This window comes from Patiria miniata, unplaced genomic scaffold, assembly GCF_015706575.1.
Source record: "Patiria miniata isolate m_02_andy unplaced genomic scaffold, ASM1570657v1 HiC_scaffold_12, whole genome shotgun sequence".
In the NCBI taxonomy this organism is placed as follows: Eukaryota; Metazoa; Echinodermata; class Asteroidea; order Valvatida; family Asterinidae; genus Patiria; species Patiria miniata.
Window position 1 is genome coordinate 1,045,663 of NW_024037050.1, and position 65,621 is coordinate 1,111,283.

The 65,621-nt window shown below is 40.9% G+C and overlaps 3 protein-coding genes across 5 annotated transcripts; 2 read left to right on the forward strand and 1 right to left on the reverse strand.

Moving 5' to 3' along the window:
* The first annotated feature begins 1,621 nt into the window (after window positions 1-1,621).
* LOC119744608 (metallophosphoesterase 1-like) lies at window positions 1,622-16,718 on the forward strand. 2 transcript variants are annotated; one of them, XM_038220651.1, is made up of 10 exons: window positions 1,629-1,700; window positions 5,284-5,366; window positions 5,746-5,997; window positions 6,765-6,873; window positions 7,405-7,508; window positions 10,428-10,508; window positions 11,221-11,425; window positions 12,759-12,881; window positions 14,153-14,293; window positions 15,675-16,718. In XM_038220651.1, the coding sequence occupies exons 3-10, from the start codon at window positions 5,756-5,758 to the stop codon at window positions 15,831-15,833; spliced, it is 1,164 nt and encodes a 387-aa protein (XP_038076579.1). In that variant the 5' UTR covers window positions 1,629-1,700; window positions 5,284-5,366; window positions 5,746-5,755; the 3' UTR covers window positions 15,834-16,718. The 2 variants fall into 2 exon arrangements, with proteins under 2 accessions (XP_038076572.1, XP_038076579.1); XM_038220644.1 differs by lacking the exon at window positions 5,284-5,366 and having other exon boundaries at window positions 1,622-1,700.
* Window positions 16,719-20,942: 4,224 nt separating this feature from the next.
* LOC119744624 (cytochrome b5-like) lies at window positions 20,943-28,521 on the reverse strand. Of its 2 annotated transcripts, none has more exons than XM_038220671.1 (5): window positions 27,984-28,521; window positions 23,363-23,855; window positions 22,821-22,857; window positions 22,268-22,359; window positions 20,943-21,272 (listed from the first exon to the last, which is right to left on the reverse strand). In XM_038220671.1, exons 2-5 carry the CDS (start codon window positions 23,573-23,575, stop codon window positions 21,255-21,257), a joined length of 360 nt encoding a protein of 119 aa, XP_038076599.1. In that variant the 5' UTR covers window positions 23,576-23,855; window positions 27,984-28,521; the 3' UTR covers window positions 20,943-21,254. The 2 variants fall into 2 exon arrangements, with proteins under 2 accessions (XP_038076599.1, XP_038076591.1); XM_038220663.1 differs by lacking the exon at window positions 27,984-28,521 and adding an exon at window positions 27,072-27,234 and having other exon boundaries at window positions 20,944-21,272.
* A 4,278-nt stretch (window positions 28,522-32,799) lies between these two features.
* On the forward strand, window positions 32,800-35,805 carry LOC119744635. The gene has a single exon (XM_038220684.1). The coding sequence runs from the start codon at window positions 33,047-33,049 to the stop codon at window positions 35,174-35,176; it is 2,130 nt and encodes a 709-aa protein (XP_038076612.1). The 5' UTR covers window positions 32,800-33,046; the 3' UTR covers window positions 35,177-35,805.
* Window positions 35,806-65,621: the final 29,816 nt, after the last annotated feature.

Below are 65,621 nucleotides of genomic sequence, written 5' to 3' on the forward strand. Positions count from 1 at the left end.
GGGGGGGGGGGGGGATCCCCTAAGATCTTGGCCATCGAGTGATGAAAAATTATGAAACTCGGTGCATGCATAGAACAACTCAAATTACATACCCAAGAAATTTCATGACTACAGGTCAAAGGGTTTTGGAATTATGGCTAATTAATTATTCATATGCACGAATGGTAATTCTGCTTTGTGTACACTACATATAGTTTCCACGGCGTGTAGCGTAGCGCCGAATTTTTTAAATGTTTTTATTATCAAAAGATGCGCAAGGCCCGAGGCTAAAAAGTCAGAACAGCTTGGACTATCGCGTAGAAAGTTGAGGGGGGTTGCCCCCCCCCCCCCCCCGGCCCCTTTACGGTTAAGTGGTGATATTATTAAAAACAAATAAAATGCAGGAACATCAAAATGATCCAGTTTTGCTTTCCTTTTAAAGATGTTGAACCATGGACATTGTTCCAAATTGTTTTGAATAATAATTTGTTTTGAATAATAATAAAAATAAAAGTTTTTTGGTAAATTTTTGGGAACTACAAACATTATGTGTGAAGTATTTGACACAGTGGTGAGAAATATAGTTGCAAGCATCTGGTGATCTGTTGTATATAATTCTAAGCGCAATTACACTTTTTTTAAACCTTTGCAGGGATTATAAGGATGTGTTTTCTAGGGTGTTGGTTGGTCGATATTTGAGGGGGGGGGAGAGTAGGTTTATGGGTTTGTTGGATGGGCCAGTGTCTGTCATTTAAATCTTATGTGAATATTGTATGCAAAGCAATGCACAGATGTTGATGGTCGTTAAAGTTTGTTAATAATTAAGTTGTAAAGAATAGTTTTTGTCAGGACAGAATTCCATACTGGGCCACCACCCATATTCCTTAATATGACCTGAAAAATACCCAAAGTTGTAAATCTGATGAAGAAACACTATTTAAGGAGTACACAAATTCTTTTATAATACTTCCAACTTTTTCGGTCATGGCCCATAGACTTCGTGCAGTAGGTCTGAGTGGTGGCCCAGTATGGAATTCTTTCCGTTTTGGAAAACTGAACTGAAAGGAATCCTCAATAGACCGGAGTTTTCACTGAATAAAGTTTGTCATTGACCACCAAATGGTTTGAAGCTTGTTTTCCTACTGTCTTTGTGGAGAATACAAGTTAGTTGTGAATGGGAGTGTGCATGCATGCTCGCGTCTCACATTTCCACTTTTGATGGCAAATACTACAAACTTTTGTTGACTGGCGTGAGAGCAAAATGTGTCTCGGTTTTATAAGATGTTAGAATCAAAAAGAGAGGTTCCCCCACCCCCGCTTTTTAAAGTGGAGGATATTATTGTTTGTTCCCCCCCCCCCCCCCCACTCTTTCCGTCCCCGAATAAAAGTTGCAGCCTACGTTTGATTCTATACTCAGAATAGCCAATTCAATGACTCCAAACTCAAAAATTATGTTTAAATGATGATCTTTTCCTCAAAAAATTGATTTAAGTGGTCGAAATTGCCTTCGGTTGCGCCATAGAGCGTCTAGACGCCAACTTTTTCTGGGCCCTAGGGAAATCCCCAGGCCAGTCGAGTAGGCCGGTCTAATAATTGTTGTGCCGTTAGAGGGCGCACTATCGATCACCAGCTAGCTATTTAATATTTTTGGTCCGGCGCGCCAGCTAGCGTACGACATGTGCGACGAGTGTGGGACTTCTGCTCGATCGGAAATATCTCAAGTAAGTTACTAATATAAAACTAATATTTACAGATTCTTCGTGGCCTGTATTCTGTTGACAAAACTTATCTGAAATTATGGTAATCCTTACCTTCAGGACCCCGTTCCTATATCATGTATTATTAGCTTAAGTAACTCCAGCTGACATGTTCGCTCATATTCATTCAGTAGTCCGAGTAACTTCCTACTTATATAGCCCCTATTTACTGGACTGCCTCCGTAAACATAGGCGCCTAGGCCACACATCCACATGTACAAAAACGTGTCGCACTTTTGATTTTCACATTTAGGCTTAGTTTGTAGGATTTTTTTTGCTTTAGAAGCATACTCACCCTCTTTATAGGCTAATCAGAAAGTGCTGCCCTTTTCAGATGTCTAATTTTTGTGAAATTTCATGTTGAAATTTTGATATGCAAACGTGTAAAAATGAATCTGGAAATTTCACGAAAAATATACATGTGGATGTGTGGCCTATGTTTACGGAGGCAGTCCAGTAAATAGGCCACATTTATGGGGCTACTTCCTACTAACCTGCTAACTGGGTCACTAGAACTCCTTTTTTTGACATTTGGGATGTTGGTGTGTCGTACTAGTACGACAGACCATGGAGGAATGGACAGACCAACATCCCAAATGTCAAAAAAAGAGTTCTAGCGACCCAGTTAGTGGGACTAACTTGGACCCAACTTATCGCCTTTTTAACAGTCATGACAGTCGGACATGGTCTGGCGATATCGCCAGACCATGTCCGACTGTTAAAAAGGCGATAAGTTGGGTCCAAGTTACTCGGACTATTCATTCATACGCTACATGTGAATGAATATGAGCATGTCAGTTGGAGTTACTCAAGCTAATCATGTAATGATTTATATAAGGTTAAAAGACTCACCAAAACAGCTGGGGGGGGGGGGGAGGGGAGATTGTGTGTTGCTGAACTATAAAATGGATTTGTTTGTGGTGTCCCGAGTGAATTGAGTTGTAAAACAAACTTGTATTTGAAAGGTGTGCCAAAGAGCAAATTGTATAGAATGAAAGCTGGTTGCGAAGGCTTTGCATCCAGCATTGTAAGCAATTAATACGATTACATAGTGACACTACAAACAGAGCAAGAATCGGAAGGTATCGACCAATGGAAGCTGAGGGAAAGGGTGATATTTATTCATTATCTGTAATAACTTGTGAAGGAGGCGATAGTACAAATTTCGACTGCACACCATAATTATTTGGATAAAAACTTAAATACTTCTAGAATAAGTAGAAGGCTTGAAAAGATTGAAAAATATTGCAAAAACCAGTGTTACACTTACAGCTTTGAAAAATGGACGCACCAAAGACTATTTTTCCAAATTCAAAGACAAATACTGAACATACCAAAATGATTTTTAGCGCATGCTTGCATCATTATGGGAAACAAGCCCCAACAGTTGCATTTTAGAAATCGGCCTTTGCAACCACGTGGCTGCTAGTACCATTGATAATTTTTTTATATACATTGTATGAACTAGCTTAAAGAGGTTGTGGAATGCTTGAAGACATTTCCGTCATTTTTTGGGTATATGTAGCCTAAGGTGTGATGAAATAAAAACGACTATTGTTTCTGTCATGAAATGAGTACAAAGGTTACTTTTGAGAGCTATTTTTCAGGTCCTGTTTCGACCCGAACGTGCAATTTGTGTAAAAGTCGTCGTTGCGGGCAGCAAACAAAACACACTTAATCGTAACGTGATAAACAGGACTCGTTTATGCTACCCTGCATCGGGAGTCCTGTTTATTACGTCACGATTTACTGTGTTTTGTTTGCTGCCCGCAACGACGACTTTTACACAAATTGCACGTTCGGGTCGAAACAGGCATGACTGGACTTGAAAAACAGCTCTCAAAAGTACCTTTTGTACTCATTTTATGACAGAAACAATAGTCGTTTTTATTTCATCACACCTTAGGCTACATATACCCGAAAAATGACGGAAATGTCTTCGAGCATTCCACAACCTCTTTAAATTTCCAGTTTTCTAGGCTCATGGGAAATGGGGTGTCAAAAAATACGGTACTAGTTGGAGTTACCTCAGCCCTATATTTTATCATTCAGCCCTATCCGGTTGGTTAGTGTGACGTCATCTCAATTCACCCATATGTACTTCACACGGTGTAGCATAGCACAAATGGAACCGGAAGTTAACGCACCTCGAGCGTTTGTCCAATGGGCGCGAGTAATCAGTGGTGCGCACGTGTATGACATTTTTACTAACAAACTGGATATGTTATCAACCAATGATAAAATATAGGGCTGAGGTAACTCCAGCTACAAAAATACTACTTTTCTTGAAAATGACAGCACACTACATGTAGGTGCCATTATGGTTTATAAGACTGTCATTACTTTATTATAATACTTTGGTACTTTTTTTTTTCTTTTTTTTTTGATGTTTGCAAATGTTGTTTATTCCTTTAAGGAAATAGTGAGTGATGTTGTGGGAGTAAGTGGTGGTGAAAAAGAAAAGATGGATGAGATTGTTACTGCTGTGAAAAATACAATGAGTGATACATGTAGGCATGCAGTTGAGAAGAAGTTCAATGAGATGTTAAAGGAGTATCCGCTCCGTTCACAAGTACCCCCTCACCGGCAAAGAAAGTAAAGTTGGGGGTGACCGACCAACGCCATCTTGCCTGACTGGAATTTTGGCGCAACGCGCGGCCGTACCACTGCGTGTACATAGTAAAAATCCCCTGGTGTACGTGCGTCACACACAAGGAACGGTGCGCGTCAACCAGCTAACTGTTCTGCCCATGGGACGTGGTTGCTAGGTAAAATGGCGCCCTCTTTCAATGGCGCACGGATCCCATAGGAGAGATGTGTTGCCAATAGTAAAGGATGAATGGAATGACATGAGTGTTGAACAGAGAACGAGTATAGAACGAATGAAAATGGGTGTGTTTTTTTTAGAATGCACTCCATCGTGGGATTAGCGGAGCAGGGGAGTACTTGTCTGAAAGTGTTGGAAAAGAATGTATTGGGATGTATTGGGTGACAAGAAAGTAGGGAGTATGAATGTACCAGGATGCAGTGGAACAGAGGGGTGGTGAGAACGGTTTGTAAGAGCGTGCAGCCGAGAGCATGTGAGGAGTCTGGAATGCCGGTGTATTTCAATGTGTTCCTGAAAAGGGAATGTGGCATGAAGGAAGTACCCCTTGTACCATTTCGGGGAAATCGCTTTAATTTTTTGTTCCATAAGGCCAAGTAAAAAAAAAAAAAGTTTAGCGTCCTGCTTTTTGGAAAAAAAAGGAGGCGGCCCTTTATTTTTATTTTTTTTCTTCCAAAATGGCTGCTCAACCGGGCTATTTTTCAAGATGGCCTCCAGCTTTTTTTTTGGAAATGGCCGCCACTTGGACTCAGGAATGACATACACGCACCAGCTTTATATGGGATAGATGCAACAGGCAAAGAGGACAGAAGGATGTCACTGTTTAAAATTTATCATTTTTTCGTGTTAAAAAAAAAGGAATAAAAAGGAGGCGGCCTCCAAAAAGGAAGCGGGTGGGGACGCTAAACGTGTTCTTTTTTTTAATTTGGCCTAATAATGCAGGGGTGTACTTCCTTCATCCTCATCTGTTGGAGTGTACAAAGGATGAGAACCAACTTAGGAGTGCAGTGTATGAAGATTTGAAGGTGAAAGAGTATAAGACTGGATTAAGAGCATTGGGAGTGATTGACAAAATTGTGACTGGGCCGCTGTGGAATGTTCAGTATGCCGTGCCGGTTAAAGACCTTACAAAATTTGGAGATTAGTTCACAGTCAAATATCCACTGCCTATCAGAAAATGGCTGCAGAATTTTTCTAAAGATCATGGGTCATGCCCTTAGCAAATATCAAGTGAAAAAGAAGTCTTGATTTGAGAGTATTGTAGATACCTTTATGGGAGTAGAGAGGGTCGTAAATTTTTAGAATAAAACTTCTACATTTGATTTTGATATGGTTTTGTTGTAGGCTATAACAGATCACACCAATGGCCAACAATCCTAACTTGACTTCTTTTGCCCCCAACAGTTTTCTCTTCATGATCCTCCTCTGGCGTCATCTTCTCCGCCTCATCCTCGCCGCATTCTCCCTCCTCATCTTCTGCGAGTTCCTGATCTACTACTTCATCGCCCTCCCGTGCTCATGGCCACAGCTGCCCCGAGGTGACTGGGGTAGGGATGCCCCAGGGGGTGGGGAATCGGCTCCCCTGCGTGCCATGTTCCTGTCCGACACCCACCTACTTGGGAACAGACTTGGTCACTGGTTTGACAAGCTACGCAGGTATGCTGGTCATTCTTGTATAGCTTTTTCCCTCGACAATTTAATTACACTTTAGGCATGTTTATCCCTTAATATGTACCAGTTTGACGCAACTCTTTCCCCACCGATTTCCCTATTGGTGAGCCATGAAATGCCTCTAATATGCCAAGTGGGTGTGGTGGTGAAGCCACCTCCCCACAGAAATGGGTGAGGCAAAAAAGCTACCTCCCCCACAAAGCTGGCGAGGATGCAAAGCCGCCTTGATTGATATCAAATCAAGTCCAATTAAACATACCTTACACATTAGCCTTGGCAGTTAATGAATGACGGGCAGCGCCTTTCTTTTTTTCCGTAAAGGTAGAGTCTTTGACAAAATGGTCGCTTTATTCGGCATTACTACAGAACACAGCAGAAAGCCCAAAATAGATGAAGTCAATAGTTTGACACAGATCAGTCAAACTAAACCTAACTTTAACATTTTTGTTTCTGCAATCAATGATTGACGGAGACCAGCGTGGCCACTCCTTGGAATTGTCCCAAGATCTTGGGAGTTAAGTCGTTTTGCTGAGCCTTGGGACTTTTTGCGTATTGAGAACACACGAAAGTATGGATTACGCAATGTGCAAAATGTTAATTGAAACACTTTGTGAGCCCCATTCATATTTTTGATACATGATGCTGATAGCTTTGAAAATCTTGGGAATTTTTCTGCCGTCATCTTGGGATTTTCAAATTTGATGAGTGGTCACGCTGATAGAGAGTGCCCTTTCATACTCTTTTGACTGTAGGGAATGGCAGATGCAGAGAGCGTTTCAGACAGCGATGACCTTAGCCAATCCGGATGTGGTCTTTATTCTTGGCGATCTGACTGACGAAGGAAAATGGGCCAGTGATCAGGTGAAAAAAAAATAATATCACAAATTTCGTATTTGGCTCCTCTTTTTTCATACTGCAAAAAAAGAAACAAAAGTTTGTTCGCGGTTACCTCGCCCAACATGGAGTATCGTACAGAACTTAAATTGAATGATAAATAATGGGGGGGGAAAATAATGGTACTGCCCCACCCTAAATTTGGTGGACATCCATTTCATCCTTTTCTGAAACTTACAGCAAAAGCAAATGTTGTATATTCCCTTTAACCCTAACAGAACTCAACCCATCAAACCTCAACGGCATGTTTTGTTGGAATCTGTCAGGATGGGTACAGTACCCCGAAACTGATAATTGTTTACATTGGGTTTGCACACCTCCAGAATCAAAGTCAGAAATTTGTGTGTGCAGTTTCCCATATGGTGTTGGAATTAGCCAGGATGGGTATGGTTCCTAGTAAATCATGCTAGGGAGTTACGGTTAAAGGAGGTGCAAAAACTGTTTGAGCTGAACATGCTTAAGAAAGTTTTAGTCTGATTTTTGTTTCCCACCCGACAGGAATTTGGCGAGACAGTGGAACGCTTCAATAACATGTTCAAAGTGGGCGAAAATATTGAGTTCCATGTTGTCGTCGGCAATCACGACATTGGATTCCATGAGTCGTAAGTTGTAAATATTTTTTTGCAGAGATGCCACTTTTCCGGTTTTAACCGGAATTCCGGTTTTTAAAAAAATCTCACAAAATTCTGGTTTTTCCGGCCGTCAAAATAAACCGGAAAAAAAGAGAAGAAAAACTGTGGAAATGCGTTGAGTTTTACCTCGTACATTTAGGCGCATGCATGGCACAGCGTTGTTCGTTGAAGTAGTCTTAAAAACAGTCTTTGTTGTTCCGAGCCTGCATGCAATACAGGGGGTCAACGTACTTGCACGCCGTATACAACGGCGCCTCGCGTGTGCTTCACTGCGTGCGGGCATGTTGTGTGCTAAGCACACGTAGCATTCAGCCTGGAAATCAAGTCTGTCATTTCAGTTATCTGTGGTTTCCGATGGCAGTGATATACGTTATGTGAATACAAAAAACACCGGGCACCAACCATGTTTTCGTCAAGCGCATCGCGTAGTGCTAAGGTCATGTACATCGACAGCAGTGCAGTGTTCTGGAATCGTGCACGTTTCGTGTTGAATATTACATTGGAAATTCGGGTAGGCAGAATAAATATTAGGAATATGGAAAAAGTCAAAGTGGTAAGATAAAGATGACAATGGGGACTTTGTGTCGGACTCGGAATGGCTTTTTCTCACACAAAAAAGTTCCTTTTTTTTTTTTTCAAGCAGCCGTTCTGTTTTTTTCAAGCAGACCCAGTTCCAGTTTTTTCAAGCAGACCCTGCGGCATCTCTGCTCTTGAGTGATTTTTAAAGTGTTGATATTAACTGTTCGATATGGGCAATATAACATGCAAAAAATGTTTGGGTTGCCTATCTGTTGCCTGTTGGCATGACGTCACAGGTGACAGGGGGTACAAGTTAAATTCGACCTGAATGCGATAAGAATCATATGGGCAATTCCATGGTAACTCAGGTTACATTGGGAGGGGGTCTGCTGTCAACTGTGTGCTGTTATTTTATAAGTCCAAGCATTTAGGGTGGATTCTTCTCACAGGAGATCCCTCACAGATATCTGATTAATGATTCAGACCATTTATACAAAACTGCCAAAAAAGGCAAAAAAAAACTACTTCTGCTTCCGGTTACCCGACCGACCCTATTTTTAGGCCGCGACCCTAAAAATATTATCAGCAAGTCACACACAAAAAAAAAAAATTAATATAAAATATATTTTAAAAAAATCCTGTTGTCTTTTCTGTCTTCACAAAACACCTCTCAAAAACCCTTTTGCGTCAAAAATGCTTGTATTTAGTTGTTTTCCTACGTACATTCGCTATTTTTAAAAAAAGAAACCTTTGTTTTTACAAGTTCGCTTCGCGATTACTACTAAACTGGTTCGTAATTTGATGTCGCGGTGACGAAAAATGTGGGTAATACTAGCTCAGTGCAGCAATGAGTGGTTCCCGCGGCGCCGCGCAACGACCAATGTAGAAGGCATGATAAAAATGCGGTAACCAGTCTGTGCATGCCTCTAGTACAGTATGCATGCATGGCATGGCAGGCCACGTACATGGTGCACTGCAGCTGGTCGGATTCAACATGGTAAAAATGCCAAGAAGACACCGATGGAGAAAGAACATTTTTGCAAATTAAATCACAGAACTTGATCTCTCTTGTCTGTGTATGTATTTTCCGTGTTCATGAATTCATTTCGAGGTCATACTACTCGTATTTGGAGTGATACGATGCAACTTATTTCCTCCTACCGTATAACAAGGTTTTGTGCCCGCCATACACAGTGCATTATGCTCGCTATATACTGCGCAATCACGGACAGTAGGCCAGTTTCGCGTCTTGACTAGCGTTGTGCATATGGTGCTCATGACCTGAAATTTCCATTATTTTTAAGAATTTTTGAACGTAAATATATATTTTAAATAATAACGGTTAGTTTTAATCACTTTTTGTGGCCATTTTTTGTATAGTTTTCGTAGTGCAATGGAAATAGTTCAAGCTGAAACTTCGCATATATAATTGTGTAACCAAGCAGACGAGAGAAGGTGGTAAAAAAAAATTCAAGGGCAGTTGGAAACTTAATTTCAGGTCGCTCACAAGATGGTTTATTCAATTGGGAACTTAACAAAAATGATTTCATGCGGGTGTCTTATTTACAATTGAAAAATGTGAGGATAATGTACAAAATTAGTCTGGGTAAAACAAGGAAATTTACTAGGGGAATAGCAACAAGGCTACCAGATGATGAGGGAGTCTGTACAGATAAGAAAACATTGAAATCTCTTAGTTTGAGTGTGAAAGCTAGCCAGCACTATGTACAATATAACAATTACAAAATGTAATCAAAGCGGTCATGTGGATTAATTTGTAAAATTGCATTATTTCAATTTGACAAGAGTACATGTTCATGCAAGGCATTTGAAATATTCAAATTAGCACAGCAACAATATTATGTCCAAACAAAATGGATTTCTGTACCAATCAACAGGGAACTAAGCACAGGTATTTCACTTGTTGGCCTTAAAAATGCCAACAACAATTCCTATTCCCAAATAAGGAGAGCTCCTGGGTGGGTGGTAGGCATTTAAACATTTCTAAGAGGACTTTACAATTTACTTTAAACCATTTAAACTTGTGTAAGTAAACAAATGAATTCGCAGCTTGCATTCGGTTAGTTACAATTGAATACCCCATTCAATCAGCACAAAAAAAATTGGCCCCCGAAAAAAAGTTCTGACCTATTTGTTCCGAACCCTATTTGTGAAAGGCATGTAATCGGAAGCAGAAGCATTTTTTTTTTTTGCCTAGTCTGTAATCTCCTTGACCATTACTGGATGATAGATGTAAAAGATTTGAAAAAAATATATTTTCAGGTTTATTCACTGAATTCTAAAATCTCTGTCACGGACATTACATAATGCTGGAATTGTTCACGTCTGTTTTTTTTAATATTATGTCAGGGTCACCAAGATCAAGTTGGAACGCTTTCAGGAGATGTTCGACATTCCTCCGGTCAAAATCCTGACAATTAAAGACAACGTGTAAGTACAAGGCGCTGTGCATAATGCCTTCCTCATTTGTAAGCATCCAAACACAATTGGTTAAGGGAACAAATATGTGCCGGCCAATCACATGTTTATTGTTTATTCGGTCAAAACAAATCAATACTTTTAACAAATTTACACCGATTTTGTGTAACAATTTTACATCAGTTTTGTGAAACACCCATCTTGCAATATCTATGTTAGGCGAAGTAAAAAAACAAAAACATGTTTCTCGTCCCCGCCCACTTCCTTTTCTGAGGCCGCCTGGATGTTTTTATTATTTTTTATTTTTGAAAAATGCATTAAAAAACACCGAAAAAGTCCACAAATTCATCGGAAAATAAATTGTAGACCAATACAAGTCTAAATGACACTGTAAATATGTTCAGTTCTCTTGTCCAACTTATCTTTCATTTTAAAAGTGTCTTTGAACAGTGGAAACGCCAACATTTGCTGGAAATTTTTAAATGGCGGCCATCTTGAAACAAATTAAAAATAAAAAATAAAAAGCCCCGCTTCCTCCTTTTTTTCGAAAACCCGGACGAGAAACATGTTGTTTTTTTTATTCGGCCTTATGTACCTCACACGCGTGGAACTAAGAATTTCCTTGTATGGAAATTGGCAGACATGTGTGTTCCTGCTGGCCTGAGCCATGTCAGCTGGGACATGGCCTTCTCTTGGTTTGAATTTGGGCTTTTTTTATTCACAGCTTTGTTCTAGTCAACAGCATGGCCATGCACGGCGATGGCTGCTTCATGTGCAGCCCAGCCATGGACAAACTGCGCTGGGCGTCCGAGAGACTCAACTGCACACGGTACGGATCGCCGTCCGGCAGAGCAAACGAGAAGGAAACAGTGAAGGCAAGATGCCAGAAATATAAGACGTTGCCAAACGTTAGACCGATTCTACTTCAGGTAAGCGGATACTACAATCCCGGCCAAAATGGTTGGGACACTTCCTGAGCCTGCCACGGTCACCCACTCCCCGCTCCCCCCGTCAATGTTGTTCTCTCCAGCTGATGGAGCACACACCGCCCAATGAGAGACAACGGGGACCGGGGGGTTGGAGGCCCAGCGAGATTTGGCCAGGATTGTAGCTTGTGAAGCCCTGTGGTGCGGAGTTTGACGTGGATGGTCACGTGGTTCGTTGATGACGGTGCATGGGTTTGAACCCTGACAGAAAACATGAGCTTCTGTTCTGGGGCAAGACCATTTACTACAATTGCCAGTGTGGTAGTCAAGTCCTTTTTTTCCAAGTAGCGAGTACTGCCGAATACTTAGGTTACTGAGTACGAGTACGAGCACATGTACTTCCGAGTACAATAAAGGTCTCCGAGTATGAGTACTTTTACTTCCGAGTATGATTATGAGTACTTGTATTCCGCGTACTTGTACTCCGAGTACCTGTATTCAGAGTACGAGTACTTCTATATCCAAGTACGACCATATGAAAATGGTTCATTTTATGTAATGGGCCTATGCCCAGTGAGACCGATATATAAACCCACTCATGGCTAGCTGTTAAATGTGTTTGTCCGGAAGTGCACAGAGGAAAATCAGGAAACTTTGATTTCTCTCCAAGCCAATCAACCATTTTCAACTGAAAATATTGATAAATAAGGCCGTGGTAAGTCAAGCTATACCATTTTTTTCCAAGTACTGTTATCGAGAACGAGTACTTTGATGATTGAGTACAATTTCGACCTGTCGAGACCAGTACTTTGCTGCCTGATTACCAGTACCGTCATTTCGAGTATGGGTACAAGTACTTTAACAAAGGTACTCGAGTAATACTCAAGTTTGAAAACCGAGTACGAGTACTACAACACCGACAATTGCCCCTCTCCACCAAGGAGTAAATGGGTCAGGGTAGAAACCAGAAGAAAAGGTTTTGCTCAAAACTCAAAAAGACTCGCTCCCAGTCCCTCCACTATAGTTTGTGTATTTATTGATGTATCCATTCATTTCCAGTATGCCAAGGGCTTGTTGAATAGGTCATTCAAAGCCATCGTATCTCATTATCCCTTCATTATTGACCCTTTCCATTTAACAATAGGATAAAGAAAATAAACATAAAAACACATTTAAAAAAAAAAAAATCCTTTTCACTTCAGAAAAACAAACGAATGTGGAATTACTGCAAATATTATGATGAATTTTCAACAGGAGTTACAAAAACTATACACAGTGTCTTCTGTTTTCTTGTATACAAAGTTAATACTTGCATGATTTGTTTTTTCTACTACAGCATTTCCCCTTGTACAGGCCTGACGAGACACCATGCACAGGCCCTGATGCTCCAACACTCAACCAACAAAGGAAGAAAAATACAGAAAGATTTGATGTTATATCCAAAAAGGCTTCACAGCAAGTGAGTGCTACTTAGACAATTGCAATAGATTACCAGTCATTGCGTTCATTAAACCTAACCCTGTAGGCCCTTTTGGCTAGGAACCATCCTTAGTCCTGCAAAATCCTCCAATTGCTATCATGTAAAAATTGGATTCAGCCTCAATCCTCCAAAATCCTCTGTTGTTTCTTTAATTTGTTCAGTGGAGGAGTGACCATTGCCTAAATAGCCTTTAAAATCCTCCGACAATCACTGTAATGTGTTGAGGCAGTGCCGATGACATTCAGGAGCAGTGCGGATGATATCTAGCATAATGCAGGGCTCAATTCTGTATGATTGAATGCTGGGTACAGCCTACGAACAATTGCACCCTCCAAAATCAACCAACACTTATTTGCCATTCAGCCTCAATCCTCCAAATTCTTTCAAAACCGCCTGGAGGAGTAAGGAGGGTCAGGATTAACTCGTATTCAGCCCAATTGACCCTTGCCCTGCCAGATGTAACACGGTGCATTGTGTGTTAAAGTCTGTGGGACCTCGCTGCATTGAGCCATCAACACCTGTGCATAAACGGCCATTTTGGGAAAAATGAGAGCCAGTCCCATTGAACAATGCCACAGTTGATCTTGCTGCAGTTGGTGACCACGGACTCTGAGGCAGTTTGGGCCTGGAGACTTTTGACCGGATGGATCTTGCTACACCTTGCAGGCCTGTCATTTTGAAAAGTGTTGCATGTTGCTGCGTTTTGCAGAGTTTCTAGCCAAGATGCCCCAGGGGCTTAGGATTAAGCATTGAAAGCAGAACCCAGAACATCTGTATAAAGTTATCCCCACTAACTTCGTATGGGCTCCCTTCTGAATGTGCACAAACTAATGGCATCTTCGCGTGAGCATCTAGGCCCAATTTCATAGCGCTGCTTAACAGCCGACTTTGTGCTTACCGAGCCTCCATCTATTTCATAGGGACTGTTTAGCAGTAAGCGCAGCAAAAGCACGCTTAACCCAGAAGAAAACGTTGCTTAAATCAGTGACGTTACAATAGAAATGCCCACGCGCACGCAACCGTTAGCATGAAATAGTGCTTAAGCAGCAGCATGATTTTCTGCTATAGTAAGCACAACTTTTCTGCTTACTGTTAAGCAGTGCTATGAAATTGGGCCCAGGTGCTGTCAGCAATGCGTTTGAATGTCCCTTCCAGTGGTCTTCCCCAACTCTCCCTTTCTAACCGTTGAGGGGGTACTTGTCCATACTGACAAGACCCTATCATTCATATATATTGCGTTTTTACTCCAGCTGCTATCGTGGATCCAGCCGCGTATGATTCTGAGCGGCCACGCCCATCACGGCTGCTACGTGGTGCACCCGGGCGGAGTCCCCGAACTCTCCGTCCCTTCGTTCAGTTGGCGCAATCGCAACAACCCAAGCCTGATCCTGGTAGGTCTCCTAAACTTGACCGTTAAAAAGATCAGTTGCAAACTAGAGTGTAAAATTATAAATTTTCTAAATTGAATGATTGATTTTACAGTGTTAGAAAGTGGGTTTTTTTTTATCCTTTCAAGGAGACATAGTGAAAAAAACTTTCCACATTATAGGGGCTCCCAAAACAGTTTTCGCAGAGCTTGGAATCAAACCAATTTTGGAAAATCACATAGAAACCATTGTGCCAGGTATTAATTAATGGGGCAGTTACTTTGCACTGCAAATGCCCAGTTATGTAACCAGTTGGCATCTGAGGATGTGATAACACACACTGGCTGTTTTTATACACAGGCACAGCTGACGGGTAATAAGTACATCAAGATTGCCTCGACTCGCCGACTCGTCTAAACACGCTAATCCCTCATGCCTTTTGTACACACACACAAAGTCTGTGGAGGCGGACCATGTGTTGATCTTGAATTGGCCGTCGTGCACGGCCTATTAAACAATTTACGCTCCATTGCACACCTCAGAAACATATGGGGTTTCAGCAAGAATTATCGTACAAATACTGTTCAAATTACTCTTGGGAATCAGTATTTGTGGCATTTGGCTATATCAGAAGTTGGCTGGCAAATTTTGCCTTTCTCAAAAATTGAAATTTTCAGCAAAAATAATCCTGGCGCAAAGTGGTTAAAGATATAGTCCATCATTTGTAATTTGTGCATTTTGTTCGTTTAAAGCAACAAAAGTGTTCGAAATCTAATTAAGGATACTGAACAACTAACCTGATGAAGTTTCAGCTCAGCTTCAGCTGTATATTCAGAGAAAAACAGCATTCTAGGATCTCAATTTCAAATCAAAAGTTGCTGAATCATGTTTTGAATTGGGACTGAATTCAGCGTCCGAGACACGTTCTCACTGAGCCGATTGCAGCTATACGCTATGTCGCACACTGATCTGACGAATTATAGCAACTGCACGCCCGTGTGCGTCGTGCCAATGCCGAATAACAAAACGAACTACTAATTTAAATTTTCCTACGGTGCGTCTTTAAGACGCACCGTTGGAAAGGCCTTCTTTCGTTGATTACTTCAAAATGACAGCTTGCCAGAAACAATTATTTCACAGGGAGTTTAGTTCCCTTACTATCTTTCAACCAAGTATGTTTTTCAACAATAATTACGCCAGTTACTTTTCGGATGGCTGCAAATGATGGACTATAGCTTTAAGTACCAGTACCATCTAATCTAAGTAAGCATTTTGATAATAATTCGGTAGGTCTCGTTGTGGGATAAATGCAAATGATCCAATGTGCCTTTAAATGGAATTTACGAGGAGTCGGACAAACAAACAGCAATATCATGCATTTTTTTGTTCTTTCATTTCTGGACAGGCCACCATTTCAAAGGAGCACTTTGAGTACAGCAAGTGCTTCATACCACAGGAGACATCCGTCATCACCATCTACGTGTTCTTCATCAGTCTCATCGTGGTCTGGTTTGTCTTGTCCATTGTGCGGAACTGGGGCCGGAATTTCAAGAAGTATCGGTAGGAGCAGGGAATTGTGGGATATGTAAGGATGTATGGGTCCGATCGCATGACATCAACGAACCACGTGACCATCCGGTCTCCCTCGATCTGCCACCATTGCAGTAGGCAAGTGTTTGTGTTTGATAAACAACCACGTGCGTTGTAAACTAGACAGCAGGGCTTATTTTCACGTAAAATAACCACAAATTCTTTATCAAATGGCACAGTGGTCAATACCTGTGCCTTGGATGGACCCAGTACTGGATGTTGGCTCCGCGTTTTTCTCTGTTTTTGCCATCTATCACAGCTTTGAAGGCTTGCCTACTACCTACTGGGTGTGTTTGAGAGAGCCCCACTACAAGGCTGAAAACCACTTAAAGTAAAGGGCTACAAAAACGAGAAACAAGGGTCGGGAGCAAGGGTCCCTGGACTCTGTACCCCAAAAGCAGAGCGGTGCGGTAGGGGGCTGTGCCAAACATGACCTAATCTGAAGGCGTCCACAATGGACTCCCGACAGTTTCAATGATGAAACGCGTGGTCAAGGACAGGGTGATCAGCACACATGTAGTGATTACATCTCTGCTTCCCCAACAGAGTTATTTTGGATTATCTAGATAGAAAATAACATTTACACTTTCTGCGTGCCTTTAAAGCACGTTTCAAGATACTTGTTACAAGATGCTGAACTATGTACATGTCTCGTTCTTCACTTTCACGTTGTAAAATCATCAAGACATTTTGCATTTCGGAGGGTTTTTTTTAAGCAAAGACCAGGACAAAGAAACTGTTTTTAAGAGTTATAGTAGGCTATGTTTTTGAGCAAATAAGGGCCCAGTAACGATGCAATTTTCTGGAAACAACCACCAGAGATACTTCAAATAAAGCAGTTTCGTACTTTTAGTAAAATTTTTAAAAAAATGTAAATGTGAAATGTTTGACTTGTAGCAAAATGTGAACTTATGTCAGTAACCTTATAAATACGCATCCATTAGGGGGAGTGTGGCCTGGTGGTTAGGGTTCGTGACTCATGATCAGAGGGTCAGGGGTTTGAATCCAGCTGCTGGCCGTAGGTTGTATCCTTGGGTAATCATCGTCACCCCCACTTGCCTCTCTCCACCCAGAAGTATAAATGGGTACCGGCATTAGCTGGGGAGTAACTTGCGATGGACTGGCATCCCATCCAGGGAGGAATAGACATTATTCTCAGTTGTTTCGTGCCGCTGAAATGGGAGATAAGCGCCAGCCTTATGAGCCATATTGGTTTGTGACAGACTTCGCTTTGCTTATACCCCAATGGCATCGCTACAGCACCGTAATTTTTTTCAAGAGTGAGAGTTATTATGACAGTACTTGACAGTACTTTCAACTCGACGTTGTGAATGATTTTTTCGTAGGTAACATTTAAAGATACTGCAAAATAATCATGAAGTAGATTTGTGATAAAAGGAGGCTTTCTATAGTTAAGCCGTGTCCGAATTACTTGGCTACGCCTTCAAATTACACACGTGTCTATGGTAGCGGCTGCAGCAACTTCCCATAGCCCTGTGTATAATTTTAAGCCGTAGCCATGTAATTGGAACACGACCTTCGTTAAGATGTAAATACATGTACACTATAAATCTGATGCAAATAACCCTTTTTTACTTAAAAAAAACTAAGCAATAAAGACATCAGGCCAGACAAATTCACACAAAAATGTGTTATTCTTTCTAATGTTTACTATATTTGATTTGCAATACACAAGAAATTGTTAGACGAGATGCATCCTGCAAACCTTATCCTTGAAAAACTTAGAGTAGGCTGGTCCCTTATCCCTATACTATCGATTCTGATGGGGAGGCAGGGACCCGCCTACCCTGCAAGAACTGAAATATTGTCAGACCGCAAGCACAAGTAATTTGTCAGGTAATTATTCCTTAAATCAGCGTGGATGGGTTGTTTTTGGTCAATGCCTCATTCAATAGTGAATAAATTGTGTATTGCTGGAAAATAGCTTTTAAAAAGGGAATCAATATCTGGCCATTTGAGAGAGGTGTGTCATTTCACAAAATGACACTGTTCAAGATTTTGCTCTGAAATGACTCAAAATTAATCGAGGATGGAAGTTCGTTTCCTGTCCCATTATTATATCAATTAAATAAAAGATACCTTTTTGGGACTTTGATCACAAGAACTCATATCAGGAGCTTGCGACACCATCACGGTGTCTTTGTCAACTGGTGTTGTTAAGGCCATCACGTGACCTGTCACGTGACCAAGCTTGGTCGCGCGACAGGAGGTGGTCGTATACGACGTGGGCCAGCTCGTACCCTCCATCTCTGTTCATATGGGGGTGGTGTCTGCGGATTATTCCAATATTTTACTGATATTGCAATAACTCAAAATTGACTTCTTGTCCAAAAGTGCCTGATTTTGACGTACGTCACATTTGTATTTAAATTCTACTTTTTTAACAAATTTTCCAGTATCATCTTGTGGTAAATGCATTTGGGCACAAAATGCGTTCTTGATGTGAAATCCTTTTAAATAAATGCAGATAGTTCGACCGTACACAACACTCCTGCGAGTCAGATGCAACTCTGATGTGCACTCTATGTTAAACAAAACCAATCACTCACTCTGCGTGTTACGAAGAAAAGGAAACTTTATATTATTTGCACTTCAAACATTTTGCACATTGTTATCACAAAGAATCTCTACCCTGCAATGAATATAATGCATACATAAATAATAATTATGGAAAATGGTAACTTGGGGCGACATTCCACAGAGTTGTGCATAAATTTGTCCAACTTAAATGACCCCTTAACCTATTTTCCCGACCCATCCTGGGTCACTTTTGGGTCTGGTTTGCACAACACTTGTACTCGTACTCATGGAAATGCACGCATACATGCACTCATGGAAAAATCTGCCTCACTCTCGTTGCAAAGTACTTGAACTGATACACAAGCTCATACTCATGGGAATGTACCCGACTTCACCACTGCTAATGTCAAACAATGAATATCTATAAACTTATACAATTCTCAAAGTAACCCACACAAGATTTAGTAACAGGCTGTTTCTGTTGCATGTCGACAATTTAAACAGAGAACAAACAAAAAAACGGAGGTGATTTATATTGTTGGATTCAGTGGAATAGAATCTGTATCCCACCCAGCTGTTGGGGGGGGGGGGGATCGAACCAAATTTCATTTTTCAATTTTTATTGAAATCTGCAAAGTTGACATTCAGCAAATTCACGTCTAGAATGTCAAAGTATGTTGTATTTTTTTTGACATTTTATAATTTGACATTTTATAATTTGACATTTTATAATTCAAATATGTTTCTAAATGAGCCCTTTCCATTAACATATGCTCGATGCAAAAAGTTGATATTTTTATGTCGCCCTGTATTAAAAAAAAACATGACATTTCTAGAGAACAGTACTTCCAAATGTTATCAAATTGTTAATAAAACGTGCAAACAAACAAACCCAAACTCTTCAGTGCAAAAATGATGACAGTGATATCAGATCTGAAAATATACACAAGGGGGCAGCTCTACCAAATTTAAGAAAATGTTTACTGAACGCAAAGCTTATAAACAAGTTTGAGAAAACCAACATTCTTCCCAATTTTTTTTTATACTTTCTTTGATGTTTGCTTTTTCAAGGGCCCGTCTTTCTGACATTTGTTTTCATCTAAAAGGCTGACAACTGTCACTGAACTTGCAGATCTATATAAACATTTTTAAAATCTGTTAACATGTACACATAAATAACCTTTACAATTTCCATTACATTTTGTACCAATACTTATTTCAAGTAAATTATTTACCGTGAGGTTTAATCCGGTTTCAGAACCCTTTAAAGAATACTAGTTGAAAAAATACAAAAATACACACTTCTGTTCACCGATATTTACAAAGCTGAAAACTTACACACCAAAAATATACACTTAGGTGTGAATTGTGCAAGATGCTTTTTAAAAAGTGTTTTAAAAATATTAACACAGATGATATCCCAAAGAGAACAGGAAACTACCATTTATGTGTGGCCTACATGTCTCATAATTGCAGCCTCAAGCTAATTGTTTTTGTAATGGTGATGCTTTAAATTTTCTAACAAAATAATTTGAATGCAGTTTCAACAAATCCATCAATTAAATGTAAACTCTTCGCATTAGGCAGCAATTTTTGAGGTATTCAAAGATGATTTCCAGTGCTGTTTTTGAGTTACACATCAAGAAATGATTTGTTTTGTCATTTGCTATTTTCCCAGCAATATAAAAGTTGTTCACTTTGGAATGAGACATGAAATGAAAAAAATCCACCGACGTTTAGTTGTTGAATTTTGTCTTCACAAAATTTGAATTATTGGCTGCCAGACAATAGGTCTCTCTCAAAGACGGCCATCTCTGCAGGAGAACTGCAACTGCGTATTTTACGCAATCAAGCACGCATTGCACAGTGTTGAAAATAATCAAAACACGCGCTAGTTGCTCGAAATAAGTTTGAAATACGACGCAACTGTGCAAGCAATCTATATTGTATTCCAAAACTTATCCTGGTATAGTTTACCATGAATTCTATGTAAAAACATTCGGTTCACTTCAATTTCATTTGTTTTTTACACAATGCCCTTTTAACAGTACAGAAAAAATTGTTAAGTTACTCTTTGAATAAGGGAATAAATATATGCTCCGGAGGTTTTTATCACTCTGTTTAAGACCACTTAGAGTCTGGGTGCTGATAATTACCCTCGCCAGTTGCTAAGTGGTCTTAAACAGAGTGATAAATACCGACGGAGCATATATTTATTCCCATTCATAAATACCTTTTCGGTAAAAAAAACATCATATAATTCGTTCAAAACATCCCGATTTTGTTGAAACATACCTCTTGCAAAATAATAGAGTGTTCAGCTGGCGAGTAAGATGTAAACAACCCTTTTATGGAGATTGACGCGCGCGTATCATGTTCTGCGCGATGTCGCGCAGAACGCACCTGGCGCGTTGGGTTTTGAATTTAGAACTATAAAATTCTGACTCCCTGGTAGTGTTGCGCATGCCTACGTGAGGATTGTGAACGTTCAACCAATGAAACGATAAGAGGCACTGGATTTTTAGGAGTCCACATTTTATGTGACACTGGAAAAGTGTTTAAGACCAGCTAGCCATGTCTTTATCATCCGTGACGGGCTCTCGACCAATAGGAATGCGTAAACTGTCTTAGGTATTTATGAATGCTAGGGAATAACCAGCGACCAAATTTAAACAATATCAACTTTACAAAATACATTATTTGTCAAAAGCTATTACCCTGATACAAAAATGCTAGTAATTATAACTTTACTGAGGTTATTGAATCCTTGGTGTCTTTTCATGATTGCACACGTGAATAATTCCTGCCTGTCAGTCTAAGACATCCCTGAATAGAGGGCGCTTTGGCAACCCCTTCAATAGATTCGCTCACTCTGCAAGAAATCAACATAAATACAAAGAACACGTATTGATGTAAAGTTTGAAGCCACATTGCATCATCTTTAAATACATTCACCCTTTACTCACTGTAGTGCCCAAAACCAACCAAGCACTCTGGTGAACTTGATCACTGTATTTCGAAAACCGAATATTTCTTCTTCAGGGTGAAGCGAAAAAATCGGAGCCCAAACCCCCAAAAATATATATTTCATATTTAAAAAAAATTGTAGCACCAACAATTGTAATGACTGGAAAGCCGTTTTCTACTTCTAAATGAAAAAAATTACTGGAATTGCTCAATACGTTCAAAGAATATCACCATTTAAACGCAATGACCCTGAAATCTGTTTCGTCCAAAAAAAGCAATTTATTGTGTGTTCTGACTTTTTGGAACAACAAAGAAAATGACACAGAATACTTGTTTCAACAACTGTCAACAACTGTAGTACACAATATCTTTATTAACAACCCTGGTTAGGCAAACAAGATGCTTTATAAAATAAACAATACAGTATGATTTATAAAATCAACTTTTTTAAAGCAGACGGACCTTCAAAAGGACTTGATTCAATATCATTAACTTTTAAACTGGGGTTTTATCGCTGGTGTTGTTTGAAGACAATTGTGACGACGATTCTTAAAATCGCATTTTTGGATGAAAGAGGTTTTAGGGTCATTGCGTTTACATTGTGTAAATGGTGATATACTTTGAATGGATCGAGCAATTGCAGTATTTTTTTCATCTAAAAGTATGAAATTGGCTTTCCAGTCATTATTAATGTTGATGCTACATATTTTTTTTAAATATGAAATATATTTGTGGGGGTTTGGGTTCCGCTTTTTTTTTACTCGCCCTGTAGTCTAAGTTAGAATAATCAAATACGAAATTATTTGCAAATGCAAAGCTCTACTTAGTAAATATAACTGCACAATATGTACATTTATGTAGGAAGTAAAGGAAGAAATAAAAAACAAAACTAAAACATACCGAGACGAGCTGGCCAATGCAGTATTTCTCCAGCAACTTGTGGGCTTCTTCGGAGTGACCTTTCCCTTGGAACGCCCGGGTGGAGTCATGTCCTGTTTCATTACAAAAATAATTTGTTTTTGTAATTACTTGTTTAATGCTGTACACGTCAATGGTTCCCCCTGATTTTGTACACACTGTGTTTTGAACTTGAACTTGGCAGCTGTACATGGCCTGTCGTCGTAGCAAAAATTGCTCTGTGGCTGTGCCTCGGAATATTGGAAAGTATGAAGTTACGGTGGAGTCAGTATGTGTGTTTGGCCTAGTTGTACAATTTGGCCGATACATCTTGCCCTTTTCAAAACTGGTGTTTTCGGCCAAATGCACTCCCGCCAGGAAGTACTTGTGTTATGGTAGTTAGCAAACTACTGGACAAGCCATCATTTGACCTCGGGATAATAGGTAGGAGAATGCAACAACAACTAATGATAATTATTGATAACAACAGAAATAATCTGGGGAAACAAATCAATATTAAACTTTAAAAAAACGTTATAAACAAAATACAACTCACCTGCATGCTCCAATAATATCTCGGATCCACCAGGGTGCTGTAAGAAAACAAAAGGCATTGTTTGAACAAAATCTGAATTCGAACATTACAATTACATTATGTTCTATCGCCACAGTTTTAATGATTTTGGCAAATGTTCCCTTTCAATTCATGTGCAAACAGACTGATCCATTGGGGGTCTCGCGACTCCATTGCTAATGCACATTATAAAACACTTTGCCTGCCTGGGAAACACTTTCTCAAACCACCTTCAATGATCGTTTCTTCTGAATGACACCATAATCAAGCGGAATCATTTCACAGGGTATTTGGTACCATTCCCAACTTCACTTTTAGCAAGGATTTCCCGTTGAATCGGTAGATACGTTTCCGGGAAATTGCAGATATTCCTATGTGCCTTTAACAGAGGATAACATCTTGCTTGGCTGAAAATTGTGAATATAGTCAATCGGAATTACTTGCAATGTCCATTAGGACTTAAAACAAAACTGTTCACCCCCACTAACCCTAAGCCCCTCCCCGATCTCCCTTTTTTTTAATACCTGATGCAAGAACTCGGTGACATCATAGACGAGGTCGAAGAGAACAACCCAACAGGACTTGGCTTCCCAATGGTCCCCCACCTCATCCAGTGTGTACTGGGGTAAGGCTTTCTCACTGGTCCCCTGCGCAATCCGAACAGCCTCCGTCGTGCGGGGGGAACCGACTGTCCTGGTACCCTCATCACTCCAAGACTGGTGCGTTTGTCTGTCCATTTTTATTTATTTTTTCTGATTTTCGATAGCCAAAATGATTTCTGGCACTGGTTTTATTAAAGTCTTCTGCATGGACTGTTACAGGCAAACTAAGCCCGCCGATTTCTTTTTTCCAGGTTTCTGTCGGAGACAGCTTTCCAAGCATTACTGGCCTGTGACAAGCTTGCAGTTGGTTCTGGTACTCAGGCTGCGACAACAGTTCACCTGTTGCTCTCTATTAATAGGAATGACATCGCTCTGTCTCTTCGTGCATGTCACACTGAATGCTTCGCTTCAATGCCTGTGAGAGGGGGAAAAAGGGTAAAATTTGAAAGGCAAGTTTTATGATCATGGATTAACCACTGAATAAACAGTACAAACAGAATATATTTTGCATGAAGTGAATATAAAACATATGAACTAAGGGGGGGGGGGGGTTTGCGCTGACCGTATGCATTGCAAATAATATTGAATCCCAAACTGAGTGTGTTGTATTGTTACTTTCAGGCTTCAGCTGTACGACTGTTGCTCGGAGCTACAACAAAAGTTTTGACAAATTATTAATTATAATTATTTCCAATGCACCAGATCAACCCCAAAAAGGGAAAATAAAGTAAGTGCTATATTCCCTGAAATACACTCTAATATGAAGCATGGAATTTGTATTTGGCAATTTGCCAATACCATCACATATTATTTCCTTACGTCCAATTACTTGACGATGAACAACAACAAAAAACTTTGAAATTTATATCAATTGTTATTTCTGAAAACAAACCTTTAAACAACCCAATGCGTCCTGTTTGTTTTGCAAACAAGTCCCAACCACTGCGTGTTCTGTTATTGTATCAACAATTACGTATTAGTTACAGATGACTTCACGCAGAAATTAAGCACAAATCACCGCACTGATTTTATTTCTAACTGAATTTAATTACCTTTTTAATTAAATGAAGTAACAATAATAAAATGAATGGCCTAAGAGTATAGAGAATCTGCTGTTTCCTGCCTGCATTTATATTTTTAAGGCAAGTTTCCTTTTTTTTAGGGGGGTTGCGTGGTCTACACTGATACTGATTTTTGTATTGTGCACAGGAAGTACACCTGTGTCTACGATTCATTCAACATATTTTATTTATATCCTGTTGTTTATTTTTCCAAGCCACAAAAGTTTTGTTCTTTTTCAAACACAATCTTGGGATGCTTGACTGTTTGTGAGATAGTCAGCAATGCTGAGATAGTCAGCAAAATATTACAGTACAACTGCAGGATAGCCCGTCACTCGATCTATCCATTTCGTAGCTGGCTACCTGGACACGGTTGATTGCCCTCATTAACCTTCTCGAGACTCAGTGGTCAGTGTTACCCGTATGTACATGAGTCACGCTCCACTGCATTCCCACTTGGGATCCCCATAGCTGGCAACAGGGTACATGTAGTAAGTTTGGACTTACAACGTCCCCTACAAAGTTCAAGCACCCCCCCCCAGTTGCCCCCCCCCCCCCCCCCCCCCCCGAAAAGTTGGCATCCAGAGAAAAGCACAGCCGTATGAGTTAGGCCTACCATAATTAGCTGGAACTTCCAGTGGAAGAACATAATGTCCCATTTTCCGCGATTTGGTACATATTTTCCACCTAAAAACCTTTCTCTTCGCAAGTGGCTGTTAATTTTAGGCAGTGGATATTTTGCCGGAGACGGCAAACCTTCAGTAAACGTTAGTTTGCCGGATATGCACTGAACATGCGCAGTTACTGTTTTTTTGTACTTAAACATTTTCCGGTGACAAATTTTAGTCTGGCTCCATGCCAATATTATCGTTGTATTTTTGTATTAACAAGATGGGAATCAGACCATTTTATAATTTCAGACTTTATTTCCCTTTAAAAAAAAATCCTCCAGAGCCACAAATCTGAAAAAGAAAAAGTAATACTCTGCAATAAAATGTTTGAGACATATTAAAATAATAAAAGAATAATATTCTTATTTATTTGGGGATTGGAAAAAAAAACCTTAAAATTGTGGCGGGGGTCAGGATTCGAACTCGGGACATCCCACTCACTAGAGCTATTGCTTAACCACTGCACCGACTGTGCTACACAACTTTGGTGGGAATTTAATACATGTTATAATTCAGCCCTATCTTAAAGAGTACAGCGCCTTCTGTTGATATGGATTGCCGCCGGCAAACCTTTAGTAAACGTTAGTTTGCCGGCGTTACCTCCGGCAAAATATACACTACCTTAATTTTATGCACTTTTATGGTTAAACTTGGCCTTTATTTACGGAGGTAGTTCAGTATGTTGGCAACATTTATGGGGCTATCAACAGTCGAGTTGTCTGACGGAAAGATTCCCATATCTGGCCATCACTAATTTGGGAAAAATGTTGCGACCTGACGCCACTTCAGCAGTTCAAGTCGAGAAAAGTATTTCCTAACAAAATTGGAAATGTTTCTCAGTCCCAGATTCATCATCATTTTTGCAATGACTGACCTTCATTGAGATGATATATGAAGAAAAAAGTGGCGTCGGGTTGCAATATTTTTTCCACTTCTAATTTTTCCCTTCAGTGACCTAAGGCCATCAGAAAGTTTATAGGCCCTAGGTAGTCCGAGTAACTTGGACCCAACTTATCGCCTTTTTTAACATTTGGACATGGTCTGGCGATAGTAAGCCAGACCATGTCCAAATGTTAAAAAAGGCGATAAGTTGGGTCCAAGTTACTCGGACTAGGCCCTAGGCCCTAATTCATATGTCCTAAAAAGTCAAATTTAGCAGGGAAAATATTGAAGTATAATTTACTGAGAAAACACTTAAAAATTTTCAGACCAGTCTCATAGGGTTTGTGCACAGGGTGAAAAGTGATGGCCAGATGTGGGAATCTTTCCTCGTGATTCACTGTGCACTGTGAAAGATAGCCCCATAAATGTGGCCTATTTACTGGACTGCCTCCGTAAACATAGGCCACACATCCACATGTACAAAAACGTGTCGACTTTGCCAAATTTTGATTTTCACAATTAGGCTTACTTTGTAGGTTTTTTTTTGCTTTAGAAGCATTCTCACCCTCTATATGAGCTAATCAGAAAGTGCTGCCTTTTTCAGATGTCTAATTTTTGTGAAATTTCATGTTGAAATTTTGATACGCAAACCTGTGCAAATGTATCTGGAAATTTCACGAAAAATGAACATCTGAAAAAGGCAGCACTTTCTGATTAGCCTATATAGTGGGTGAGAATGCTTCTAAAGCAAAATAAACCTACAAAGTAAGCCTAAATGTTAAAATCGAAATTTGGCAAAGTCGACACGTTTTTGTACATGTGGATGTGTGGCCTATGTTTACGGAGGCAGTCCAGTAAATAGGCCACATTTATGGGGCTATGTGAAAGAAAGCCGGCTAAAAAGTATTTCACTTAATAAACTTAAAACTAAAGTCTTTTATGCATGCACAAAACGATTCCAAAACTATAAACCTATCTATAGCCAATTTGACTAACAAATCTTTCCAAGTGTCAAACCTTGTGTTTGTCTTCACAAATCGTCCAGTTATAAGTGATCTTATGGAATAAAATACCGCGAATGACGTTTACTTCTCTACGTTGGCGCCGGTTGGTTTTGTTGTTCACCCCCGTACCGGCAGGTGATCGGCGCGCCGGCGCGGCACATTCCGGTGACAGTCTGATCCAAAGAATGGGTGCGTCCACTGCTGCAGACGTCAGGGGGTAAGATTTGAGTTGATAGTATGTCAATAGAGGTCGCCCTTCACAATAACAGTCGCACGTGCACATGGCAGTTTTTGCGCTTGCAAGTAGAAACAATTGAATGAGGCTAGCTATAGAAGCGTCCGAATGCTCCAGTTGGTGATTTGAATTCCGCATTCCTGATTCTAGGTCGGACAAGTCGGAGACGTGGTTTTTTTGTAAAGTTAAATCCCCGGGGTGCGAATCCCTTATGTACTTCTGTTAAAAACATGGTGAGTTCTCGTACTGACCAGTGACCACGTCTTCACAAACTGGAAGTGACACGGCCTTGTTTCTCCATCCATGGTTTAATCAGCCAGCTCAGGGCCTCCGTGGCTGAAAGAAATTACATGTACTTCACCTGGCCTGAATTGTGCACATATACAGTCCTATAAAATTGGTGGACGGAGTATAACATGATATTTTGATGCAGCTGTTGCTGCCAGGCTGTATCCACTACAAATCATAGCACAAGAGCAACAGTATTTTAACTCCCCCCCCCCCCCCCCCCCCGGCCCGCGAGGCTGCATGACATGCACACTATGGATTGGAATAGACGCTTCCCGGCCGGGTAGCACACTGACGTCGGTCGGCAATCGGTCGACCAAATCGTCGGCGTCGGTCACAGTACGTCTTGGAACGGTCGTACTGACTTTTAGCTGCCGACCTGTGGCCGGACCTTATACTTACGGACGGCTAGCATATTGCTTCTTCAGCCTGGCCTACGTCCTGCTTGCAGTGTTCGACGAGGTGATTTAAAACCGACACGTCCAACCAAGTGCGTTCGGATTTATCCCTGCGACCAACGTCGGATTTGAGCTTTTCCCGACATATATAATAGAGTGAACGGTAAGCTATATGTCCGAGTGGCCGTTATCAGCCCAACCAACTACACTCGGTTTTCGACTTCGCGAAAGGATCCGAAGCCAACACGTCCACTCAGGTATAGGCCTACGTCAGCGCAAGCCACGAATGCCTGCAAAATCACCCGGAGTCACCATCGACGAGGTGAAGTAAGGTCTCCGCAAACTATAAAGAACGGCCGAGCTTCTAGGATCTGTTGCATTACCGCCGAGTTTCCGAAACAATTTGGTGATGCCATGCTATAGAATGACTGAGAATTATCATCAACTCACAATGGGTCTCAGATGTACTCCCTTCAGGACACCCGGATTCAAACTACATCCTAATTTCTGTGAAAATGTATCAGTATTGAGGGGGCTGTCCTGTCCCCAGCCATCAGCTACAGCGGGATCCATGCCAATCAAAATTAATTAACCACACATAACAGTCATTCCGCATCCTCCTTAACGAGAAGGCCCGCAAACTGATTTCGTAAACGGGGAGATCTTGCCAGATTGCCCGCGTCGACCTCAAAGCTGTCCTTGACTCGGTTGACCGCTCTAGCTTATGGCTAGACCTACAGAGAACCGGCCTTCTCGATCCGGAAATGTCAACCTCTTTGCTGCCATATGACACCCCGAGAGATGTTGCATCCGAGTCATCGCCAGAGACAACGACTGGTTACTGTCCGGAGTTCGCCGCCAAGGTTTTGTTGCAGCGCTGTCTGACCTCTTCAATGTCACCATCGATGATTGTGGTATCTGTCGTTGCCTCGCGTATCCCTGGCGTGATCCTGAATGCCTATACAGCCTCACCGTAGACCTCCACATCCACAAGGGCGGATCCAGGGGGGGCCAAAGGGGGCCATGGCCCCCCCCAAAACGAAACCATTTTTTTTTTTTTTTAATGTGACATCGCAATAAAGGCAGGCAATGAGTACACCACCATCTTTTCCTCAAAAAAATTGGTTAAAGTGGTCAGAAATTGCCTCAGATCGCACCACAGAGCATCTAGAATCCAAAAAATTGTCGGGGCCCTAGCGGGCCCCGAACCCCACGCCGTAATTTTTTAGACCCACTTTTTGGGGGGACCAAAATTTTTTTTGGCCCCCCCAAAAATTGTGTTCTGGATCCGCCCTTGCACATCCACCGTCACCGCCCCCTCCATCTTCTCCGAAGAGTTCTCCAAACTCGGCCTAAAGGTCAGCTGGCCAAAGACCAAACCGTCTCGTGTACATGAATGCCCGTGCAATATGACTTTAACATTACTTAACATTATTGAATAATATTATTTGTTGTGCATGCAGGGCCCCACTCGGAAACCAGTTTTTAGCTGTTTGGGCATACCCTGGGAAAAGAAATGGAATAAATAAATAAATACATAAATATACAAACTTGCATTTTACAATGTAATATACGCAATAATCTGCGCCCCGAATTAATGACCCAAGCATAACTTATTATTAAGTTTCAGTTACAGCAGTTGTGATACTGCCGCTACCGTGTATTATTTTGCCGGCAAAATGAAACAGAAAAATTTCACAATCATACTTTTAACGATAAAGTGTTCAACCGTGGGTTTTGTTTTGAGGCATGTGCAGTAAATTAATCCTATCAGATGAGCTTCAAAGCACATAAGTTGCGCAATTGAGACAGAAAAACCAAACATTTCACCAGAATTCGGAGGCCATCATTTGGAATGCTCCAGAGACGACAATTCGTGGCATTGCCGCGTTTTCTTCTGTAATTATTTCCCTAGTGTCCCCCCCCCCCCAATGTTACGATGAGTAACGTTCAAGAAAATTTCAGACAATTTCCTACTTAGACAGACCCAGTCTCCAGCAATTATACCGCTCAAGTTGGAATGGTCCAAGTTCGTTCGACAATAAGATCGATTGCATCCAGCAGCTGTTTTTTTTTGGAGGTGGTTTTGTTAGCAATTAATGCACAAGAGCGCTATACTCAAACAGGAACCGGTTGAAAAAAAAAGGCACTGCAAACGATCTATAGAGTCTGAAAGTACGCCATTTTGAGCTTCCGGACCCCTCCGCGACCCTGTGTGTGCATTTTACGTAGGGTTTCCATTTCTCTTACTATAATCGTTGACAATGATTTCAAACCGTAATATCACCCCAAGAAACGTTCATGTTGGAATGTTTATCTTGGCATTCGACAAGGCAAAAATGATGAGAAGTCAGTTGAAGACAGCGGCGTAGCCGTGGGTTCTCATCGGGGGGGGGGGGGGGGGGGCTTGAGGTTTACAATGGAGGGGCGCCCAAAAATGTCATCTGTGCTGAAAGGTAGACAGTTTTCTTTCACCAGACGCCCGACCTCCGTAAAATCAAATAGTAACACGGGGGGGGGGGGGGGGGGGGGGGCTGGGTACTCTTTTCCCATAGGGGCGCTGTTCAAAACCTACATCATGGTTAATGTTAGACAATAACTACCGCTATTCGCTTTCCATCGACGTTAAAATAAACAGCCTCTCGCGAAAAGAAAGGGTTTTGGTAAAAAAATACGCACAAAATTGGGGAAAAAGCGACAGTTACGTTCTTCCAGCTAATCATGGTAACTCATACGGCTGTGCTTTTCTCCGGATGCCAAATTTCCAGTGGAGGAGGCGCTGGGACAGCGTGCGCCCCCCCCCCCCCCCCACGTCCCTTCGTAGCTACGCCGCTGGTTGGGGATGGGTAAAAACGAATTTTACTTACGACCTTTCACATCCGGATTTTCGTATAGGTCTCCTCGTTCGATCACGTTTGTTTTCACATCGCGTACTTGAGTGAGAACGAAAATGATAACGACGCGAAGATGTACCTTCATACATCCGATGGATTCTAGAGTTAGTTGGGCTTGCTTGAATACAGTTCTTACTTTAAGTTGGTATATACGTGCTTATAATGTCCTGTAACAAATACATTTGTTTGTTTGCTTTGCAGGCCTTTATACAGTTGTATAAAGTGGTTTTAAATGGCGCGCTTCAGTTCAGAAATTGCGCACAGGAGCGTTCCGCTCCAAATTCAAAAGTTGTAATTAATTAATTGATATAGCTTGTCGTTTTTTTTTCAGTGCGATGTCTCATTGGAAAGCTCATAACTAATGTCATGCTAAAAAGGTTATAAATTAAATTTGAAAATCTATTTGTCAAGGTGCCTCACCCAAAAAGCACGTATAGGCCTACACCAACTTTAACGGTCATTTTAGATTTGTTTGTAAATGAGTATTAGTCCTTCGAGTTTATTCAAAAAAGTTGTGTGTCCCAAAAGACATTTTAGTCTCCTATTTAAGATTAAGTTTTTACCCAATACCGCAACAAAATTATTTGATAAATTTTCATCTTGGTACGAGTACTTCTAGAGTCCACATGTATTTTAGATTTTCAGAAGTGAGAGGTTGAATCTTGGCACGATATTGATGCTAGTAACAATTTTACAAAGGCCTTTTCTCTCAGAGGGTTATTTTCTTAAGAATTTTATGTACCAAAAATACATTTTTAAAATTCTGACTTTTACACGCTAATTTTCATATTCGAGGGTTCGGAAGCACGCCACCACATTCAGGCTCTATTGTCAGCTATTGTGCTGTGCCTTAGCTTACTACATTACAGCTGCCGACCGTTTGTATACAAGTTGACTCGGTAAATCGCAACCGAACCGGCCTGGAATTGGCTCTCTCTCCTGAAGCCCTGGGGCCGGGGAGGTGTACCTTCTCCATCCTACCCCTTCCGGACATCACAAAAACACTGCATTACAAAAAAGAAGAAGGAATATCCTCAGTTTTCTGTTGCGGGTGTTCTCACGCTCTTTGTTTTTCTTCAAGTCACTCCCTTTAATAGATAATTTCCAGTAGCCAGGGGGGTTCTGATATATTATCAACTAGCCAGATCTGCAAATGCATGTGGGGGCACGTAAAACGGGTAGGCAAATCCGGAGGGTGAATGGGCCGTATCACTCCCATGACGGCCGGCCGTGCTGCCTGGCCGGACACCTGGTTCAGCTGCACCGTGCACGATCCGCTTTATTACCCAGTGTGCATTCACACAACGCCCCTGGTCGCATGTTCGCCTGCTCGCCTGCTTTTATTTGCCAGGATGATATATATTTGGTTGCCAGACAGGCCAGTTCCCCGTTAGATATTATTATTAAAGAGTGAGAAGGAAACAAAAATCGACGACGTCCGTTGCTGGGATGGAACAATACCGATTGGCAGATTTATTATGAATTCAAAAGCATTGACCATGTGTCTTTATGAATGAGGCAGTGAGTGCTTGTAAGCGCATGATCCAAATACAACCTCACTACAATCATCGCGGCCGGCTGGTCACAAAGCATTTTCTTTGTGTTTATGATTTTAATATTCGACAGCGGCAGCACTGATAGTGCATATTCCGCTTATTGTCGTGGTTGTTGCGCCGGCTTTCAATGATATGCCCATTTCTGTTAAAGAGGGAATGTATGTTTATTCTGGATACACTTTGATTTGTTTAAAACTATTTAAAAGCATTGGGCCGGGGTGCTTCGTTGTTAATGCAGTATGATTTCACTGCATTTTTGTTTCTCAGTGTACTGAAGCTGATAACGGGCAGACGAAAACAAACGGGACACGTGTTGCACGTGTTTTCTGATTTATCCATGATGCGGGGCCAATGTTTCCATCAGCTTGCCGACTGGTGCATTGTGGGTAAAGCTGCATGATAATCATTCATTCACACGAGTAATGGCGGCCGACGCAGCGAGCGTGTGGATTGCTGTCATGTCGGAAGTGTTATTTTGATTTCACGCTAGCTATCTGCACAGGAACCTGTCACAATCTGGCAATTCAGTCTTGGAATGTGTGTGCATCTCTGGGGCAAATCTAGCAGCTATTCGACGCTCTGTGGCATAGTGACGGCGGTGAATTTTTGAGCTGGCCATGGCTGGCGAGACTCGACCGGGCAAGGAGCGCTCAACGTCCGCGAAACACCCGCACCCGACGGCCAGCACCGGGCAGGGCAAGTCGCGTTCCCCGGCCGCACCGTCGCGCTCACGGGCCTCCCGTATGCTTCCCAACTGCTACGTGTGCGGTGCACGTGGGGCCGACGCCACTCTGAGGAGCCGTCCCCACGCCAGCGAACCGTTCTTTCCTTTTCTCCAGTACCACGATGCTTCCCCAGGTACTGTGTTTCGGCCGGACGGCACCGTGGATTGTTGTCAGGTCTGCCTGGCTTTTTTGAAGCAGCAATGGCTGGCTTACGAGAGCAACAACACGCCGATAGTAAAGCGCTTGTATTGGTTGAAGCGCAGTGATGGAATTGGAGGAGGTCATGGCAACAAACCAGACCCCCAGATGCAAGTGAGCCCACAGGTTCGCGAGGAAATGTACAAACTTAACATTCGAGATGCGCACTACTCGGACACAGGAGTTTCTACCACAATACCCCCAGGAAGTGAAAACAGCAAACAAGATAACGGATATTCAGTCACGGCTGAAACAGCTGACAACAAACGAAGGACCTCATTTGACAGTGTGGATGTGGATATACCTGCTGTGACTGTCTGTTATGGTTGTGGATCAACAACATCTAAGCAATCAACTCGTGTTGTGCACACAAGCCACTGGTCCAAGTCAGAGGCTCCGTACTTCCCATGTATTCTTGGCCACCCAGCTCCGCCTGGGGCCAAGCCAGTGGACAACCTTGGCCGTGTGCTGATGTGCGAACTCTGCACTCTGTTTCTTCTCCGGCAGTGGCATTCATTTGAAAGGGACAGTGTGCCCCTCCATCAGCGAAAATACCACCTCCGTTCCGAGGCTGATCCTAACCCCGATTCAGTGTCGGGTGCTCCCAACCACATCATCTGTTTTCTCTGTGGGAAAGCTGTCAATCTCTCAGACACGCACCTCATACGTGCCAGACGGTACAACAGCAGTGAACCATATTACCCCTTTTTAGACAAGCACTCTGCACCAACAGGCAGTGCACCTCTGAGCAAGGAGGGCCTAGCTCAGGTGTGTCTGCCATGCAGTAAAGATCTTTATGAGCAGTGGAATGCCCATGAACTTACCCACACTCCCCATGACAAGCGCGTGTACCGCATTCACAAAGCTAAAAAGCAGAGTCGCCCTCACACCAACGCAGACACAAGCTTGCTCAAACAGGCCGAGAAACGACACAAGCTACAGATCTGCTACCTGTGTGCTCAGACTGTGCCGCCTGAACACACTAAAGCAGTTGACACCCTGGCCCCAGATAAGGACAACAGCCACGTCATGTACTTCCCATTTTTGGCCAACATTAAAAAACCTTCCCAAGCCAAGCCGATTGATGCTGAGGGCCGAGCTTTGATATGCAGCAACTGTCATTTGGAGCTTGAGCAGCAGTGGAAGGTCTACCAGGCAGAGGGCATCCCGCACAGTGAGAGAAGATACGTTGGGAAGTACAAGCTAAGCTCCCCCACCAACACCCGCTCATACACCAAGGGAGTTTGCTTCCTGTGCGGAGCCCACTGTGACCCTAACCGGCTCTACAAGGTCCACTCCTACCCACGCAGAACTACTAACAACATCGACGAGGCCACGCCGTTCTTCCCCTTCCTTGCCAGTCGCAATCCCGCTCCAAGCGCGGCGCCAATCGACGCAGACGGCACGGCCCTCAGCTGCATGTTCTGCTACTTCAACCTGATCGCCCAGTGGCAGGATTTTGAGGACTCGAAGGCGTTTGCGGACAACAATCGCTGGCTGCGTCACTATTTCGTTCATGAGTTTGCCTGCTTTATCTGTGGCCACCTGACTTCCCGTGACGATGTCCGCACTGTGAGCACCAAGGAGTACCCCAGTTTGCTTGGGATCGAGAGGCCTCGGGGGGCCGTAGTCCTAGAACATGGGAATACCATCTTCACCTGTAGTACCTGTGAACACTCCCTGATCCGTCAAAGGAGAACATTTGAACATATGCAAATCCCTGAAGAACAAAGGCATTATAAGCTGGGAGTAGCAAGCACCTCACGAAAAGAAAGGGTAAGTTTATCTAGATCCCTTATTTCAAGCCCTGTTATTTTAATTTGAGTCTTTTTTTTAATAGGAGCAACAATATGTGCTTAACCACGCAGTTCCCCTCGTCTTGTCTTGTCTGGTGCTGCACAAAGTGCCTCAAGTGGATATAAAAAATGTACAATCTACCATGCATCACTTTGAATCCTAATTGACCTACATGTATCGCCGTTTGCGAGTTAGCCACGCCCCTTAGACCACCTGTGGAATTTTTTGTACACTAAGTTTTGTTTTTCTCAGATTTGGGGCGTTCCGCGTCCATTCGTATATCATACAATTGGACCTACCGCGGTAGGTAAATTCTTCAACTGACAGTGTGGCCACATCTTTTTCTTTGGTGCTAGGTGGAAATGCTTTCCAAACCTTTGTCAGATTGTAATGTTTTGCATTATAACACTGATTTTGCAGGTACCGTATGCAAGCTGCATCACTGGTAGCAGTGGTAGTCTCAAGTGATAGTTTTGATTAATTTGTGTGCTTTTTATATTACTCCATCCCAACAGAACCTATTTGTTTAATTAAAAATCACTCCCAATAAAAATTGAGTCTTGCAAACCAGTAAAATGTAGGGCCTATTTCTGGTTTTCTGAACTCAAAGTTCTTAAAAAAAAAGAATCAAATTAGGTTTTGCCCTTCACCGATGTTTAAACACTGTATACTCAGACGTATACAGTGTTTAAACGTCGGTGAAGGGCAAAACCTAATTTGATTTATATCACCCCGACACAAAATTCCATCTTATAAAAAAAGAAGTAAATTAGAAAAAAAACCACCAAGTTATCACTCCACTATGACATGTTCTATTTCCTAACAATCCCATTGACTTGTCACTGCACATTTTTATCAATCCACAGGAAATTTAATGGGAGTTTGCATTTTTTGTTATACTGTATTTTCATAAAAGAAACCACATTTTTATCTCGACTATCCTGCCAAATATTCTGCTACTTTGTTGTACTATGCATCATTTTTGACAAGCGCTTGCACTTCAGCCAAAAGTAAATAAACTTTTTTTTTCTGGTTGTTTGTAACCATGATGTGTTGTGATATGAGGAACATCTTTACAAGTCTGGGTCGTTGGTATGACTGAAAATATGACTAGTACTTACACAAATCGTTATTAAGTGGATTATGGTCAAATTTGTTGTACAATGTTTGTGCGCACAGCCATAACATTTTAAAGTCAAAGCCAGTTTGAGTTATTCAACAAGTCGTCCTTTATTTTTTGGGGGGGGTGTTAATGTTCATGAAAATTCTTCAGTGTAACTTTAATTAGTGGTATGCTGTAAACCAGTTTACTGCATACAATTGTAAGAGGGGATGGGAGTTTCCTGTGTGCCCTGTCAAATTACCTGAAGCTGCCTGTAGTCATACATTACAGAATCTATTCAGAAACCTTCCCAATTCAAACCTGCCACCTTCATCACACCATGTCGTTTACACATGTTCAGGGGCCATTCACAATCTGGCTTTTTAAAGGATCCCCCATTGCATTCATTGTGGAGTGGCAAGTGGGCAGACCATACACAGAGACATTGATCACAGCACACTGGGTGCAGTGACAATCAGCACCTACCCAGCTGGTGTGCATGGTAATTAGGACTTTTTATTGGCATTAAAGGGGATATTAAGAAAAATAACTTAACGGGGCTTGATACTGCATTTTCTCTGGATTTGTGTGTTTTTTTTAAGAGGGAGATCAAGGGACCATTGGCATTTTATACAACGTAAAACATCAATAAAAAAACTACCAAATAACTATGAAATATATTACTTGACGGTTACAAGATTCCTGTAAAATCATGGCACAATATGCTGGCATTTTCAAGAAAAGTAGAATTTTTGCATCAATTTCATCTGCATCATGACCATCGTTGGCAAAAAAACCCTGTTTTTTCCACTTCAAATACTGCCCCCAATTTACCAAATTTAGTTAGTCCACATTTTGTTTGCAATCAGTTACGCATCAGTGAACGGGTGCAAGCCAGCTAGACTGGTTCCCTGACCTTACAATTCCCCGACGTCTATAAATTGGTCCATTTCATCTGAAGTGGGGTCAGGGAATCAGACTACAAGAAAAACATTTTTTTCCCCTTGGTTTTTCAAGCATACTATGAACACAAAACTTTAAAAAGGTCAGTGTAACAATATTTGCTATAAAATATTAAACCCCAAATCAATCTATTTCTGAAAATTACAGCAAAAGCAAATGTTGTATATTCCCTTTAATTTAGGGGATTATTTGAGTAGGCCTGTTTTTAGAATGATTTTTTTTACAATTACATATAATTATGACAAGACAATTAAAATGGACATATATGTGAAAAATTTCGTCAAAGCTTTTGCAACAAATTACATAACTGTTAAATAGCCTGCACCAATGACCAGTTTGTAGATTTATGTTTGGACATGCATAGGCTAGTTAAAATAAAATTCAAAAACCCTCTTTGAAGCAAGGTATAGATTTTATCCAAGTTTTCTGTGATGTGTTTTGTATTTTAATCTGTTAACCCCCCCCCCCAAATTAAAAAATATAACGGACGTAGGTTTTCTAAATTGGCAGTCAGATGTCAGTGGAATTGGGTTAGCGACGCAGGACTAGACAACAATCTATCGTTACAGGATGAATTCATTGGCCGATATCATCATCTGACAATATTGACCCAATGGAGGATTCCATCGCGATGTTTGGGCAGACCCAAATGCACTGGCAGTCATTTTTGTGTAAATAATATCGTTGCCATCTTCAGCCCCTGAGGGAAGGAGGGGGGGGGGGGGAGTGTTTTAAGGACCTTATGTGAGATACGTTGATGGGGACCAGTAGGAAATGCTGCCCCCTTTTTGCCCCCTAGTGATTTATTCAGTGGGGCAGATTGATGGTGTGTCGTACTATGAAATTACGATGCGTAGCCACGTAGCCAGTCTCTGTTAATGTGCATATCATAATGATGCACAAACAGAGAACACAAGGAAGTTGCACGGAAACTTACATGAAAGATGATGTGTTTGTTCTCCTCAAAACAGATTCAACAACGCGAACATACATCTAAGAAAAACGTACCGGTAGGCCTGTACTGTGGAATGTACATATATGTACGGTACATTCGTGTTTAGGTACCCAAGTTAGGTAGGTACATGTAGGTAGGGATTTGTAATTTTTTTTTGCAATTTTGTTGTTGTATGTCAGATCATATGGAGGCGTCTGCGTGTAGTCATGGGTAAAAGGTAGAAATTGATGATTTTGGGTGTTTTTTTCCTCATTTTTGTCCAATAAAAACATTGGGGTAGGGGCTGTTTGAATAGGGTACGAGGTAGGAAAACCGGAAGCAGAAGCATTTTTTTTTTGCCTTAAATACATGTATGTAAACTAACTGACCCTGTTACATGTACAATGTACAAATGTATCTTATTGTGCAATGATAAAATTTGCATCAACAAAATTGAAACAAAAACCTGAAGGGTGTTTTTTTTTTTTTTTTTTTGACAAGGAGATCCAGTTGGGTGTGACCTTCCTATGTAAAATTCCATCACACCTCTAGCAGGCACAAAGTGGAAATTTATGGCCCAATGCCAGTGATCAATTTTATACCCAAATGGTACCCATGGGAACATTGAATAATGTTGGAATACCACCCACAAGGCCTCAAGCTGGGGCCACCTGGGAAACTGATTTTGGGTGGGAAAATAAAAGACAAAACAAACAACAGAAACATACAAACAAACAAACACACACCACATCCGGAAAAAAGATGACATTGCAGCAGAGATTGCACAGAAAGAATGTTTTTGTGCAGAAGTACCTGAATTGAAACAGGATGCTCCCTAAAATAGCATTCAGTTTCATTTCATGGATAAATAACTCAATTCAAAATTCTCTCAATTCCCAAGGATTTTATAAAACGTTATTGGGATTGCCTAATATGGCATAATTCTACACCAGAACAAAGGGCTCCAGACACTTGCAAAATTTGCAAATGTACGTGTATGTGTATTGTGATAAATCTGGTTCATACATGTATAATGTAGTACAGGTACATGTTGTAAAGAAATGAATGTACATGTATCTGCTCAAAGTAACCCAGAAACGGGACAGCCTGTTTTAGTGAGAAACCTTGCTCAATGTGAAGATAGGGGATGGTACCAAATGCCCTGTAAAATTATTTTGCCAGAAATATTGTCATTCAGAACAAACCAATCACTGAAGATATAGTAATGGTTAAAACCAAATTGATCACAGAACCGTTGTCATACGTCAGTTGACAGCATTCAGAAAACGTTTCGAAGGGTCTCAAAGTGATTCATGGGATTGCAATTTTTCAGGGGAAATTCTGAAACTCAAGTAAATATTTTTGTTTTTAATCCAGTGTTAGGCCAAAAAAAAAAATAAGTCGGTCTCTGGTCAGCGCGCGCGTCGATTTTAATCATGCGCGTCAATCTTTTTTTTTTCCAAAATGTTCTGCGGTAGCTCCAACAGCGCCCTCTATTGCCGCACCTCAATTTTTTTTTACCGAAGAGCACCAAGGAATGGGAAATTGCACCAAGGCAAATGATCGAGAGCACCAAGGCAAATTATGAAGGACACCAATGTACATGATGACACCAAAAAAGCAAAATAGTACCCCACCTTGTCTGTACAATCCAAGCTTGAAGAAAAAAAAGAAGCCCCCACCCCCCCCAAAAAAACCGCGTCGCCGCGTCAATTCCGGAACTATGGTCTGACCAGAGACCGAATATTTTTTTTTTTGGCCTTAATGGCTGAGATTATTTCTGATATGTGTACATGTATGTCACCTGTCATTCAGCTAAGTGTCAAAGGTCACATTTATGAGGGTACTTGTCATGCTTGAGGCATTTTTGGCCCACATGATGAAGTATTTTGTAATGTAAAGGGAATGACAAGGGATCTAAGTTTGGTTACAGGTGGGGGAAAGATTGATGATGGAATGTATTTTTTTCATTGCGAAATAAAATGTGCACTCATTGTCTAAATGGATTTTGTCATGTAGTTTGTAAGAAATGCATGTACCTAGTCTTAGTCTAGTCTGAGTATCACCCGTTATCCACGGAGCCAAGTCTCCTGTATAACGTTGGAGTCAACTTAACTAAATCGTGACTTCATTTCATTCCCAAATCAGGACTAAACATGTGATTGGTCAATTCAAATGCAGTGTTTTGTAATACAACAACAGCTGGGTGCGTATCGCGTAAAACAATACATACGGTACATGTAGTGCTTGACCAGAGCATTTGTTGCTGTGTCTAGGGTATTTTTATGCCCCGCGGCGAAGCCGAAGGGGCATACTGTTTCCGCCTTGTCCTTCCGTGGGTGGGTGGGTGGGTGGGTGGGTGGGTGGGTGGGTGGGTGGGTGGGTGTGTGTGTGTGTGTGTGTGTGTGTGTGTGGGTGTGTGTGTGGGTGGGTGGGTGAGTTTGTCTTACATACGCAGTGTGGACTTCCGAACAAAAGACGTCCACATAATGTAGGTAGCACCGACGTTGTGTGGACTTACCCCACGTCCACACAGTGTTTCCCCATTTCTGGAAAACAGGTTTAGAGGCATTTTTGGGTTAGGTTTATCGGTAGCAGAATGAAGAGAAACACTAAAGGGAATCATAGAAAAAAAATTGGGTTGAAAGAGTTTTCACAGTTTGAGAAAAATGAGTTTTTTCACTGGTTTTTCTTAACTACACGAAAGCAATGGAAAGTCCACACTAGTCATGTGAAACAAGTATGGGTGTGTGGGTGTGTGTGTCCGGACAAATCTTGTCAGCGCGATAACTTGAGAAATACTTTACATATGAACTTCAAATTTAGTTTGTGGATTGTCCTTGGTAATCCTAAGAAGCCTTTTGCATTTGGGGCCGAAAGGTCAAGGGTCAAGGTCACAGTGGCTGAAACAATAGAAATTTTGTCAGTGCGATAACTTGAGAAATACTTTACATATGAACTTCAAATTTGGTTTGTGGATTGTCCTTGGCAATTCTAATAAGCCTTTTGCATTTGGGGCCAAAAGGTCAAGGGTCAAGGTCACAGTGGCTGAAACAATAGAAATTTTGTCAGCGCGATAACTTGAGAAATACTTTACATATGAACTTCAAATTTGGTTTGTGGATTGTCCTTGGCAATTCTAAGAAGCCTTTTGCATTTGGGGCCAAAAGGTCAAGGGTCAAGGTCACAGTGACTAAAACAAAAGAAATTTTGTCAGCGCGATAACTTGAGAAATACTTTACATATGAACTTCAAATTTGGTTTGTATATTGTTCTTGGTAATCCTAAGAAGCCTATTGCATTTGGGGCCGAAAGGTCAAGGGTCAAGGTCACAGTGGCTGAAACAATAGAAATTTTGTCAGCGCGATAACTTGAGAAATACTTTACATATGAACTTCAAATTTGGTTTGTGGATTGTCCTTGGCAATCCTAAGAAGTCTTTTGCATTTGGGGCCAAAAGGTCAAGGGTCAAGGTCACAGTGGCAAAAACAAAAGAAATTTTGTCAGCGTGATAACTTGAGATATACTTTACATATGAATTTCAAATTTGGTTTGTGGATTGTCCTTGGCAATCCTAAGAAGCCTATCGCATTGGAGGTCGAAAGGTCAAGGGTCAAGGTCACAGTGGCTAAAACAATAGAAATCTTGTATTTATTCTGAGATCATAGGGATTAGGGATTAATTCATATAAAACCTACAGAAGACACTAATGCTGTCAATGAACGTTCCATTTGACCAAGGTACATGTAAGTTGATGTTAGAGTGGTGTTATGTCATGGAAACAGTCACGGTTGCGGGGCATTTGTGTTTGTAAACACACCTGACTTGTTTTTATCCATGTCTATGACGCGACAACGGTGAATGACCGAAGACTCGATATAGAAAGCGCCCGCTGATTGGTCAAAATCTAGAGGTCAAGATGCGGTTGTCTTGCATTATCAAATGTCTTGGTCCCAGGACTGGACAACTTAGGATTTTATTTCCCTAATACAGCCAGTCCCTGAAAAGTGCACCCAACGTGGTTATTAATATTATCAACAACATTTGGGAACTTCGGCAGCGCGACAAGGAAATTCTGAGCAGACACCGGTACCTCACACCCAGTCCATGCTTGAATACAGGTGTGCTCGGAAATTCTGGACAGCCCTGCCCAAGTTCCAAAGACTTGGATCAATTCGTTTCGCTGCTTTGTTCTCAGCGAAGGTTAGGTCCTAACCATCATTAGTACAATACAAAATTCCTCTTCTCTTGAGAATTACAGCATGTACACTGTTACCAGGCTCAACGATTTCACAGGATGTTTCATAATATTATTTTACTTTACAATCTAGTGGGCCATTTCATAATATTGTGGCAGTTTCATTTTTCAGTGTTTGCTAATGATCCTACATGTACATGCACATGTTTTTAAATGTAAGTATAACTGTAAATGTACTTGTATGTTTTCAAAATCTAGGAGAAACCCTCTCACAAATCAGAGGCATTGGATTGAAGATTTGAATAACTGATAAGAGATTTCTGCTGAGATGAAACTAGTTCCATATTGAGTTGTGTCATCACACATGTGGCATCATTAATTAACGTACCGGTATCTGTGCGCAAGATATACATACACATGTAGCAATCAGGGCAGCCGGCATGTTTGGTATTTGTAGCGGCTAGCGACTGGGTGCTTCGTTTGTCCATAGAGCTACATGTACATGCAGGACTTATCGTTTGTCAGATGAACAGATGACCCCACTTCATTATCACATAAATAAGATCCTGTCTCAAATTACAGAATAGGTGACACTGAAGTCTGGGGACCTATTTCATCACATTGCAGTCACTGTACTGGTACGTTGTACCAGTAGATAGAAGTCCGAATACTTGGTCGCCAATTCAAAACGTGCATCCTGAGTTTACACTGCAAATGATTGGGGACCAGTCATTGTTGAGATGGTACAATTTAATTTAATGAGTGTGTCATCTAGATCCATAGGGCTGACTAGGCATGGATGTTGGTCTGATGGCTTCATCATGCAGAATTGTGTTATTAATCATCATGCTTTAGCTGATGCCATTAAATTTGAGTTTTAGGCATGCACTTACCAGAAACACAGGCGAGCCATGCTGCAAATTTTTTTTTCAATTTTTATGAATCATCGGTAAGCCATTTGTGCATCAGACCAAACATGTGTGGCTAAATTGATATTCCATTGATGCACCATGATGAATAAATTGATTTCCCACATCAAAGTACAATATTATGTGTGTATACTGCTGTGTTGTTTTACATCCATGGACATCCAGGTGGCTGAATGGTTTTGTGGTAATAGATGCAGGCGAATGTACCGGTACCTCTTAAATTTATGCTTCTTATTTCAGGCAACTGGTACTGTACCGGTACATGGATGTTGTTTCAAGACCTGCAGACCATATTAATTATTATATTATTATTAATTTCTGGTACTGAAACCAAGAATTCCCCCAAAGCGCAATAGGCACTGTTTATGTAGCTCATAAGCCTGAAGAAACCTGAAGAGAGAAGACAATGAGAAGTATTTTTTTATTAACCCTATAGTGCACTAAATCGCATGATGTCTTCATATTAACCTATGCGCGTGAATCAGAGTAACTTCAGTACTTTACAATCATAACGTACAAATCTTTTTCTATTACCCCTGTAGATATGTGTACGATTCCAACCCAATCTAGAAAAATGTTGTCCACACCCGGACGGTATTATTTGCAGACATCCTGCATTTTTTAAGATTTGTATAATCTTTAAATTTAATTTTTGTAAGTTGGTCGGTAGTGTGGTCTTGCCATACCATGCAGCGAAGCCTATAAACAATGCCGCAAACACAGAATGAACAGTTGATTGACATGTTTACTGATACGAATGCACGCCAGCCAAAAACATAAAAGCAATAAAAAAATAAAAAGTAGTATTAAAAATAAACACTTTAGGCCAAAAGAGAAGAAGATGTTTAGCATCCTGCCTTTTTGAAAAAAAGGAAGGAGAATACCCTTTTTTTTTCTCAAAAAAAACGACCGGCCGGGCTATTTTTCAAGATGGCTGCCAGCTTTTTTTTTTAAATGGCCGCCACTTGAACTCAGGAAATGACCTACCAGCTTTATATGGGCTAGATGCAACAGAGAAAGAGGCCAAAATGATGTCACTGTTTTGGCCTGACCCGAACCTAGTTTTTCTAGCTATAAAACTTTAGGGCCTCGTCCACATGAGCAGGGATCCTTAGTGGTACCGGTATGTGCAACACTCATTCTATACATGCCAGCACATTGTTGCTTTGTCAGAGGAAAGCTGAACGATTCATTACTACATCTGACGTGTATGCACTTCGGGCCAAGTCCACAACAGATCACATCAACAGCCCCCCCCCCCCCCCATGTCTTCTGACAGAGCATCACACCACACGGCAGCGAAGTCACCCGCTGGCTTCACCACACATCTCAAGATCTCCAATACATTCTCCAAACAATTTCTCGTAGCCGGGAATCAATAGGCTGGCGCTGGGCTGGGTCAGCTGAGGTCGACGCAGCAGATGTCAAACGTTGGGATTATCTGATATCTTTCTCTCTCGCTCTCTCTCTCGGAGAGATGGCCGTGCTGTTATTTGAATTGCCTCTTGCCGTGATTGTGTTTGATTGTTTTTTCTTTCTTTTGGCAAACCTGTCTTACAGACAATTTTTCCCCAAGCTGACATCTTTTTTTTTTTTTTTTTGAGTTTGACAAATTCTGTCATTCTTTTTGGAATACGTTTGTTAAGGCAAGGTCTGGAAGGTAAAGAGATTTTATTTTCAGGTGAGGTTTAATTTTCAGGTGTTTACATGTAAATGAGATAGAGCCAGTCAGCATGCCGCAGCTGTGCTTCGCTTTGTCACTTTTCAGAAACACCCTGACGCTTGCTCATCTGTCCATACGCATCCTGTTTCGGTTTGGAATAAGGGAAGGTGGGAGGGAGGTGGGGGGGGGGGGGGACAAATCATTAGATGAAGGATTCATTAAGTTTAGATATATACATGGCTCAGGTGTTTCCATGTAATGTTTATGTGGATCAGAGGCTGGGGCCCAAGATATCACAACTTGGCACTATAATTTCGTGACCACTGACAACCCTCGGAGCTCTGCAAAATATTACCAATAACATCCATCATAAATTCAAAACAGGACTGCATGCTCTTGTTCATGTAACTGTTGCAACTGCCTGTTATCTGGAGATCAAAGCCCCAATCCTACCCCCCCCCCCCCAAAAAAAAGTAAAGAAAAACAAAAGAGACAGAATAACCCTGTTTGCATGCCTCTTAGTTACAGAAATTATACTAATCTTATTCATAATGTTACCAAAATGACCCCCCCCCAAAAAAAAAAATTCACCAGGAAATGATTGTCTGTCATGGGTCCCCCTTGTCATGTCATAAAGGGACTGACTGACTCGGCAGTGACTGCCTCAAGACCACGGCCCAGCTGTGTAAACAGGTCTCTCTCCCCCTCACTCTGTCTCTCTGGCTAGAGAGTCACTAGTGGCCTTTTGATTAGCAGCCTCTCAGCCCTGCTTTGCATACCCAAGGCTCTTGTACTGTGCGCTCCAGACAACCAGATAGATCATATGTTGGATGCGTTATGAATTTTGCCTCTCCTCGGGCCATGTTTGAAACGTCCTGTTGAAACACAACATCCGGCCTGCTTTATCTTTAAATTTTTGATGTTGAATATCAGACACTTGGTCCCTAGTTTCTTCTGATTTATATTCTGTCCCAACTCCAATGGACTTGTTTTTTTTTTTTTTTTTGACCGGCACTTATGACATACATTTGTAATGTATCACATCCCAATGAAACTTAAAGGGCCCATGCGATGTAAATTTGTTTTAATGCACCTTGTGTTATTTATGCTCAGCCCGTGCACACAATTTAGGCCTAGATTTATAATTGAAATCCTCTGCGCTGCTCCAGAATGTCAACATATTGACAGTGATTGCTGGAGGATTTTCAAGGATTGAGGCAGTGGACACTCCTACAAGGACCCCATTCAAGAAATAATGGATGATTTTGGAGGATTGAGGCTGTATGCAATTTTTACAATGTACCTCGCAGTTGGAGGAATGAGGTTGCATCCTAGCAAAATACCACTGCCTCAATCCTGCAAAATCCTCAGGCAATCACCGTCAATATGTAGATGTTGAGGCAGAGCCATCAACATCCTGGAGCAGTGCAGAGGATTTCAAATATTTAATATAACCTAGGCCTAACATTATGCATGGCTGAGCATAAACAACACAAGGTCCGGCCCAAGAACTTGACACAGTGCATCCTCCAAAATCAGCCATGTACATTTATGCCATACGGCCTCAATCCTGCAAAATCCTCCATTTTGCAGTGAGGATTTTGGAGGATTCGGGAAGGTTAGGGTTAAAGGGAAAATACAACATTTGCAAACATCAAAAAATAAAACTACCAAATCATTTTGAAATACCTTCCAGGACTGTTAGTGAATGACAGTGTAAAGCATCCTGTAAAATCATGGCACCTGGTATACTGTCATTTTCAAGAAAAGTGGTATTTTTGTATCAATTTCCAACGCTGATCGGCCGATCAGCGTTGGAAAAAACTGGCTCTTTTTCAAATACTGGCCCCAATTGACCATCGCACTTGTTTGCAATCAATTACACACCTATGAACGGGTACAAGCCAGCTAGACTGGTTCCCTGACCTTACAATTCCCCAATGTATGTAAACTGCTCTGTTCCTTCTTATATGGAGTCAGGGAACCAGACTACAGGAAAATGATTGTTTTTCTTGGTTTTTATAGCATTTTCGAACCCAAAACCTCAGAAAGGTCAGTGTAGCTATATTTGCTATATATTTCCAACCCCCCAATTCCATCCATTTCTGAAAATTACAGCAAAAGCAAATGATGTATATTCCCTTTAATGCAGTGAGAGTGATCATGAATAGCAAACTACCCTGCAGCAAATTACAAATCTTTAGAAGTGAATTATGATACTTCAACAGATTGTTATACCCTACTTAAGATTTTGAGCAATTTTGTTGCCAAAAAAAACCCAAACCCAAACAAACAAAAACAAAAAATGTGATCCAACCTTTAAATTACAAGCTACTTAATCATTTACAAATACATACATGCTGAAATACGTGCATGCTGAAATGCACATTTCGGTAATTCACTATTGACTAAATATGTTTCCAAAATTATTATTTTTTCTTTAATTAAAATTCAAACAAGAAAGTGGTAAAATTGTGCTCGTGAACTCAAAATACCGTATCCTAGCACATGCATCATACATGACGCCTGGCTTGACAAATTGAAAAATTGGAGAAGAACCCCCCCCCCCCAAAAAAAAAAGAAAGAAAGAAAGATGATGTATTACATAAAATTACCAGAAGCTAGCATCAATTGGTAAGCTTTGCATGCCCAGGAAATTGAAAGCTAAATGGTTTCTTTGTCAATTTGGTTAGTTTATCTGGTATTTCATTGAGCTGTGCAACAGTACATGTAGGTTAAGTAAAATGCCCTGAAACAATGAAAGGCTATCTTCGATTGCTCAGAAAATACACGTATATATGCACGTGTATGTTGTACGTACATCAATGGTATATTACCGACAGGCATGAATCACATGATTAACACAAATACTGTACACAGTGTAGACAAGACACATCCAGCGGTACTGCGTGTTAGGCCAAAAAAAAATATATTCGGTCTCTGGTCAGACCAAAGGTCCGGAATTGACGTGGGGACGTGGCTTTTTTTTTTTTTTTTTTCAAGCTTGGATTGTACAGACAAGGTGGGGTACTATTTTGCTTTTTTTGGTGTCCTCATGTACATTGGTGTCCTCCATAATTTGCCTTGGTGCTCTCGATTATTTGCCTTGGTGCAATTTCCCATTCCTTGGTGCTCTTTGGGAAAAAAAATTGAGGAAGTGCGGCAATAGAGGGCGCTGTTGGAGCTACCGCGGAACATTTTGGAAAAAAAAAAGATTGACGCGCATGATTAAAATCGACGCGCGCGCGCTGACCAGAGACCGACTTATTATTTTTTTTGGCCTTACTTGCATTTTTCTATTGACTATGTTTTATATGCTGACATTGTATGTGGACAACTCATATTCTCAAAATGGTTAACAAACTTCTTTTTCCCAAAGCTGAATTTTTCTCCCAAGACTGTCCATTTACTTCAGGCAGTCTTGTGAATTCCAAATCTAGTACATATGCACTACGTTGTATCTGAATATGAACAATGTAAGAGGTAAATCCTATTGTAATCCTAATGTACCATTTCAACCATGTAAAAAATGTAACCAAAAAATGAAAAGGAAGAAAAAAACAAACCACCCCGTAAATCATCCGTAACCTCCGCCTTCTTATTGCAGATAAACGACCTCCTTCAGCTTCATTTTCACAAAAAAGATAAATCACATCAGCTTTACATTCACAAACCACAAAACGGATCACAGCAGCATAAAGCGTGCCTGAAATTTTTCCCCCCCAATCCATTAAGTCTTCGCAGACTACTACCTCTTCTCCTATGTAAGAACTTGCTCATTCAATATGGAAATTAAACTTGTCAACGATGAATGAAAGATGTGTTTTCCCTTTACAGAGTCCCCTCGTTAAAAGGGTTTGGATTCCCTCCCCTACCCCCCCCCCCACCCCTCCCCCTTTCTCTATTAGTACAAATATAGTTCATCAAACATGCGAGACAACGTTTCCCAGCCTGGGAGAGGTTTTGCAATTCCGGATGCCTGGGCCATCTGGCACTGTGAAATCTAGCACTTGTCTCGCCGGCTGCCACCTGCCCTTGGCCCAACGAATGCTGCAGAATTGATTGGTGAAGAGTGCCCATGTGCATAGCTGGTGTTGAGTTACAGTTGGGGTAAAAAAATGATACAGGAAAAATGTGAGCCTTGGTGCGATTTGAGATGTACATGAATTAGGTTCTTCATCTTTCATGCAGCATGCTCTGAAAGTGAAAACATTATGCCAGTCTACATGTACAACTAGGTCTGCAGTCATACAAATGCTTTGCTGCTTTCTGAAAGATTCTCTGCCATGGGTAATTAGACTGGGTTAGACTGGGTTAGACTGAGTAAGACTGAGTTAGACTGGGTAAGACTGAGTTAAACTGGGTTAGACTGGGTTAGACTGGGTTAGACTGAGTTAAACTGGGTTAGACTGGGTTAGACTGAGTTAGACTGAGTTAGACTGGGTTGGACTGAGTTAGACTGGGTTAGACTGGGTAAGACTGAGTTAGACTGGGTTAGACTGGGTTAGACTGGATTAGACTGAGTAAGACTGGGTTATACTTGGTTAGATTGGGGTACACTGGGTACACTAGAATACACTGAATTACACTGGGTTACACTGAGGTACACTGGGGTGCATTGGATACGCTGGGGTACAGGGATACACTGGGTTACACTGGATTACACTGGGGTACACCCATACTTGTTCCGTAGTTGTGGGGACTACACACGAGTTGTCCCATGGTACTCTGGGGACTGAAGATGCTGTGAGGACAGCAGAAAGTCCCCATAACTCCGCCCTATAATTTGCCTAAAAAAAAAAAAAGTCCCCATAACATGGTGACGGCCTGCAAACTGGTGTACATGTACATGGGTAACTGGGGTACACTGGGTTTTGGGGTACACTGGGTTTTAGGGTACACCTGGTTACACAGGGGTTCACTGGGGAACACTGGGGGTACATGTACATTGGGGACCCTGTTCAGGGCAGATGAGACTGGACCCTACTGGCCAATACTTGTAGGTGTGCTTTCTTGGTGTCATCATACATACTGACAGGCATACAATTTTGTACAAGGGTTGAGAGGCTCATCCGGGTACCAAATACAACATCTACATTCATTTTAATCCTGTGAAATAATGGCACCTACCGGGAGTGTGATGTCATTTTCAAGAAACGTGGAATTTTTGTATCAATTTCCAACAATGGTCGGCTAACTATCATTGGAAAAAACTGACTTTTTTTCAAATACTGCCCCCAATTACCAAATATAGTTAGTCCACATTTTGTTTGCAATCGGTTACACTCCGTGAATGATGCAAGCCAGCTAGTCTGGTTCCCAGACCTGACAATTCCCTGACGCCTGTGAGTTGCTCCGTTTCGTCTGAAGTTGGGTCAGGGAACCAGACTATGTTTCTCTTGGTTTTTCCAGAATCTGTGAACACAAAATGTTAAACAGGTCAGTGTAACACTATCAATATTTGCTATAAAATATTACTATACCTCATAATTATTCATCAGGCAACCGCGGCATTTCATTGGTCCAATCCAGCAACTCAACCGTGTGAAAGTTTTTACTATTTCCCCGCATCTTCATACGCAAGCGTGACGCGCAAAACCCAGGGAGATGCTATCACACACCTGGGTCACAGCCTTAGATTTGTTCCAGTACTGTGTTATCTCTTTTCCAACGACGCATGCGCTTTACGTGCGTACCGTGGAGATCACCAGTGAGGACAGTAGTGCCAGTCTATTACGGCATACATCAAAATGGCGACCGGTGGTTCTGGCTTTGCGATTTTAACTGAGGAGGAACTGGGTGAAATTTTACAGAATAATAATAAATCCAGTGTTTTGTGTGAATGTTAAAGTTATTAAAATTAAATGACACTTTAACTTTCTATTCTGTTTGTCTCCTTAAATTAAAATAATGTTTCAATTTATCCAAATACTGTATGATCAAAAACATGCTGGAACGGACCAATGAAATACCGCAGCTGCCTGATGAAAATATTTATGAGGTATAGTAAAACAAATACAACATGTTTTTGCGGGGAAATAGTGAAAACAAATAATCCCTCGGTGTTGGATGATTGGGACTCATCCAACACCTCGGGGTCATTTTTCACTATTTCCCCACATACCATGTTGTATTTGTATACTAACCCCCAAATCTATCTGTTTCTGAAAATAACAGCAATTTAAGCAAATTTTGCATATTAACATTAAGTTTCAGTACCAGTGGTCTAAGAAATCAGTGACCAGAACCAATTACAATACTTAGTCTTTTTTTCTGTTGTTCAAAGCTCAACTGTAGCAAATGACATTTGTGTTCCTTTTGTAATAGAGCAGCCATGATTATGTACTTAACATTCCGTGGATGTCCTGGAGTGCTTAAAATTCATGATGCCATGCGCCATTGCCTCCATTTTCAACCTTGCGCGTGTGCTCAGAATGGAATCAAAGCCAGAGGTTACGATTCATAGAATCTGTAATGACGCATTATGAAAGGGACACAGATAGTGAGCAGGTGCATTTCTATGACAGGATGAAGGGGGGGGGGGGGAGGAGATGGGGGGGGGGGAGGGGAAGGGGTTACACATTTTTCCCCCAAATGTCTAGAACTTCGAAACAGTTGACAGAAATTTTGAGCCTGCTCAAAAGGTCCTGTCTCACTCTCCAAAATAATTATAATAATAATTTGGGAGGCTATCCTTACTCGCAGCTGAGAAGCTGAATTGCAAAGGACGCGGCTTCAACATGGTCGAGCCGAAGGCATGCAAGGGGGCCTTTGGCAGCCAGCCACATCGACCGATATATGACCACGGAGCACAGCCTGAGATTGAAAGAGTTTGATTTTTCCGGAGAGAGGAAAACCAGAGTGCCCGGAGAAAAACCCTCATGGCACAGGAGAGAACCAATGCACAACTCTATTCACATATGGTCTGCAGCCGGGAATCGAACCTGGGCCACAGTGGTGAGTGCTTTACGCACTAGCCACCTGTGCCACCCTCTAAAATGTCTGGGTGTTCGTACAATGTACATTGTACATACATTTGTGCACGTGTACTACAAAAATTGTGCACCAAAAATTCCTTGAAGACTGTGCGTACATGTAGCCCATCATTCCATCATGATGCAAACCTTGTCCTATTCATCCCTTTCACGAAGTGGACATCCAACAACTTATAGACAGACAAATGGGCCAGTGGGTCATCTCTTCCCTTTGTGCTCTGAGGTTGGACGTAACAAGTATTGCAAATCCTAGGTTGCCGTAATTGGATAAATCATTTCCCTATTTTCCACCCCCCCCAACAAAAGTCTATGATCTATTTTTTTTCTAACAGCCCCACATAACCTAATCCCTTCCCCAACCCACAATCTGAATGACCATACTGGTTACATCCATCTTCCAGATTCCCATTTAGTCTTAGTCCAAGACTGGATTTGGTTTTTGTTCCCCTTAAACAGCAGGTCCCTGTAATTACATAGTCAAGTTGGCGGCGGCAGAGGTCTCTATCCACAAGATGAGTCAAATCCAGTAACTTTGGCAGTGCTATCCAAGAAATTCCTTGCATTCTGATGTTGTGCTACATGTACGTACATTTATATTCAAGGTAATGCATGTGCAGGAGGTATGCTTAGAATTTTCTGGGTAGCATTGCCGAAGTGCCCAAGACTGGATTTGATTCGTCTTGATGATAGTGACTTCTACTGCGGGGCAGATTTATAGCACTTGTCAGGTACCTGCTATATTTGGGGAAAATATTCCAAATCCAGCCTACCATTCCTCTCTAGTCACTCTTCAGCAACCCATCCTTACTCAACCGCCCACCACTCCCAAGATCTGCCCACCACTCCCAAGATCTGCCCACCACTCCCCAATTCTAGCCATTTCCCACAGCTGCTGTAAGTTTACAACAGTTAACTGCTCCCTAGGGATGTCAACTATTTTACCAGTAAGGCTACAAAATATTTCACCTAGTTCCTTTGTCCTCATGTGCAATATTCCTAATCACCCAGAGGCTCTTGACAAGGCGTCTGTGTTCTGAACCAGCCTAAAACATATAGACTCTTGACCTTGAGGTTAGTGGCATACCCCCAAGCCTTGGGGGAGGGAACATTTAAAGAAGTCTGCTTCAGTGGAAATGATTGAACTTTTCATTTAATTTTGACTTTTTTTTAATGTCAAGTTGAAGTTTTGATTTTTGAGTTGAACTTCAAGTAGTTGATATTTTGAGTTTTGAGTTGTGAGTTATCTTTCAAGTCAAGCTGCCTTTTGACATTTGAGTTGAGTTTTTGAGTTTTTTGTGGACTTCAGTGTCTTGAGTTGACTTCTTGATTTTTGAGTGGACCTTTCCCATTCTGGGCAATTTCTATAACAAATCACCATTTTAAGGAGAAAATTCAAGAAACTCAACAACTGCAACAAGCAGGTGTATCGACTGAGATAATTTTTTTTTTTTTTTTTAAGAAGCTTGTCTCAAGTGGAACGTGTCTTCCACTTCACAGTGGCCTAGGTTAGAATATTACCAGTGTTTGCAGTTTTGTCATGTTTAGGAGCACGTTGGGGTGAGGACCATTAGTCGACTAGTGGTTGAGTTTCTGACTTAACTTGAGCCTGCGTAGTAGTAACGTGCCAACGTCTCCCGTCAAAATGCTGGTCAAGACATTATCACGTAACCACTTGATCCTGGCTCCCTGCTGTGCATTATGATGCATGCGGTAGTTGGTAACTGGCGACGGAACTGTGCTCTGGGCTCCGGTTCCATACGTGTAGACCTTTTGCGTTGCAGTACTCAAAGGGTGTTTTCTTATTTTACTTTAGTAACAATGAATGAAAAAAAAAGGTTTACTCATATCCCTATCAAAGTGATACAAAACCATTGCCTTCTACATGTAAGTCTGCCTGAACACATCGTCGCGTCAATGCAACAAGGTCGTATCTCCTAAAATGGAATGAACGCAAAACGCGAGTTTTAGAGTGTCAAAAGGTCGTATCTCGATTAAGATAACCCGGATGTACACGCAAAGTCAATGGACGTCGAGATACGACCTTGTTGCACGGAGGGTATTCGCGCGAGATACGACTTTGTTGCAGAATCGAGTTACGACCTGGTTGCACTGACACGACGACAAAGTCATCTACATGTAGGAGTCTACAGTCCAACCATCCTGCGTTAGAGTGATGTTAGTTGAAGTACGATTACACGTAACTATAGTCCTTGCCCGAACTTGTTCCAAGTTTGCCCCTTTAAGATGAATTCCAGTCCATGGGTGGCATGGCTGGTTTCATGTGACCATCTGTAGCAATGCAAGCCACCTGGGAGACCATAGTCTGGCACCTGTGAACAGCGCCCTATGTAATTCAAGTACTGGTACTCATGGTTGTGTGCTCCCTGTGTGAACAGTAGATGACAGGAGAGGTACACTACATGTGCGCAATGGTTTGTGCACTTGTGGCACGAAATACACGCACAATTATTATCTGCAAACTACTGTCATCAGAACTTCAGAAGTCGTTGTACCACCCCAAAACACTTCCTGCTTGGAATATGATCTGATGTGGCCCGTTGTGCCCCAACGTTACAAAACTTCAAGGATGTTCTACATGTATAAAAGATTGAGGTTGCTGATCTACATAAATGTACCAAAAACTACCAGAGTTTGCACCGACTGCATTGCGCTAACTGCACTGGATAGCCACACCAGGCATTTACACAGAGCAAACAAATAATGCAGATCGTATGCAGATTGTTATTCTGATGCAAAAAATAGTGGCCTCATCCGATGAAAATTGAAAGAAATAAGGACGATTTCTTTTCCCTGTGTGACTGAACCACAGACCTAATAGTCCTTTATACCTTTAATGACAGGGGAAAAAAAACAAAAAAAACCAGAGCACAGTCTTGAAAAATGACTAGTATGGAAGAATTGATCACTCTTTCATTGAAGAGATGAAATAAAAGACCCTCCTGCATCATGCATAGAAATATAAGATCCTCCTGCATAACAGGTGGACCATCCCAGTAGAGTAGACCAGACTGAGGTTGTGTTTACATAAACCCAAACAAGGTCTCAACCCCAGTATAGAATCAGGACTCCCCTAGTGTGTTTATTTACACAGTCACCTCAAATAGCCCCAATTGGAACAGTTACCCATATCAGGGTCACTTCATGAGCCACTCACCCACTACCCAAATTACCCTCCTTTTTTGAGGGGGTGGGTTGTGTCACCTTGGGGGGGGGGGGGGGAGGGAAGACACTTGGGGCCCACTTTGGGCGATGATGGATCCTTGGTGATTTGTTTAGGAAGGTGTTCATCCCATTAAATCTGGGGAAGTGAGGGATCAGTGGTAGGGAATGTCAACAATCTCAAGTGAAACCTGCCGAGGTCAATCCTTCCTTTAGAACCCTGGAACTTCAGAGGTTTAAAGGTAATTTTGTAATAATATACAACATTTGCTTTTGATGTAATTTTCAGAAGTGGATGGATATTGGGCTTTAATATTTTATAGCAAATGTTCTTACACTGACCTAGGTGTAAAGGTTTGTGTTCATGAATGCTGAAAAAATACCAAATAAAAATACTGTTCTTGTAGTCTGGTTCCCTGACCCCACTTCAGACGAAACAGAGAAATTTGTAGGCATCTGGGAATCGTCAGGGCAGGGAACCAGACTTGTTGGTTGGGGGGGGGGTGAGGTCTCATATCAACAATGAACTATCAAAAGTCCACTGTCTGGACCACAAAGTGAATGTCAAACCATGGAGGAAGGAACACACATTTTGTGTTAATATCCATGTGTTTTTCAATTTTTTTTTTTATAAACATTCCTTCTGAATACTCATTGGAATAACTTGGTTTATCAACTTGGCATTGCACAAGTTTATTCATTATACAATGTACCCTACATGTTCAACCACCACATTTTTGTTCACAAAAATTCCACTCTGTTCTCATAGTATGTTTGGGGTTGTCAACAGAGGGCGCTGTTTCCAACACTCATGGAAAGCTGGACTTTCGGGATAAGTTTCACAAAACAGAATTAATTTGATTCAATTCGACATTTATTTTCACATCCTCAGTGACAAAGAAAAACATTACAAAACGTTATTCGAAGAAGTATATGTAAACTTGTGTGTAATTAAGTTTACAAAAGTACAAGAATTAAATGTAAAAATTAAATGATGTCAACATGAAGAAAAAAGGTGAAGCAATGCTTTTGCACTTTTCCATAGGACAGGACAAGACACAGCTACTGGTATCAGGACCCAGCTACATACATGTTTACATGGTCTCTATGCCAACATTGTACAAAAATTGTCTCAATTTGTGCTGTGCTTTTAAAGCTCATTTTGTTTTGTTAACACTGTTGTGACATGCTTCAATTTTTAACCCTCTATCCAGCCCTACAAAATGCTTGCTGAAATTAAATAAATTCCACTTGGTACCCCCCCAAAAATATAAATCTGCAACTCCCCCCCCAAACCCCTCCCCCACCCCAGTGATTGCTGTGTTTGTTGATAATCTCTTTGAAATTCACAATGAACATTTAGAGCTCTTTTGTAATACATGTGAATGTATTTCACTCATTATTCAATTGGAAGTCTTTCGTGTATGAACCAATTAATTTCAAAATACAGTTATCTTTTTTCTTCCCCATGAGATTGAAACTAAAAATGAGGATATGAACATGATGTTTTACTTTTTGTTCACCATGAACCTCGAAACCGAGTAGTTTTGATATGAGTTGCTACAAGTTGAACTGCGTGCATGATTCTTTGAAATGTTCACAGCAATTGTAAACATATAAGATGATACTTAAAGGGAAAATACAACATTTGCAAACATCGAAAAATAAAACGACCAAGTTTTTACGAAATACCTTACAGGATGTTGGTAAATGACAGTCTAAAGCATCCTGTAAAATTATGGCACCTGGTGTGAAGTCACTTTCAAGAAAATTGTATTTTTGTATACATTTCCAACGGTGGTCGGCCGACCACCGTAGGAAAAACTTAACTATTTTTCACTACTGCTCGAAATTTACCATTTTCTTCAGTCTAAATTTTGTTTGCTATTGGTTTCATGTTTATGAATGGGTGCAGGCCAGCTAGACTGGTTCCCTTACCGTACAATTTTCCGGCATCTGTAAATTGATCCATTTCATCTTCAGTGGAGTCAGGGAACCAGACTACTTGAACATTTTTGTTTTTCTTGGTTTTTCCAGCATTTTCGAAAACAAAACTTCAAATATGTCAGTGTAAATACATGTACATGTACTAACCCCTCAAATAGTTCATTTCTGAAAATTAAAGCAAAAGCCAATGATGTACATTCCCTTTAACAAGTGCGAGTGCACAATATCCTCTGGCCTTCTTGCATGACAGTCTTGCATGAAATCTATCAAAAGGATCCCTGCCAGGGCTTACAAATGTGACGCCAAAAAAATGCGATGCCGATGGCACATATGGAACACCATACTTTAGATTTATAGCGATTTGTGATAAATACCACGTGACTATAACATCACCTATTTTGGCTCCATTTACAAACTTTTCATAAAGATCTTTCCGAATTTAATATTTGATTTATTTTGTTTGCTTATTTTGAAATTTAAATTTGGTAGAGTTTACAAGTAAATTTTATTGGAAACTTAGGAGGCCTTGTTTTGGTCAAATTTTTGGGGAAAGACAGACCGACCATTAAGTGACGTGTAGATGCTCCTGCCAGAGCTAATAAAAACCTCCTATGCAAACATACACTCTGTGCAAAGTTGTCCTTTCAGTCAAAATCAGTCAAATGACTTTTTTAGTCAGTTATAAATAGTTAAGAGCTCCCAGCCTACAAAAACGCAGGATTGACAGGCTGAGACTGTTTAAATGTAGGCCTGCATATGTAACTCGATACAGCTATGTGTAGGCTTTGACTGTAGGTGACTGATAAGCCAGCTGTGCTTACCACTTGTATGCTTTTGTCTGTTGACTGAATTTGACTAGTCACAGTGCTTTCTTGAAATATGATCTGACTGTTGGTGACTAGCCTGTGTAAAAGGCATGGCAGGCGAAGAGGATTGATTTTTTTTGTGACTGTCTGTGACTGTTCAGACAGCTGGAGTGTTATGTGCTGCGGGTGTCTCAGAGGCTGTTTTTTGTGAAGTTAATCTGGTAACAATGAATGCATAAAAGGTTTACTCATGCCTATCCACGCAATACAAAACCACTGCCCTCTAGCGCCGCCTTAAAGAGGTTGTGGAATGCTCGAAGACATTTCCGTCATTTTTCGGGTATATGTAGCCTAAGGTGTGATGAAATTAAAACGACTATTGTGTCTGTCATGAAATGAGTACAAAAAGTACCTTTGTGAGCTGTTTTTAAAGTCCTGTTTCGACCCGAACGTACAATTTGTGTAAAAGTCGTCGTTGGGGGCAGCAAACAAAACATAGTAAATCGTGACGTAATAAACAGGACTCGTTTATACTACGCTGCATCGGGAGTCCTGTTTATTACGTCATGATTTACTATGTTTTGTTTGCTGCCCCCAACGACGACTTTACACAAATTGAACGTTCGGGTCGAAACATGACCTGAAAAACAGCTCTCAAAAGTACCTTTTGTACTCATTTCATGACAGACACAATAGTCGTTTTTATTTCATCACACCTTAGGCTACATATACCCAAAAAATGACAGAAATGTCTTCGAGCATTCCACAAGCTCTTTAACGCATTTATAGGTCTATAGTGTGGCTCATCACATCCAATGGTGCAATACAAAAAAAATGGAACTAATGTTGTGGACCATTTTGTTTGTTCGCAGATGTTGCATATAATATATTCCCTTTAATGTGGACGTGTGTTTTTATGTACCAGTAGTCCTTATCTGTTCTTTTCTAGTTTCAAAAAGTTCCAAAAAGTATTTAATCTGATGTGAACTTGTAACGTACCGGTACCTGTGAACCTTATATTGAAACAAACTACAATTTAATTGATTGCCGTTATTTGAGATTGTTTGTTTTCAGTGTGTGTTTTAAGTCCCGATAACCAACATTTCCTTGATTTTAATCCCAGGCTCTTCTCTTGTTTTGAATTCCCTGTAAATACGCTTCTGCTTTCTGTTTCACAAACTCCAATAATCACTCAAAAATAAGTCCTTCATAATGTTGTGAGCTACACTTTCATGTGAAACTGGCAGGGAATTTTCAATTTCTTGTTTACTTTGGAAAAAAAAAAAAAAAGTACAATGTACATGTATGCCGATCGGTTTCAGAATGATACATACAGTGGGCTTTATTGGTCATGTTTATTTTTTACAGTACACATTTTTAAATATTTTTTTTTAAATATTTCAAAACCAGAAAGCAAAACTACCGCACACAATTTTCCTGAGAAAGTGACTTTCTGTTTTCAAACTGAAAAATTCATACAAGTTTCTTGTTGGATAACAGTGGTAGTCTTGACAAAAACAGTTTGAAGTTTTATCACATCACTGTTTCCATCTTATAGACCACAATAAAAAACTGACTTGTTTCACTTTAAAGGGAATGTACAACATTTGCTTTTGCTGCAATTTTCAGAAATAAATGGATTTGAAGGATTAGTATGTTATAGCAAATATTGTTAAAATGACTTGTTTCATGTTTTGGGCTTGTAGATGTTGGAAAAACCAAGAAAACCATTCATGTTCTTGTAGTCTGGTTCCCCGACCCCACTTAAGATGAAACGGAGAATTTATAAACTTTGGGGAATTGTAAGATGAGAGAGTCAGTCTAGTAGGCTTCACAGTTGTGTAATCAATTGCAAAGAAAACACAGAATAACTAATTATGAAAAATTAGGAGCAGTTTTGAAAATCAGCCAGTTTTCTCCAACTCTGGTCGGCTGACCATCGTTGGAAAAATACCATTTTTCTTGAAAAATGTCAGCACACCGGGAGCCACTATTTTACAGGATGCTTTAGACTGTCAATCCCTAACAATCCAGCAAGGTATTTTGTGATAATTTGATCATTTTGTTTTGTAATGTTTGCAAATGTTGTATCTTCCCTTTAATGAAGTGAAAAAAAACCCTTCATTTGTGTGGGGATTGTACATCCATGTAAGACCTAAGGGCTTTTCCGCTATCCAAAATATCTGTGTTTCGAGAACCCCTATAAGAGAGTCCATGAAGTGCACTCCTCTTACATGTATGAACAATATTTGACATCCCTTTTTGGTTAATTTGATTGAAATTGCACTTCTTTTTAAAAACATTTAAAATTGTCCATGCTTTTCTGGACAACTGAGGGTGCTGTTGCTGTTATGTCATTTCAGGAGGACACTGTTCAGTTTAGGGATTTTCTGTTGAAATTGCAAACCCCAAATGTGCTTATTGAAAACATTTTTGAGAAAAGTTTGCACGTTGGCTTACTGCCACGTACAGACACAACCAGAATCACCAAAGAAAGAAAATTTACGACAGCGAAATATTCAACATTCTGGCAACTTTTGGTTTTGATGCTAAAATAGCTGTAACATTGAGGTTTCTGCCTGAAACGACAACACACTTTTGCTAATGAATACATGCAAATCGCATTTGCATAAAAACCAAAAAGGCACCAAAATACCCTTGAAAATGGCAAAACAAAATTGAAAATAGGGTTAAATGAGACACAAAGGTGCATTTCCAAGGATTGCATTACAAAAAAATTACATTGCGTGGGCCCTTTAACATTAGCAATAATCAAACAAAGGTATGAAGAATCAAACCTTGGTGGGGACCAGGGTTGAGAATTATTACCTGGGTAGAAAGTACAAAATGTACAAATACAGCAGACTTGTTAAAGGGAAAATACAACATTTGCAAACATCAAAAAATAAAACTACCAAATCATTTTGAAATACCTTGCTGGACTGTTAGTGAATGACAGTGTAAAGCATCCTGTAAAATCATGGCACCTGGTATACTGTCATTTTCAAGAAAAGTGGTATTTTTGTATCAATTTCCAACGCTGGTCGGCCGACCAGCGTTGGGGAAAAAATGGCTTTTTTTCAAATACTGGCCCCAATTGACCATCGCACTTGTTTGCAATCGATTACACACCTATGAACGGGTACAAGTCAGCTAGACTGGTTCCCTGACCTTACAATTCCCCAATGTATGTAAACTGCTCTGTTTCTTCTTATATGGAGTCAGGGAACCAGACTACAGGAAAATGATTGTTTTTCTTGGTTTGTATAGCATTTTCGAACCCAAAACCTCAAAAAAGTCAGTGTAACTATATTTGCTATATATTTCCAACCCCCAATTCCATCCATTTCTGAAAATTACAGCAAAAGCAAATGATGTATATTCCCTTTAACACCTGTGTGTATGTCTTTTCACACTATACTGGTAGTCTTGTCTGCCGGTGTTAAAATCAACATGGATCAGCCGTACAGGTAGGTGAAACAAGATCTCCTTGGACACGGGGCAGTCAAGGCGTACCATTCACACTTCACAACGGTGTGTACGCGGGTCAGCCATACATTTTGGATTTTCTACTTGGGTAGGGCCTCGCAAAAATTGAATTTTACCCATGTAGAGCACCAGATCCATGCAGAAGCCATGTTGGATTTGACAGCGAGATTGATTGACTTTTTTTAACCCTAACCGCCCTGAATCCTCCAAAATCCTTTTTGCAAATTGGAGGAATTTGCAGGATTGAGGTTACATGGCCAAAGTGCGTTGCTGATTTCGGAGTACGCACTGTGTCAAGGTCTTGGGCCGGACCTTGTGTTGTTTATGCTCAGCCATGCATAAATTTAGTCCTTGATTATACTTGACATCCTCCGCACTGCTCCAGGATGTCACTGCCTCTGCCTCATCCTATTGACAGTCATAGCCGGAGGATTTTGCAGGATTCAGGCAGTGGTCACCCCTCCATGGACCATATTCAAGAAACAACGGAGGAATTTGCAGGATTGAGGCTATATGCTATTTTTCCATGAGGCCAATTGGAGGATTTTGCAGGATTGAGGCTACATCCTAGCAAAAAGGCCTAGGGAGTTAGGGTTAATAAAAAATCATTAAACACATAGGTACACGGATGTTTACGTTACATACCAAGTGTGGACATTCCCTTGGTTTTGTGAATTACTAAAAACCTCGGGAAAAAAATCATTTTACTCTCACTCTGAAAACACATTCAATCCAATTTTTTTTTTTATGATTCCCTTAAGTGTTTCTCTTCATTTTGCTGCAGATAAACCTAACCCAAAACTGCCTCTAAACCAGTTTTCCAGAAAGGGGGAAACACTGTGTGGACTTGCCCACGTCCACAATATCGCCTCTACCTGGTTTATGTGGACCTCTTTTGTTAGGAAGTCCACACAGTGAATGTAATGCCTACCCACCAGTACAAGTCATACATGTACATTGCACATGTACGTGGTAAACATGTGCATGTTAGGTATACGTACATGTACAGGTACTTTACTTTGTATGTTATACATTTTATATACAGAAAATGTGGACATTTTGAAAGGCAAATCATGTGCGTGATATTTTGATATATTTCCTCCTTTTTTTGACTCACTTGCTCATTTGAATAAAATCATCAAAACATATCTGTTATTTTACATATTCATGTATACATTCTGTTCATAAAGGGAAAGCCCCAATATGGGGTGTCCAGCACTCAAAACAGAAATGAAACCGAAACATTCGTCAGTGCTTTTTAATAGGACTTGTCTCAGTTTCATTATCTCTTCCGGTTAAAAAAACAACCCAACAACCTGAAAGTTTCCAAAAACATTGCTCTGGATTGACGAATCGCTGACTGTGACTTGTTGCTGACACATACTGTATGAAATTGGACAGAATTCTTGTTTTTTAAGCCAGCGGCAGAGAACTTTGCGTCAGTGGTGCTAATAATAGACTGTGAGTGCTGTAAAGGCAGAGCCGTCGGTTTTGATGGGGTAGTGTTCTGCTCGTTCTTGTTGGTGCCTGCTTCACGCATCATTTGGCAAGTATGCCATTTGTGTTCCACTTTGGTATCTGTGCTTGTCTGCTCATAGTCAGATGCATTTGAATGAAGACTTTTGCTACTTGCAGAGAAGTAAATTTACATTGTTGTTAATTTATGAAGTGATCTGTTCACTTCTAACTCCAAGTTAAAGATTTTTTTTTTGGGGGGGGGTAAAATAGTACATTACCGGTACATGTAGATTGAAGTTAAGTATGTGAACATTGTTTGATATTGTGTATAAATAATTTTAAAATACATGTATGATCTGGGAGAAAATTGAAAAAAATTGAAGGAAAATTTGAAAACAAGGTCAGAATTTATGCAGTTAAGGTGTTACATACAGCACAAAATGAAACCAAATTGTTCATTGAGGTGGTAACAAGTTGTTATGGCAAAACATTGATGACTTCTGCAATCGAATTTGATTTTCTAAGGGAATTGGATAGCCACTGATTTTCCTCACGCCACCATGTGAGCATTCTCTACATTCCCCCTGCCTTTGTAGAAGTCTTGTTTAGGAGTTGGCAGGGTTTTCAAAAGGTTCTGGATCATTGGGTATCCATCGATGCCTGCCTCTTTTGAAAAGTTAATTCTACAGGTCAATACATGTATGCATCTTTCAATCATTTTCAACTGAAACTTTGTATACGTGTGTGTGTGTGTGTGTTGAATTTCTGCCAGTCTGCAAGTGTTGCATATGGCACACCAAGCGTGTATTGGCCATTAATGTGGATAGATCTGTGCAAGTTTTGCATTCTGATGTTGTACACTTGGTACATGTATACTACCGACGGACCTGCTGCTGCATGTGAGACATTTGAATACTAAATGTTTTGTTTGTGTCATTCAGAAAAAAAGTATCTGCATGCATTGGTGCTTCCATCGGGAAACAGGCGCCTGGATAATTTAACAATAATGATAAATCCCTGATGATTGGACGGTTTGTGCTGCCAGCAACCAATCAGATCCTTGCATGAATTTGACGTTCAACTTTATGGACAGTTTCAGTGAGTTGGGAAGCTGCTGCACACAAAAGGTCTGAAAACTTTTACAAAGACAAAACAGCGAATTTAACTTTTGGAGGCAAGTCAAGAAAGGCACCGTAACAATATTTGCCAAGTTTCAAGTAACTTCTTCAAAAGGGTTGCAGCTGTCAACCGCTGTTTCATGTTCTAACGTTTGTCAATAAACCCAAGGATGGATTCGCATTGGTACAGGCAACAGTGGTACCATTGCTACAGAGGAGCTGCTGACAGCTCGCTGCGGAGAACGGTAGGTTTTGCTCATTTTTATTGATAAATTTTAAAGTTGATTCAGACATTGTCAGTTTTTGTCACTGGTTTCTTGACACAGCATCGCAAAGCCTTATGATGTTTAAAATTGGTGGTGTCATAAAGGGGTGGATGATGGGGTTGGGGTTGGGCGGGGTAGGGAGGGATGGGGGTAGGTAGGAATTGGGGGAGGGGCAAAAGAACCTAATTACAGGAACTCGTGTACCTTCTCAATCAGTATAATTCAAATTTGATAACTAGCCTAGTTTTTCTGAAAATCCTACATTTACAATGTACATACGTACAATGTACATTGTAATTTCATGCGTTTATGTTTTTTAACATCATTGAATGGTAATAAATCGTCAAAATACCATGTAGCAAAGCATTAGCAAAGTTTCTTTGTGCGAGGCACACTGCCTGCACATGGTGCAAGGTACGGTACCCAAATATAAGTCTATTCGAAATGTGCATAAACTTGTATCTTCTTAATCTGAGCCCCAGGCAGCAGTGTAACTTGGGTTAAGCTTTTAGGGGGTATCTGGGTGCACTAATTTTTTAATGGGGGCACTGAAGGTAACGTATACATTGTTTGTGTGCGAACCTCCAAGCGCAGACCTCTGCTGGGGGGGGGGGGGGGGACCTGTCCCCCATGCCCCCAGTAGTTATGCCACTGGCACCAGGCGTATGGTATCAATGCATTTGATTCCCCCTCCCTTTGATTTCTCTTTGTAGTTATTGAAGGGATACTTGTGCACAGACCAATTTTCCTGAATTCATAAAAAAAATTGGTTAAAGGTACAGTCCATCATTTGTAATTTGTGCATTTTGTTCATTTCAAGCAACAAACCTGCTCAAAATCTAAAGAAGGGTGCTGAACAACTAACCTGATGAACTTTCAGCTCAGCTTCAGTTGTATATTCCGCGAAAAACAACATTCTAGGATCTCGATTTCAAATCAAAAGTTGCTGAATCATGTTTTGAATTGGGCCTGAATTCAGCGTCCGAGACATGTTCTTACTGAGCCAATAGCAGCTATGCGATGTTGCGCACTGATCCGATGAATCATAGCAACCCCGTGCGTGTTTGCGTCGTGTCAACGCTTGCGCACGCTCTGTGGAATAAAAAAAAAAAACTACTAATAAAAATTTCCAACAATTCGTCTTTAGACGCACCGTTGGAAAGGCCTTCTTTCGTTGATTTCTTCAAAATGACAGCTTGCCAGAAAGAAAAATTTCACAGGGAGTTTAGTCCCCTTACTATCTTTCAACCAAGTATGTTTTTCAACAATAATTACGTCAGTTACTTTTTGGATAGATGCAAATGATGGACTGTAGCTTTAAACAACGTGTTGGAAATTGGGGTGCGCATCCAGAAAATTGGGAGTAGTTTTGTATTTAAAAAATTTGTTTTTCACATTTTGTACCAAATTTCAGTGCTATTAAA

Coding starts and splice junctions, on each gene's coding strand:
- LOC119744608 (XM_038220644.1), top strand. CDS start 5,756: ATGATCCTCCTCTGGCGTCATCTTCTCCGCCTCATCCTCGCCGCATTC. Junction 6,874..7,404: donor GAAAATGGGCCAGTGATCAG/GTGAAAAAAAAA, acceptor CCCACCCGACAG/GAATTTGGCGAGACAGTGGA. Junction 12,882..14,152: donor CCAAAAAGGCTTCACAGCAA/GTGAGTGCTACT, acceptor TTTTTACTCCAG/CTGCTATCGTGGATCCAGCC.
- LOC119744624 (XM_038220671.1), bottom strand. CDS start 23,575: ATGGACAGACAAACGCACCAGTCTTGGAGTGATGAGGGTACCAGGACA. Junction 22,858..23,362: donor TCACCGAGTTCTTGCATCAG/GTATTAAAAAAA, acceptor GTTTTCTTACAG/CACCCTGGTGGATCCGAGAT. Junction 22,360..22,820: donor GATATTATTGGAGCATGCAG/GTGAGTTGTATT, acceptor GTAATGAAACAG/GACATGACTCCACCCGGGCG.
- LOC119744635 (XM_038220684.1), top strand. CDS start 33,047: ATGGCTGGCGAGACTCGACCGGGCAAGGAGCGCTCAACGTCCGCGAAA.